Source organism: Bufo gargarizans, chromosome 1 (genome assembly GCF_014858855.1).
Source record: "Bufo gargarizans isolate SCDJY-AF-19 chromosome 1, ASM1485885v1, whole genome shotgun sequence".
In the NCBI taxonomy this organism is placed as follows: domain Eukaryota; kingdom Metazoa; phylum Chordata; class Amphibia; order Anura; family Bufonidae; genus Bufo; species Bufo gargarizans.
The window spans coordinates 428,735,069-428,807,157 of NC_058080.1; the positions used below are offsets into that span (position 1 = coordinate 428,735,069).

Below are 72,089 nucleotides of genomic sequence, written 5' to 3' on the forward strand. Positions count from 1 at the left end.
CATAGAACTTTTTTTTTTTTGTCACAAGTTAGCGGAAAATGATGATTTTTATTTTTTTTTTCCTTACAAAGTCTCATATTCCACTAACTTGCGACAAAAAATAAAAAATTCTAGGAACTTGCCATGCCCCTCACGGAATACCTTGGGGTGACTTCTTTCCAAAATGGGGTCACTTGTGGCGTAGTTATACTGCCCTGGCAATTTAGGGGCCCATATGTGTGAGAAGTAGTTTGCAATCAAAATCTGTAAAAAATGACCGGTGAAATCCGAAAGGTGCACTTTGGAATGTGGGTCCCTTTGCCCACCTAGGCTGCAAAAAAGTGTCACACATCTGGTATCGCCGTACTCAGGAGACGTTGGGGAATGTGTTTTGGGGTGTCATTTTACATATACCCATGCTGGGTGAGAGAAATATCTTGGCAAAAGACAACTTTTCCATTTTTTTTTATACAAAGTTGGCATTTGACCAAGATATTTATCTCACCCAGCATGGGTATATGTAAAATGACACCCCAAAACACATTGCCCAACTTCTCCTGAGTACGGCGATACCAGATGTGTAACACTTTTTTGCAGCCAAGGTGGGCAAAGGGGCACATATTCCAAAGTGCACCTTTCGGATTTCGCAGGCCATTTTTTACACATTTTGATTGCAAAGTACTTCTCACACATTTGGGCCCCTAAATTGCCAGGGCAGTATAACTACGCCACAAGTGACCCCATTTTGGACAGAAGACACCCCAAGGTATTCCGTGAGGGGCATGGGGAGTTCCTAGAATTTTTTATTTTTTGTCACAAGTTAGTGGAATATGAGACTTTGTAAGAAAAAAATAAAAATAAAAAATCATAATTTTCCGCTAACTTGTGACAGAAAATAAAAAATTTGAGGAACTCGCCATGCCCCTCACGGAATACCTTGGGGACGGTGTCTTCTTTCCAAAATGGGGTCACTTGTGGGGTAGTTATACTGCCCTGGCATTCTAGGGGCCCTAATGTGTGGCAAGTAGTTTGAAATCAAAATGTGTAAAAAATGCCCTGTGAAATCCGAAAGGTGCTCTTTGGAATGTGTGCCCCTTTGCCCACCTAGGCGGCAAAAAAGTGTCACACATCTGGTATCGCCGTACTCAGGAGAAGTTGGGGAATGTGTTTTGGGGTGTCATTTTACATATACCCATGCTGGGTGAGATAAATATCTTGGCAAAAGACAACTTTTCCCATTTTTTTATACAAAGTTGGCATTTGACCAAGATATTTATCTCACCCAGCATGGGTATATGTAAAATGACACCCCAAAACACATTGCCCAACTTCTCCTGAGTACGGCAATACCAGATGTGTGACACTTTTTTGCAGCCTAGATGCGCAAAGCGGCCCAAATTCCTTTTAGGAGGGCATTTTTAGACATTTGGATACCAGACTTCTCACGCTTTCGGGCCCCTAAAAAGCCAAGGCAGTATAAATACCCCACATGTGACCCCATTTTGGAAAGAAGACACCCCAAGGTATTCAATGAGGGGCATGGCGAGTTCATAGAATTTTTTTTTTTTGGCACAAGTTAGCGGAAATTTTTTTTTTTTGGTATTTTCTCACAAAGTCTCCCTTTCCGCTAACTTGGGACAAAAATTTCAATCTTTCATGGACTCAATATGCCCCTCACGGAATACCTTGGGGTGTCTTCTTTCCGAAATGGGGTCACATGTGGGGTATTTATACTGCCCTGGCATTTTAGGGGCCCTAAAGCGTGAGAAGAAGTCTGGAATATAAATGTCTAAAAAATTTTACGCATTTGGATTCCGTGAGGGGTATGGTGAGTTCATGTGAGATTTTATTTTTTGACACAAGTTAGTGGAATATGAGACTTAGTAAGAAAGAAAAAAAATAAAAAAATTTCCGCTAACTTGGGCCAAAAAAAAAATGGCTGAATGGAGCCTTACAGGGGGGTGTTCAATGACAGGGGGGTGATCACCAATATAGATTCCCTGATCACCCCCTGTCATTGATCACCCCCCTGTAAGGCTCCATTTAGACGTCTGTATGATTTTTACGGATCCACGGATACATGGATCGGACCCGCAAAACGCATACGGACGTCTGAATGGAGCCTTACAGGGGGGTGATCAATGACAGGGGGTGATCAGGGAATCTATATGGGTGATCACCCGCCTGTCATTGATCACCCCCCCTGTAAGGCTGCATTCAGACGTCCGTATGCGTTTTACGGATCCGATCCATGTATCCGTGGATCCGTAAAAATCATACGGACATCTGAATGGAGCCTTACAGGGGGGTGATCAATGACAGGGAAGTGATCAGGAAGTCTATATGCGTGATCACCCCCCCTGTAAGGCTGCATTCAGACGTCCGTATGCGTTTTACGGATCCGATCCATGTATCCGTAAAAATCATACGGACGTCTGAATGGAGCCTTACAGGGGGGTGATCAATGACAGGGGGGTGATCAATGACAGGGAAGTGATCAGGAAGTCTATATGCGTGATCACCCCCTTGTCATTGATCACCCCCCTGTAAGGCTCCATTCAGACGTCCGTATGTGTTTTGCGGATCCGATCCATGTATCCGTGGATCCGTAAAAATCATACGGACATCTGAATGGAGCCTTACAGGGGGGTGATCAATGACAGGGGGGTGATCAATGACAGGGGGTGATCAGGGAATCTATATGGGTGATCACCCGCCTGTCATTGATCACCCCCCTGTAAGGCTCCATTCAGACGTCCGTATGTGTTTTGCGGATCCGATCCATGTATCCGTAAAAATCATACGGACATCTGAATGGAGCCTTACAGGGGGGTGATCAATGACAGGGGGTGATCAGGGAATCTATATGGGTGATCACCCACCTGTCATTGATCACCCCCCTGTAAGGCTCCATTTAGACGTCCGTATGTGTTTTGCGGATCCGATCCATGTATCCGTAAAAATCATACGGACGTCTGAACGGAGCCTGACAGGGGGGTGATCAGGGAGTCTATATGGGGCGATCATGGGTTCATAAGGGGTTAATAAGTGACAAGGGGGGGGGGTGTAGTGTAGTGTTTTGTGGTACTTTACACAGCTACCTGTGTCTTCTGGTGGTCGATCCAAACAAAAGGGACCACCAGAGGACCAGGTAGCAGGTATATTAGACGCTGTTATCAAAACAGCGTCTAATATACCTGTTAGGGGTTAAAAAAAAAATCACATCTCTAGCCTGCCAGCGAGCGATCGCCGCTGGCAGGCTGGAGATCCACCCGCTTACCTTCCGTTCCTGTGTGCGCACGTTCACAGGAAATCTCGGCCCTCGCGAGATGACGCATATATGCGTGACTCTGCGCAGGGCTGCCGCCTCCGGACCGCACATCTGCGTTAGGCGGTCCGGAGGTGGTTAAGGTGTGCCTCCCTGCTGTTTAGTGTGGAAGGGGTTAATCTTCTAGATAGTGGGGATTAAGGCGTGTCCTGGGTGTGGCCGCAAGCTTGATATATACCTGTGGCTTGCAGGCTGGGGGCAGCTGTTCTACAGCCTTGCCTGGGTGATTCTGCCCAGTCCTTGAGGACCACCTTATTGGACATAAATGGTCTTTCCTTATGTATGCTCCCGATTCCCTACCTCACTTGTTATTTGTTAAGTGTGGGTTTATGTTCAGGGTGTGTTGTACGTCTTCATGGTTGTTACATGTCTGGGCTGTTGTTGGTGTTTGTCCCTACATGTATATTTGATGTTTGCCCTGTATATTGTAGCCTGTTTGCAGTGCTGCCATGCACTGTGTGAGCATGGGGGGCTCTGGCAGAGTTGGTATGCTGGATTCCTTGTTTGTACTGTGACCTGCTGTGTGTTCCGGCTCCTGTACTGATGCACGGGTTCCAGTTATGGAGGCTTCGGCAGGTAAGTGAGTTGTCATGATGTTCTTACCTGCCAATCCTCTTGCTGTGTACGGTCTCTACCTTTCCCTGCTTCTAGGCCTTTAGAGACTCCTGTTCCTCCTTGTTGTGGATGAACAGGTCGTCTCTCCCCTGCTCCTAAGTGAGGGATTTCCAGGGCGACTCAGGATATTAAGTATCCAGTGTATGAGCCATCCCACCATCAGGGTCCTCTCATACGGTTAGGAGTTAGGGAGAGGATTAGGGACGCAATAGGAGGTGACCTGCTTCCCTTTTCCTTGCTTCCTGGCCTAGTTGCTACCATTTTCCCTTTACATTGTACAGTGGGGGGTTTCCCCCACTCCCCACCGTGACAAACACCCTCCACGAACCCTCTGCATATTGACCGCGGCATACAAGGGGTTAATACGCCAGCATCAGTGTTTTCACCGATGTCGGCGTATGCAGCAGGGGCCCGATCAGCCTGCCGAACATGTACGGCGAGGGTCCTGTACGGGTTAAAGGGAGAGTCAGGTAACTAAACGTTATACTCTATGCACTAGATAAAGCCACTTATCTAGACAATGCATGAAAGTGCGCTGTATTGGTACCATTTAACAATGAGAACGATTAAAAAGGCATCTGTCATGAAATTACAATAAAATAATTATTTGAACAGTTTAAAAACCTTGGTAAATGTCCACGGAAAACCACTTACGCATTTTGAATGCCAAGGGGCTCTTAATCATAATATATATATATATGTATATATAAAAATAGCCAGCAGCACTCCAGATTAGCAAAGAAAAACGTGTGGTTTATTGACCCAAAAGTCAAGCGCCGTTTCAACAGCTTGTTGCTGTCTTCATCAAGTCTAGGCTTGATAAAGACAGCAACAAGCTGTTGAAACGTCGCTTGACTTTTGGGTCAATAAACCACACGTTTTTCTTTGCCAATCTGGAGTGCTGCTGGCTATTTTTCTACTTCTAGTTCATTGGACCTAGGTGCTGGTCCACATTGGCCGGACGTGCACCCCTCGTGTGCTGCATCCTCATTTTTCAAGGTGTGTGTGTGTGTGTGTGTGTATATATTTGAACCAGGATTCCTGTTCACTTTGTCGTGAACCATGAATAAATCCCTATTACCAAACATGGTGAATAAACATAAAATGCCCATAGTACGTATAAATATAATTGGAAAAAAAAAAAAAAGGAACACCATAAAAGCAATATAAAAGTGCAATGCGGGATCTAAAGACTTGCCAGCAGAATCAGAAATGGATTCCACAACAAAAGCCAGTCAGTGGCTGCTCAGAGTCTGTCTCTCAGTGCTTTCAACGGAAGACCATACTGCAGTTTCTGACGCCGCAGTTTATAGCCCCTACCGCATTAAGAGAGGACGTGTCCTTTATTGGCACAGTGTCCCATTGAAGTCAATGGAAGCAGTGCTGTGGTAACCAGCTCTGTCTGCTGGGGCCTCCACCGATCATGCTAATGGAGTGGCAGTCGATTCCATTCATCGATATGGAACTGCTGAGTATTAACCAAGTACACTGCTTGGTAATCTCTGGCAGTACCATCTAGATGAAGGATGTTGGCAGCCCCTTCTCTTCATTTTTTTATTTTCTTCCTATTTATAACAATAGATTGTACTTGTCGTCATGGTCAAATCCCTGGCGTCAGGGACTCCCATTTGAATCCCAGTTCCTGAGGACACACATACAGTTGAAGGAGGGACATATTGCCACCATAGGATGAAATTTGGGACGGTTCTGCTGGATCTGGGATTGTTGGGATGCATATTTACATCCAGATTTATTTTTTTCATAGCAAGTGCAATGAGATACAATAGGATCCACTTGGCTGGAACTGATCCACAGAGTTTTCGCCCCTGTAGAGATACCCTTAGGGTCCATTCACACATCCGCAATTCTGTTCTGCATTTTGCGGAATAGAATTGTGGACCCATTCATTTATATGGGGCCGCACGATGTGCTGCCCGGATCCGCAATTCCGTTCCCGAAAAAAAATATGGAATTGCGGACAAGATTAGGCATTTTCTATTATAGTGCTGGCCATGTGCGGTCCGCAGAATGCAGAACGCACACTGCCGGTGTCAGTGTTTTGCGGATCCGCAAAACATACACGGACGTGTGAATGGACCCTTAAAGTTCTTGAACAGATTTTTGGCAGTTATAGTCCAGTACAATCCTACATGTACTGGTTTCACTTCCAGCAAACTCTTACAGCGACCTAGTGTTAGCAGCAGTGAATGGTTTCTTTTACTTGGAGGCTCCAAGCATAGCAGGTTTTCTTTGGGAAGGGGGCGGCAGTTCTTATAACAGCCCAAGACAAATTCTGTGACAAGCATGATGGTAACTGTCTACTAGGCCCTGGTTACAATGCCAGTGACATTTCCTCCAGGTCAGTATCACGCTGTGGTGGCATATTGCTACCCAGCCAACTACTTCCAAGTCTCTGGCAGTATTCACTCCCTCAAGTTTTTCCCAGGAACACTCACTCAGTGGGTGGTCTCTCAGGACCTTTAGTGACAGCAGCTTGCAGCCTCCTAAGGCTACTTTCACACTAGCGTTCGGAGCGGGTCCGTCTGATGTTTCATCAGACGGATCCGCTCCTATAATGCAGACGTTTGCATCCGTTCAGAACGGATCCGTCTGCATTATAACTTAGAAAAATTTCTAAGTGTGAAAGTAGCCTGAGCGGATCCGTTCAGACTTTACATTGAAAGTCAATGGGGGACGGATCCGCTTGAAGATTGAGCCATATGGTGTCATCTTCAAGCGGATCCGTCCCCATTGACTTCCATTATAAGTCTGGACGGATCCGCTCGCCTCCGCACGGCCAGGCGGACACCCGAATGCTGCTTGCAGCGTTCAGGTGTCCGCTCACTGAGCGGAGCGGAGGCTGAGCGCTGGCAGACGGATGCATTCTCAGTGGATCCGCCTCCACTGAGAATGCATTAGGGCCAGACGGCTGCGTTCAGGGGCGCTTGTGAGCCCCTTCAAACGGAGCTCACGAGCGGACACCTGAACGCAGGTGAGAAAGTAGCCTTACTACGGCTCCACTTTCTCTCAGCTCCTTCTCTCCAAGAAGATTCTACCTGCAGCTCAATTTTTGAACTGCAAAGGCAGTTAAAATGTGCCACTCACCAACTTCCCTGCTGGCGCATAACAGCCCTTGGGTGCTCGTAGTGGGTAGGAAATTTGTTGTGTAAAAAGTTGATGCCAATGTAATGGAATTTAATGGTATATTTCAGAACTTTGGAGAGAAAACCTGGTGAACCAGAAATACTTATAAGAAGAAATAGTAAAATCCATTACAAAAGTTAAAAAGTTGGAAAAAAATAAATAAAAAAATAGAACATGTCCTATTCTTGTCCACAGCCACGGATAAGAAAAGGCATTTCTATTATAGTGCCGGCTGTGTGCGGTCCGCAAAATGCAGAACACACATGGCTGGTGTCCATGTTTTGCAGATCCGCAATTTGCGGAGTGTGAATGGACCCTTACACGCAGTGTTGGATTGGCCCACCAGAGGATCATCCGGTGGGCCCAGGCTCTGATACAAAAGGTGGGCCCCAAAAGGTCCAGAAGAGAAAAAAACAAAAACAAAAAAATAATGGAGTTGCCTTTGGAGACAGTAACTTGCCACTAGGGTGTATTTCTTTGATCAAAACCTATTAAAATTTATTGATAATATGGTGGTTGGGCTTCAAAATGAATTGCCTCTGGTAGGCCCAAGGGACCCTAGTCCGACCCCGGTTACATGGTTATAACTAAGCTGTCAGGTCACATGAATCTCTGCAGATAAACTGTATAAAGCTTCCAGAAATAAAACAGAACTATTTCATTTTCACTCTGGTTGTAAATTTGGAAGAAAATGTCAAAACCAGGGTAAGTTAACCCCTTAGAGACCAGCCTGTTTTGGGCCTTACTGACCAAGCGTTTTTCTTCCTTTTTTCATCATTACGTTCCAAGAGCTATACCTTTTTTTATTTTTCCCTCTATATAGCTTTATGAGGGCTTGTTTTTTGCGGGACAAGTTGTAGTTTTTAATGGTGCCATTTTGGGGTACACATAACTTGCTGATTAACTTTTATTAACTCTTTCTGGGAGGGACATGGGAAAAAACAGCAATACTGCCACTGCGTTTTTATGGTATAAATTTTACAGAGTTAATTTTTCGGTATAAATAACATAATATCTTTATTCTCTGGGTCAGTACAATTACAGCAATACCAAATACATATACGTAGTTTTTTTTTACGTTTTACAACTTTTTTGCAATAACCCCCCTTTTTTTTAAAGAAATAAATGTTTTTGCATTGCCGCTTCCCAAGACCCATAACTTTTTTATTTTTCTTTCTATGGAGTTGTGTGAGGACTTGATTTTTGCAGGATGATTTGTATTCATTAGTATCATTTTTGAGTAAATGACACTTTTTGATCGCTTGTTATTAAGTTTTTTCGGTGGCAACTAAGAATAAATTAGCAATTCTGTCTTTTTTTTTTTTTTTTTACGCCGTTCACCGTAGGGGATAATTTATATGATATTTATGTAGTCCGGGTCGTTACAGACGCAGCAATACCAAACATATGGGGGAGATTTTTGTTTGCAATTTTTTTTAATAAATAATAAAAAAAAATTTACTACTTAATAGTCCCACAAGGGAACTATAACAGACAGTATTCTGATTGCTTTTAAAAATGCAATGCATTATCCCTATAGTGCATTGCATTTTAACGGCAATGCTATTCTAACATTGACCAGCAGGCTGTGCCAGAGAGGCGCAGCCTGCTGGAAATTACTGTAATTACAGATTGAGACCAGGGGCTTTCTGTAACATTTTATTAAATAACATGATTACATACATGACGTTACGTTTAAAAAGAAGTAGCAGCAGGAAAAAATTTTTGTCTGAAATCAGCATTATTTTAGTGCTGTGACTATTTACATCATTTCACATATGAGGTCTTTCACATCACCATTTGAATCGTGTTATATCCCTCATAATGGTTTCATTCACATATCATGGAGAATGTCCTCTTCGTGTTTTATTTCTCATTTCCTTACCATGCACTTTTTTGTGCACTTCACATGCATTCTTAATTGCTTTTTATTTATTTATTTTCCATTTTTCACTGTCAATTTTTAAAAATTTATTTTATCACTTTTCCACATATATAGTCTCTCTATTTATTTATATTAGGTTTAATCATTATGAAGTCTTTTTATGATCATGTACTGTGTGATTTCATATTATATGCTGATTGTACATGTGTGAACATTAATTGTTGGACTGAATGTATATGTATTTAACTGTGTACCATATCACTTTATATGTTGCTGCTATGTATATTTTGTATCATTTTTTACACTGTTGCTTTCATGTATAGGAGGTATTATGTGATTGATGTGCATACAAAATTGATTCTGATATATTTTATGATATTGTTTACTGTGTTCTATGATCAATATACATAGTGGAATCATGTACAGCTGTGCAGTGATGGGAGACAGCGTATACGAGAGATATCCCTGCACAAGCATGAGGTAGCATCTGTCCGATTTGATTCTCCTCCCCTGTGATGTGTGCAGATGATGCACAAGACGGCGTATGACACCTCCCACCGGGCGTCTTGACGTCTGCCGGTCGCATGACATCACGTGTCATGGGTGGCACGAGGGGGGGATCGCATGCCGGACTATGTTCATCAGGTTCCTGCTGCTAAAACATCCAGGTGATTAGAATCATCAGTGATTTTAATGCAAGTCGATCGGAGGAGAGGCCTTTATAATCTTTGATCCACGGTGATGGCACTACCCCCTGACGAAGGCAGGCCGAAACGCGCGTTGGGGTAACGCCATCCCGGTCTGGATACACTACTTTGTTTGTTAAGTCTCCCTTATATAAGTTCACTATTAGTTTTTGGTCAGCACTCCGCTAGGTACACAGTTTCCATATGGTCCGGCTATTTTTTAAGTTCCGACTGTGGTTACTTCCCTGGCAGTGACTTTCTTGTCCTACACAGGGATATTGAATGTATATAGGAGACTTCACCACATACTATATAGATTTGTGATTGCCATGTAATCATCATTATTCCTTATGTAGTGTACCACCGGGATGGTGTTTTTTTTTTCCTGCTGCTACTTCTTTTTAAATGTAACGTCATGTATGTAATCATGTTATGTTATTTAATAAAATTTACAAATTTCTTTGCATTTGTACCTTTGGCTTCGATTCTTGTAGGTCGTTGTTTTCTGTACTTTACAATAGTTGACCCCCTTTATATTGCCGCAACATGTGTTGCATTGACTCATTGCAGTTTTGGTATGGGTATCAACGTTGGGCTTATATCGGTATTAATTTGCCTTCTGTAACATGCCTGGGGTAGGTTATGATGTGATATTCAGATGTATGTCACATCAAAAACAGTTTAGGGGCTAATCCTTAATATTTCAACAAACTGGCCAACACTAAACATTTTACTCAACTCTGATGTGGTTAAACTGTGAAATGAAGTTTTTCTTTTAAACCATTTTTTCCTCAGAGTGTCTTAACACGGAAAATGTCTCAAACTGTCCTCCTGACTGAAGCGTAGGTATCATTTTTCATTGGAATATAACATTTCCCAGCATGGACACTTTTAAACAGGAGTCTCGTTACATTCATTTATAGATAGAATATACAGACTCCTGGGCTTTTTATATATTGATGCATGAAGTGTCTCATTAAACATGAACTTCTAGAAGTTCAAAAGACGCAATGAAAACTAACCCCCTGCCAAGTACACAGGATTATGGGATACCAGTGTAACGCATTATGTACTGCCGTAAGACACAATGCACACATCCAGCAGATGATGATATCAAAACCATGTACACAAAGCAATGTGCTTGTAAAGGCAGGCACGAGGTATACTTCAAAGTGCAACTTAAAAATAGACATCAGAACTTGTGATATTGACCCAGATTTCCAAGCAATCCATATGATGGTGAGCGAGTGCATCCACATGAAAGCTTCTGACAGTTCCAGGTGCTCAGTGATCTGCAACTAAAAAGTCATTAGCACATCCCGCTCTTGTACACTGGTGTGAAAAGGCTTCCCAAAAATAAACGAGTGAAGTCCTGGTTTGATCTTTTCAGCTAAAGACATAACAATGTTGAGATCGCCCTCTGCTGTCAGATCCAGATCGGTTTTCAGGTTACGCAGGGATTTGAAAACTTTCTTACCCTTCTGTCTAAAAAAGAAAAAAAAGAAACCATAAACTGTATGGCTTTACATCATTCCGTTAGGACACTAACACTACCTATTTATAAACAGGTCACATCATCATGGGCATCAAATTTTCAGTCCAGGTGCCTACTAACCTGTGAGGTGAATGGAAATAGATTGTAACAGGTTTGGAAGGCACCTTTAGAAGTGTCAGTAGTGTTTCCAGAATGGTATCTACAAGTCACTGCAGATTTGCAGGGTTGGCTGCATTGACTATTAGGAGAAACAACTGGGCTGTGAACCAAGCAGAAGGTTCAGGCAGTATGAAAACCCAACAGACATAGTCATTACAGGCAGCCATGTTTTACTCAGAAACCCTGCAGAAAACCATGGGAAGATTGATCTTCTGGATGGCAACTTGCCTGCTTGTCCCTACCTGTAACTGCTTATTTACAGTCAGGTCCATAAATATTGGGACATCGACACAATTCTAACATTTTTGGCTCTATACACCACCACAATGGATTTGAAATGAAATGAACAATATGTGCTTTAACTGCAGACTGTCAGCTTTAATTTGAGGGCATTTACTTCCAAATCAGGTGAACGGTGTAGGAATTACAACAGTTTGCATATGTGCCTCCCACTTGTTAAGGGACCAAAAGTAATGGGACAGAATAATCATAAATCAAACTTTCACTTTTTAATACTTGGTTGCAAATCCTTTGCAGTCAATTACAGCCTGAAGTCTGGAATTCCTAGACATCACCAGACACTGGTTTTCATCCCTGGTGATGCTCTGCCAGGCCTCTACTGCAACTGTCTTCAGTTCCTGCTTGTTCTTGGGGCATTTTCCCTTCAGTTTTGTCTTCAGCAAGTGAAATGCATGCTCAAAATCGGATTCAGGTCAGGTGATTGACTTGGCCAATGCATAACATTCCACTTCTTTCCCTTAAAAACTCTTTGGTTGCTTTTGCAGTATGCTTTGGGTCATTGTCCATCTGCACTGTGAAGCGCTGTCCAATGAGTTCTGAAGCATTTGGCTGAATATGAGCAGATATTGCCCAAAACACTTCAGAATTCATCCTGTCAGTAGTCACATCATCAATAAATACAAGAGAACCAGTTCCATTGGCAGCCATACATGCCCACGCCATGACACTACCACCATCATGCTTCATTGATGAGGTGGTATGCTTAGGATCATGAGCAGCTCCTTTACTTCTCCATACTCTTCTCTTCCCATCACTCTGGTAGAAGTTGATCTTGGTCCAATCTGTCCATAGGATGTTATTTCAGAACTGTTAAGGCTTTTTTAGATGTCGTTTGGCAAACTAATCTGGCCTTCCTGTTTTTGAGGCTCACCAATGGTTTACATCTTGTGGTGAACCCTCTGTATTCACTCTGGTGAAGTCTTCTCTTGATTGTTGACTTTGACACACATACACCTACCTCCTGGAGAGTGTTCTTGATCTGGCCAACTGTTGTGAAGGGCGTTTTCTTCACCAGGGAAAGAATTCTTCGGTCATCCACCACAGTTGTTTTCATTGGTCTTCTGGTGTTGCTGAGCTCACCGATGCGTTCCTTCTTTTTAAGAATGTTCCAAACAGTTGTTTTGGCCATGCCTAATGTTTTTGCTATTTCTCTGATGGGTTTGTTTTGTTTTTTCAGCCTAATGATGGCTTGCTTCACTGATAGTGACAGCTCTTTGGATCTCATCTTGAGAATTGACAGCAACAGATTCCAAATGCAAATAGCACACTTCAAATTAACTCTGGACCTTTTGTCTGCTCATTGTAATTGGTATAATGAGGGAATAACACACACCTGGCCATGGAACAGCTGAGAAACCAATTGTCCCATTACTTTTGGTCCCTTAACAAGTGGGAGGCACATATGCAAACTGTTGTAATTCCTACACCATTTACCTGATTTGGATGTAAATACCCTCAAATTAAAGCTGACAGTCTGCAGTTAAAGCACATCTTGTTCGTTTCATTTCAAATCCATTGTGGTGGTGTATAGAGCCAAAAATGTTAGAATTGTGTCCATCTCCCAATATTTATGGACCTGACTGTATGTACAGGGAGCAAGCTGTCAATCTAGCCAAGCCAGGAGAGAAACTGGCAAAAAGCCACCCAGATGACTTCTAACTGTTCCTGGCTCATGGTTGAATGATGTTCTTTGAAACGCTGCAGCAGTTCAGAGTAAATCCGGGGTATCCAGAGAGCCTGTCACAATTGGTTGTTGAACCCCCACCTATCTGATAGCGATGACCTATCTGAAGGATACCTCATCAATAAAGAGGTTTTCCAAATATTTTGTAAGAGCAAAAGACTCTTCTAAGCCTAGTCATGACAGATATAGAATAAGTATAATCACTGTAAATGGCATAGTTTGACGGTAAGCAAAAATGTTCACGGTTAAGGAGCATAATTTCAGTATGATACGAGCAGTTGTCCTGTCAGTGTATTACTAGACTCCATGCAACCATTGTTATAAGCAATCCTCATTACTGGCAGCAATTTGAGTTGTCTGAAGTCTTGTACACTAAATTATACAAAGCTTTAGACTTAGGCCAACTGGAGTGAATGGACACACCAATGATAAAGGCAGAGGAGATGGATACGAGATACAGATCTAGGTTTCACATCTGCTCAAGTAAACCTCTGCAGTGTGCCAAAGCCTTTTTTCTTGCTGTGCGGGGCAGAGAATCTCAATGGCATGTCAGAAGTTTTCATTGTGCTAACAAGACTTTGTAAGATCTTGTTAACTACAGTAGTACAGTAAAGGGGACATTTAGTAAGGGCATTACGCTATTGTGGCGTTAAAAAAGCCGCAAATTATGGTGCATGCCATACGTGCACGATAAGTTGCAACTTTTTCAGCTTTGAGACACTTTTCCAAAGTGCCAAGAAAGTGTTGGGGCTTAGCAGGAGGGGGCGCGTTTTGCACTGGCAGCCTGCGCACAGGAGTTTCTATAATTTTCGAAAAGAACGTTTCGTTACGTTATAGCTGAAGTCTACGCCTACCAGTGCCTGTCCTAGACTTCTTTAGCTGGTGCACAGAAGGGCGGAGGTGCGCCTTTAGTATGAAACATCTGCCTCTTAATACATTAGGTGCATTTCATGCCGGCGCAGGTAGATTAAGACTGGTGTAGGAGAGTGGCAGTTTTGCTAAATCTCTAGATGTTGTAAGTAGAGATGAGCGAATCGAAGTTGACGAGGTGGAATTCGATCCGAATTTTAGGAAAAATTTGATTTGCACCGAATCTGAATTTCCTCACGCTTCGTGGTGACGAATCACATTTTTTCCTAAAATGGCTGCTGCACGTGTTAGGACATGGAGCAAGGAACTCTGGTAATGAGGGATCACCCACAATGCCATGCATGCAGCCAATCAGCAGACAGCCCTGTGATGTCACAGCCCTATAAATAGCCTCAGCCATCTTGGATTCAGCCATTTTCCAGTGTACTTAGTGCAGGGAGAGACGTCAGCAGGCACTAGGGACAGTGCTAGAAAATTCTTTAAAACTTTTATTTTGCTGTACAGAAGTTCAGGGAAAGGATAGGGAGGAATCATTCCACAGTATTGAGGTACAACAGTGTTCAGTAGGGAAGGTTACAGCCTGGGTAATAGGAACAATCCTATTACACCTTGCAGCACTGACTGGGGATCCAAATTGCCATTATACAGCTCTGTAATTCTAGCAAAGCATTCTTATTAGGGTGCAAGTGCTGATTGATACAGCCATTAACAGGGTTTATTACAAGGAAATATTTCTAAGTCTTATTTGCCCTTGTGCGGTGCAGTTATATGTTCTAAAGCATTTTTTGGCTTGTATTAGTAGGAAAAAAGGGGCTTATTAGCCGCTCAGCGGTGCAGTTATATGTTCTAAAGCCCTTTTTGACAGGTATTAGTGGCAAAAAAAAGATATATTATTTGCAGTCCTGCGGTGCAGTTATAATGTTCTAAAGCACTTTTTTGCGTGCATTAGTGGCACAGAAAAAAGTATTTGCTATTGTGTGGTGAAGTGACAAAAAATATACCGTATTTTTCGCCCCATAAGATGCATTTTCCCCCCAAAAGTGGGGGGGGGGGGGGAATGGGAGTGCGTCTTATCGAACGAATGCTGCAATTTTTACATTGCTAACGCTGATACATCGCCGGCTGCGATGCTGCACAGTGCAACGATGTATCAGTGGGGAGGGAGGAGGGGCTGGAGGCTGGCAACTTGTGGCGGGGCCCGATGCAGTCACTGTACTCTTACACTGAGCCCCGCCGCTCACAGCAGTATACATATCTAAACAGTAATCCTTAACCTCGAGTAACTTTAAAGCAGCGCTATCCTGTTTACTACCTTTACTACCTTACTCACTCATGTCACGTGCCTGCTCCTCCCACTTTATGAATGAAGCAGGCGCATGACGTGAGTGAGTGACGGTACGCCGCCACCCGCTCTGCCTGTTACCGGAGCTTGATTGTAAGGTAGTAAACAGGATAGCGCTGCTTTAAAGTTACTCGAGGTTAAAGATTACTGTTTAGATATGTATACTGCTGTGAGCGGCGGGGCCCAGTGTATTGGGGAACACTTATTTGAAAAGGGGGGGGGGGGGGGGCGCAGATCAGTGGAGGACACATATAGCGTCATCCACAGATGCCCCCCATAACAGTGTCATCCCCATACCACTATTAGTTCAAAACCCACCAAAAGCACACGTTTTGGTTCAAAATATTTATCTTATTCTCCTCCTCAAAAACCTAGGTGCGTCTCATGGTCAGGTGTGTCTTATAGGGCGAAAAATACAGTATATTTGCCGTTCAGCTGTGCAGTTATGTTCTTAAGCTCTTTTTGGCATGTATCAGTGGGAAGAAAAGGGCTTATTAGCCATTGTGTAGTGAAGTGAAAAATTTACAGACTTTTTTGGGGAGTTTTAATTTTTTTTACATTTATTTATTTGATCTAACAGCATGTCAGACAGAGAAGTGCCAGTCCTTGCACAGGGGAGTGGCAGAGGCCTAAATGTTTCTGGTGCAGGCACAGGTCGCAGCAGAGTAAGGGGGCATGACAGCAGGAGTCGCAGAGAGAGGCCTGAGCTCCTGGTATCATCTAGCAGTCGTGTCTTGAGCAGCAACCCATCGGTTCTTGAATGGTTGACTCGGTCATCCACTTTGTCCCACGTAACATCAGACACCCCCAGCCAAGAGTCGGTGGGTTTGTCAGACACAACCCTTAGTTAGCCTGGGAGAAGGCCCTGTGCCCTCACCTGTCCACAACCTCCATCTGTACTTTTCTGTTCCCTCAGCAAGAGAAGTATTATATGCTGTGGGCTCAGCTCCACTATACAGCAAGGACGAGCTACTAGAGGACAGTCAGCAGCTACTGGCCAGCCATGGTGTGGAGGAGACATCCACCGCTTCTTTCAGTAGGCGGGCAAGTAGTGATGAGGAGAGTGGCGTGGGAGCTTGTGTTGCAAGTGGTCAGGCTCCTGACCCAGAGACCTTTGAGGAGGGATTAAAGTGACGTGCAGACAGTACTCAAGGATGGATGATGTAGCTGTTCGTACTTGGGAGCCGGGTGAATTAGGGGCTTCATCATCATAGGGAGAAGAGGGTGGCAGCTTGTCCGTGAAGCAGCGGCGGAGCCAGCAAGTCGCTAGCATGGCCGGGAGTCAGCAGGGTGGCAGTAGTGGGAGGTCAGGAGCCAAACATGCCCAGGGTAGACCACCCGCTTCACAGGAGCTTACCTGCCCAGAAAGTAGTGGGGCAGGGGTTCATGGGAATTGAAAGAAGAAAACAGATTTCCATGTTTATAGGATCAATATACAACGGTATGGCAATCCTCATGTTGAACGCCAAGTTCAGTTGAAAGTCAGTAACAGTCAGTTAGTGCGTAGTGTTGGGGTAAAAATCACCTACTTGGCGGTGTGGCAGTTTTTTGTCAAGCCGTTGGAGGAGGTGAACATGGCCATTAGTAGAATCTGTGGGCAGAAGTTGAAGCGTGGCCAGGGTGCCAATGTTGGCACCATGGCCCTGTGTCAACATATGCAGCGTCACTATAAAGTGGCCTGGGAGAACTGTGGCTCCGATGTGGTGGTCCAGCCTGCCGCAACAACCGCTGCATCACCCAGTGGCACGCACCCGATTTCAGGCAGTCAAGGCTGCGGGGGCGGGACCAAATGACTCAGGGGCCCAGCCCTTAATGGAAGCGCCGGCCCTGCCTGAAGGCTTCCACCCATCTGCAAGGCATCCTAAAAATGGTCAGGAAACTTTGCATGCACTTCACCCACTCGTACACTGCAAAGCACACACTCCTTGAGCTTTAGCGACATTACAGCATCCACCAACATAGGCTGATATGCAAAGTTTCCACCCTCCATATGTTGGCCATTAACGTTTTCCTGATGATCCAAGCTGACAGGAGTACCTAAATATCAGTCAGTGGCAGCTCATGCGCGACACCTGCTGTTTGCTCAGGCCCTTTGAGGAGGCCTTGTTATTTGTCATTTGCCAGGACTACGGGATGAACAACGTCATTCCACCGCTTCATGTCCTGGAACAGATGCTGGTAAATCTGGCTGGTCAGAGTACTGGAGACGTGGCGCCTAGATCTCATGGCCACATGAGCCCTGTGGGGGCTGAACTGGAGGAGGAGAACTTTGGAGCACAAGCAATGTGTAGCGAAATGGGTGGTTTTTCTACACAGGTGACAGGAGAGGAGGAGCAGGAGCAGCCAGAGGAGCTACAGGGCAATGAGGAAGACGAGGCAGAGGACCCAGACACACAGTGGCAGTATGCAGTGGAGATGGAGGCATGGAGTCCCTCCGAGTCACTTGCACAAATGGCCCGATGCATGCTCACTTGCTTGCATAGTGACATCCGAATTGTCACCATTCGGCAGAGCGATGACTTCTGGCTCTCCACCTCGTTGGACCCTCGCTAAAAATGGGGGCCTTTTTTACACCCAGAGAGGGAGGACAAACTGAACTACTATAGCAGGGATGGCCAACCTGAGGCTCTCCAGCTGTTGCAAAACTACAACTCCCAGCATGCCCAGACTGCCTACAGGTATCAGCCTACAGCAAAGCATGGTGGGAGTTGTAGTTTTACAACAGCTGGAGAGCCACAGGTTGGCCAGCCCTGTACTATAGAAACATTTCTATGTAGTCAGTTAGCCGCTGCCTATCTGCGCCATTGTCCATCCTCTCGCAGGTCTGACTGGCGGGCTCTCTGTGCTTACGTTCTTCTGCCATGGCTGCTGTGGCAGGGTGGGGGGGTAGGAGCTGTTCCAGCTCCATCAGCAGCAACTTGAGTCTACAGTCGTTGATGAGCAGCTTTCTTCACCTGCCTAGTGAAGAAACTACTCACCAGCTGCAGCAGCTAGACCTAGAGCAGGACCTGAACCAGCAGGTGGTGGCATACTTGGACAACACCCTGCCAGCCCACATTGAAGATCTGCTCGACTACTGGGCAGCCAGACTGGATTTGCCCTGGAAAAGCTGTCCTGCCCGGCCAGTAGTGTGGCATCAGAGGAGGTTTTTAGTGTGGTGGGGGCCATAGTTACCTCAAGAAGAACTCGCCTGTCCACCCAAAATGTGGAGAGACTGACCTTTGTCAAGATGAATCAGCCAGGATTTCCACCCACCAATGCCTGATGCATCAGACTAGATCCATGGTGCCACACCAACACTGACCAAAGAGACTAGTTTCTTCTGGCTACTTGCCTCAGCTACTATTCTGATGCTGCCACCCGCCTGATGCCACACATCTGATGTCAAGTGCTCCTTCTTTCACCCACCATCTTCAGCTGGTAATAGTATTGCCACCCACCTCCCCACTCTGTCACCGGGTCACTGTGTGGTATCCTGATGCTGCCACCTCCACACTATGTCACCTTGCCACTCTGTGGCCTCCTGATGCTGCTGCCACTTCCACACTGTCATTGTGCCACTCTGTGGACTTCTCATGCTGTTCCCACCCTCCCCACTTCATGAATAGGCCACTATTTTGCCTTTCCGCCTGGCTGACATTTTATTTGACCCTTCTTCTGATCAGAAGGAAGGAAAAATGGAGACGCACAACGGATCCCGTCTATGTAACAGCTGCAAGGCCTGCATGACATTGTCCCTATTTTGCATCAGAATTTGCTTATGATTTGATATAAAAATAATAATCAGTGACGTCAACGCAAACTTACTGCTGACACCTTCTCCACTCTGTTGGGGGGTGGGCTCTACTTGTATAAGCGTTTAATAGAACAGGTTCTGTAGACATCTATGTGAAATCAGCTGCCGACGGTGTAAAATGAGTGCACTTGTCGTGACGCTAACATTAAGTTCACACTTGAGTTATTTGGTCAGTTTTTAATAAGTGAAGTGTGCAGTGATTCTATGTGCGATGCCCATCATCTACAGGCCATACTGACTCACAGTATTGTTTCACTACCAGAGCAGACTCCCTATGCGCGTTACTGCAAGGCACAGTGTTCTACACCACTATAAAGGCTCTCTGCAGCCAGGAAATGTTTTAACGTGATTTGCCACAAATAAAAAATAAATAAAAATTCTGGCGAACCGGCCGAATCAAATTTTTTAGAAATTCGCTCATCTCTAGTTGTAAGCAGTAAAAACAAAAATCAGCATACTTTGAGGAATGGCAGTTAGTAATATTTGTGGAACTATATATCATCAGGACATTAATATATGCAATGAATATTTAAATTTATTGAGATAACTGTATTCAAAACCTATTAACAATGTGTCATGTCTGTAGCAAAACATACTGGTGAAAAAAAACTTGTTTACCAAATGCTGAACTTACGTGTCATCCTCAATGTATTTTATCAGCGTCAGTGCCTTCCGATGAAGTATCAGCATAAACTGTGCCAAAAATGTGCTTCTTAGGGAAAGGTTAGGTTTCAGTTGGAATATCTAAAGAAAATGTGAGGCACTGAGTGAGAATTAAGGCAGAAAAACGCTTACATTTATAATATCACAGAGTCATAGTATAGAGTCAAAGTAGTCACTTCTAATATTAACTATTCTATAAGAAACCATTGGAGATATGGAAGCAGCTAAAACCCCACACTCAGGATTTACATGCTAGTTCACATAGAAACATAGAATGTGTCGGCAGATGAGAACCATTTGGCCCATCTAGTCTGCCCAATATACTAAATCCTATGGATAGCCCCTGGCCCGATCTTATATGAAGGATGGCCTTATGCCTATCCCATGCATGCTTAAACGCCTTCACTGTATGGGCAGCTACCACTTCTGCAGGAAGGCTATTCCATGCATCCACTACTCTCTCAGTAAAGTAAGGCTGGGTTCACACGGGCGTGTCCGGATTAGGTCCGGATGCGTCCCGGTGTATTGCGGCAAACCCGCGCGATTGGGTACGCAATTGCAGTCAGTTTTGACTGCGATTGCGTTCCGATGTTCAGTGTTTATCACGCGGGTGCAATGTGTTTTGCACTCGCGTGATAAAAAACCGACTGTGGTACCCAGACCCGAACTTCTTCACAGAAGTTCAGGTTTGGGTTAGTTGTAGTGTAGATTGTATTATTTTCCCTTATAACATGGTTATAAGGGAAAATAATAGCATTCTGAATACAGAATGCTTAGTACAAGGGCAATTGAGGGTTAAAAAAATAAAAAATAAATTAACTCACCTTGTCCTCTTCATCGCGCAGTTCCCGGTCTCTTCTGATGAGCTGTCGGCTAAAGGACCTTTGGTGACGTCAGATCACATGCTCCAATCACATGGTACATCACCGTGGTGATGTACCATGTGATTGGAGCATGTGATCTGACGTCACCAAAGGTCCTTTAGCCGACAGCTCATCAGAAGAGACCGGGAACTGCGCGATGAAGAGGACAAGGTGAGTTAATTTATTTTTTATTTTTTTAACCCTCAATTGCCCTTGTACTAAGCATTCTGTATTCAGAATGCTATTATTTTCCCTTATAACCATGTTATAAGAGAAAATAATACAGTGAATAGACTGTCACCTAGCAACCATGAGTGAAAATCGCACCGCATCCGCACTTGCTTGCGGATGCTTGCGATTTTCACTCAGCCCCATTCATTTCTATGGGGCCTGTCCTGCGTTACAAACGCAGAATATAGAGCATGCTGCGATTTTAAAGCATTGCAGAAGTGATGCGTGAAAAAAAATCGCTCATGTGCACAGCCCCATAGAAATGAATGGTGCCGGATTCAGTGCGGGTGCAATACGTTCACCTACCGCATTGCACCCGCGCGGAAATCTCGCCCGTGTGAACTCAGCCTAATACTTCCTGATATTACTTTTAAACCTTTGCCCCTTTAATTTAAAACTATGTCCTCTTGTAGCAGTTTTTCTTCTTTTAAATATTCTCTCCTCTTTTACCTTGTTGATTGCCTTTATGTATTTAAAAGTTTCTATCATATCCCCTCTGTCTCGTCTTTCTTCCAAGCTATACATGTTAAGGTCCTTTAATCTTTCCTGGTAAGTTTTATCCTGCAATCCATGTACCAGTTTAGTAGCTCTTCTCTGAACTCTCTCCAAAGTATCAATATCCTTCTGGAGATATGGTCTCCAGTACTGAGCACAATACTCCAAATGAGGTCTCACTAGTGCTTTGTAGAGCTGCATGAGCACCTCCCTCTTTCTACTGGTAATGCCTCTCCCTATACAACCAAGCATGTAGCAAACAGTAGTGCAAAATCAAGACTGCAAGCATGGTTTACATAACTGATCAGCACTATAATAGTCTACTGTGAGCGCTGCCGCCTTCTCAAACAGCTGATCGGCGGGGGTCCGAGGTGGCGGACCCCTACTGATCAGATACTAATGACCTATACAGAGGATAGTAGACAAAAGTGTTTGTAGAGCAGCACCCACGGACATAAATGGCCACATCGGTAATGCAACAGCCGAGCCACGACCACAGATCCTCAGCAGTCGACCGTATAGAAAATGGAGAGGTAGCGGCAGCATCTCCAGTGAATCCTTTATTGGACAGACTTTACAGATAGTGTGCTATAAAAGCAAGCAGCAACGTTTTGGCTGTCAAGCTTGACAAAGGCTGGTATACAGCTGAAACGTTGCTGCTTGCTTTTATAGCACACTATCTGTAAAGTCTGTCCAATAAAGGATTCACTGGAGATGCTGCCGCTACCTCTCTTCATTTTCTATACAGAGGATAAGTCATCAGCATTAAAATCTGGGAAAACACCTTTAACCCTAGGGTGTCATCTTTTGACCACTGAAACAAACAGCAATTCCTCTCCATGAGCTGAATGATCGTTCAGCCTCCTCTCCTGCCTGCACTGATTACACAGATCGGTATCTGGCAGGGATTGTAGATGCACGGCTCTCTGACTGATCGAGAAAAGTGCTCTCTAGATCATTAAGGAAGCAGTCAGGGAGGTCTGGCACTGCTGGACCACCCTGACTGAGGACTATAACATACAGGCACTTATAAGTAAGACTTTTTCCTGCTAAAAAGCGAGTCTTATAGTTTAAAAAAAAAATACTGGATTTTAAAATCCAGAACAACAGCTTCAAATGCAGAAGGTATTGTTTGCCCTTTTAGATGTCACAGGGATCTTTGAAATGGCAGTGAAATGTACACTAAGATCTGGCACAGCTCTTAGAGTATAAATGTATACCCTCACTACACAGCATTATGTAAGGGGTTAAAAAAAGTTTTTAAGGGAAAACACCCATCAAGCTATGCTGAGTAATCCAAAGAACCACCACCACTGTCAATGCTTCTCAAAGTGCATACACTACCTGTTCTAAGAAGTTGCTGACGAATGTGTCTCTGTGTAGAATATCTTGGAAAATATTCCTAGAAGAAAACAATGCACACAAGGACATGAAGCATGGACTAAAGTAGGAGAATTTCATTTTACCACTAGGTTTAGTTTTGAGAATAGTTTTTGTCTGTTTAAGTACATTAGGACTGAATAGACGTGTGCTAAAATCATCCAACCCTTTCGTTGGAGAGTGAGGGAGGTGGAAAAGGGACTGCTTTAGTACAAAGGAGCAGGGTGCTCTGCGGAAGTAATGAAATTACCATTTCACTAGACACTTGCTTACTGCCGGCCACCCCGCTGGACCCATCCATTCATCTGCTCAACTAAGCAGCTAACGGCAGTCTTCATCTCTCTATTAATACTATTTTCCATCAATATTTGCAGAGACTTTCAAATTAGCTTTCATACACTTAAGATGTCACTCATCGAATGCATTTTAGACATCAGGAAAATCGTTGGCTCTTGACGAGACTAGTTTGCACAGCAGGAATTCTATCACAGGAAATGCTGAAAGCAGGGCAGTGTTAATAGGAAAATGGACTTTAACACAGGCTCCACTCACAAGTTAGGGGTGAAGCTTTCATCCGTGTGTATGACGGAATCCCCGGCCATTTCTTCATCTGAAGTGGCCTTCCACAAGGCAGCTAGTTCTGCCCTCATGTACCGGCGCTGGTTGTATGTGTGCTCATGGCAAGGGGGCATCTGCTTCACAGTGTTGACGTCAACATCAATATGGGTAGCAGGGTACGGAGCATACATCACCTGGCGGAACGGCAGCACAAAGCTTCCAGTGGCATCCTGAAATAAATAAAGTGCCGGTTATAATTTGTCTTCGGAAGCATTTGTGTACACCTATAAACTAATGTACTTCTACTACAATACACAAAGATGGAGCACGCTCCCCAGTTGTCGAATGTCACCAATTGCCTGTCGTGTGAACGGTTCAATTTTGCAGATTCTGCAACAACACAATCTTAACTTGACTGCTGCACTGAATCTGACACTTAAACGTTAGGGCAACTCAAAGCAAAGGTATACGAGATATATATCTCTCTCTCTCTAACAAAACATGCAATGCAACAGCTCACTGCAAAACAAATAAAGTACAAAAATGCATAATAATTGCTAATGCTATACTTATAAATTAGAGATGTTTGGCAAATACATTTTGTACAAAATTATTTGAGCCAGTCTGCCGCACGTCAAGGAGATTCACTAGTGTGGACTCTCATTGCATTCTTTGTTGGCCGTTTGGCACCAGGAGAGGTGTGGAGTGGGCCGGCATGCATGTTGGTACCTGCATTCCTTGGATACAATGGAGGCCATTTTGGCACCCTAGATGACAGAAATTAAAGCAGGCCCAGCATGCATGTGGAACCTGAACTGAACTGTATGGTAGCCGTCATGGCACATAACAGGTAGTATTTAGTGTTAGGACCCCCGTCTTACAGAGATCGCCTTGACGTGCGGCAGATGGGCTCAAATAATTTTGTACAAAATGATTTGCCAAGCATCTCTAATTTATAAGTATATGTAGCACTAGAAATCATTATGCATTTTTGTACTTTATTTGGTTTGCAGAGAGCTGTTGCATTGCATGTTTTGTCTTACAGTGTTGTTCTCAGCCGTAGCAACGTGCCCCTGCGCATTGGGATGTGCTGACTGACCCCCTTTTTCTTTGCAGTTAGATGTATATCTATATCTATCTCTCTCTCCACACACGCACACAATACAAGCGCATCACTCATGGGGATCATCAAATCATGCCAATCCAACATATGTGGAGACATTTATAGGAGATTAGAAAAGCATGGCTACCTTCTGCCAGATCTGTTTGTGGTATTGCAGCATTGCAAATTGGCCCTGACTGAACTGTGCTGCACTAATACACACAGGCTGCAGAAAAGAGCAGCAGTATTTCTGGAAGAAAAGAGTCATATTTTTCTAGTCTCACGACCTCTTGCAGACATTTGGCATGCACTTATGTCAAAATGTCAGAAGGGGAGTATGGAGCTGAGCCTGCTCCATATGTGGCGGGTGCTGGCTGTGTAATACAGCTGTTATCCGCCCACAGTGACCATTAACGGTGACAGCTCCAACCTCGGTCATTTAACGTGTAGGATACTGTGGTCAATAGCAACCACGGCATCTGTGCGGTTAGACAGAGGGTAGGGACTCTGTGGGGCACTGATCGATGGTCGTGGCAGCCTGGGTCCTTATGAAAGCTTCCAGGCCTGTCACTATAAAAACTGCCTTTGGCAGGTCTTCTTGTGAGGAATCTATATCTCCATACACTGCAATAATAAAGTATTGCAGTGTATGGTATAAGCGATTCAATGATTGCATGTTCAAATTTCCTAGAAGAACAAAAAATTAAAAGTAAAAAAATGTTTTTAGAATATATATATATATATATATATATATATATATATATATATATATATATATATATATATATATACACACACACACACACACACATACACACATACATATACACACACATACATACACACACACATACATACAGGTCCTTCTAAAAAAAATTAGCATATTGTGATAAAGTTCAGTATTTTCTGTAATGTACTGATAAACATTAGACTTTCATATATTTTAGATTCATTACACACAACTGAAGTAGTTCAAGCCTTTTATTGTTTTAATATTGATGATTTTGGCATACAGCTCATGAAAACCCAAATTTCCTATCTCAAAAAATTTGCATATTTCATCCGACCAATAAAAGAAAAGTGTTTTTAATACAAAAAAAGTCAACCTTCAAATAATTATGTTCAGTTATGCACTCAATACTTGGTCGGGAATCCTTTTGCAGAAATGACTGCTTCAATGTGGCGTGGCATGGAGGCAATCAGCCTGTGGCACTGCTGAGGTGTTATGGAGGCCCAGAATGCTTCGATAGCGGCCTTAAGCTCATCCAGAGTGTTGGGTCTTGCGTCTCAACTTTCTCTTCCCAATATCCCACAGATTCTCTATGGGGTTCAGGTCAGGAGAGTTGGCAGGCCAATTGAGCACAGTAATACCATGGTCAGTAAACCATTTACCAGTGGTTTTGGCACTGTGAGCAGGTGCCAGGTCGTGCTGAAAAATGAAATCTTCATCTCCATAAAGCTTTTCAGCAGATGGAAGCATGAAGTGCTCCAAAATCTCCTGATAGCTAGCTGCATTGACCCTGCCCTTGATGAAACAGTGGACCAACACCAGCAGCTGACATGGCACCCCAGACCATCACTGACTGTGGGTACTTGACACTGGACTTCAGGCATTTTGGCATTTCCCTCTCCCCAGTCTTCCTCCAGACTCTGGCACCTTGATTTCCGAATGACACGCAAAATTTGCTTTCATCCGAAAAAAGTACTTTGGACCACTGAGCAACAGTCCAGTGCTGCTTCTCTGTAGCCCAGGTCAGGCGCTTCTGCCGCTGTTTCTGGTTCAAAAGTGGCTTGACCTGGGGAATGCGGCACCTGTAGCCCATTTCCTGCACACGCCTGTACACGGTGGCTCTGGATGTTTCTACTCCAGACTCAGTCCACTGTTTCCGCAGGTCCCCCAAGGTCTGGAATCGGTCCTTCTCCACAATCTTCCTCAGGGTCCGGTCACCTCTTCTCGTTGTGCAGCGTTTTCTGCCACACTTTTTCCTTCCCACAGACTTCCCACTGAGGTGCCTTGATACAGCACTCTGGGAACAGCCTATTCGTTCAGAAATTTCTTTCTGTGTCTTACCCTCTTGCTTGAGGGTGTCAATGATGGCCTTCTGGACAGCAGTCAGGTCGGCAGTCTTACCCATGATTGCGGTTTTGAGTAATGAACCAGGCTGGGAGTTTTTAAAAGCCTCAGGAATCTTTTGCAGGTGTTTAGATTTAATTAGTTGATTCAGATGATTAGGTCAATAGCTCGTTTAGAGAACCTTTTCATGATATGCTAATTTTTTGAGATAGGAATTTGGGGTTTTCATGAGCTGTATGCCCAAATCATCAATATTAAAACAATAAAAGGCTTGAACTACTTCAGTTGTGTGTAATGAATCTAAAATATATGAAAGTCTAATGTTTATCAGTACATTACAGAAAATAATGAACATTATCACAATACGCAAATTTTTTTAAAAGGACCTGTATATATGTACAGACCGAAAGTTTGGACACACCTCATTCAAAGAGTCAGTAGGACTATCAGCTGTGTATCCACCTGACTTCTCCACAACGCAACTCATGGTCCTAACCCCATTTATAAGGCAAGACATCCCACTTATTAAACCTGACAGGGCACACCTGTGAAGTGAAAACCATTTCAGGTGACTACCTCTTGAAGCTCATCAAGAGAATGCCAAGAGTGTGCAAAGCAGTAATCAAAGCAAAAGGTGGCTACTTTGGAGAACCTAGAAAATGACATATTTTCAGTTGTTTCACACTTTTTAGTTATGTATATAATTCCACATGTGTTAATTCATAGTTTTGATGCCTTCAGTGTGAAGCTACAATTTTCATAGTCATGAAAATAAAGAAAACTCTTTGAATGAGAAGGTGTGTCCAAACTTTGTCTGTAATGTATATCCGCACTAGCATTTACATTTACAGTATTCCGTTTCTGCAAAGGACAGAATACTGGAATTGCATTTACTGTAATGGGATTTACTGGGTTTCCGGCATGAATGCTGGGATTCTGGGGGACAAAATACTGACACATGCAGGATACGGAAATTCCATTATTCTATCTTTCGCTAGAACAGAATATGATAATTGCAAGTGCTAGTGTGAACATAGCCTAAGGCCTCTTTCACACGAGTGTGACGGATTGGCTTAGGATGCGTTTAGTGAAACTTGCACAATTTTGCAAGCAAGTTCAGTCAGTTTTGTCTGCGATTGCGTTCAGTTTCTTCCGCGTGGGTGCAATGTGTTTTGATGAGTTTTTCACGCGCTTGATAAAAAAACCTGAAGGTTTACAAACAACATCTCTTAGCAACCATCAGTGAAAAACACATCGCATCTGCACTTGCTTGCGGATGCAATCCATTTTTCACTGAAGCCCCATTTACTTCTATGGGGCCAGGGCTGCATGAAAAATGCAGAATATAGAACATGCTGCGTTTTTCACACAACGCAGAACTGATGCGTCAAAAAAAACGCTCATGTACACAGAGCCATTGAAATGAATGGGTCAGGATTCAGTGCGGGTGCAAGGCGTTCACGTCACGCATTGCACCCGCGTGAAAAACTTGCTCGTGTGAAAGAGGCCTAAGTTAGATTCAGGTTCAAGTCCACATATCAGATAATTTGCTATTGCCACACAACACACACCTGTTTAGCAATGGTCTGGAACATTCTGTGCCCATCCTAGTATAAGCACTAAGTGCGGATGCAATGTGTCTTTCACTGATGGTTGTTAAAAGATGTTGTATGTAAACCTTCAGTTTTTTTATCACGCGCGTGAAAAACACATGAAAATGCATTGCACCCGTGCTGAAAAAACTGAACGCAAATCGCAGACAAAACTTGCTTGCAAAATAGTGCCAGTTTCACTGAACGCATTCGGAGCCAATCCGTATCATTTGTGTGAAAGAGGCATAAAGATTATGGTACTTGGAAGGTGAGGAGGTAAATTTTTTTTAAAATAGTTCATAGTTGGAAAGCATTAAAATAAACATTACCTAAATAAGGCCTTATTCACATAGTCAGTGTTCAGTTAGGGTACTTTCCAACTTGCGGTTTTTCTTTTCCGGCATAGAGTTCCGTCCTAGAGGCTCAGTACCAGAAAATAACTGATCAGGCATATCCCCATGCATTCTGAATGGAGAGCAATCTGTTCAGGGTGCATCAGGATGTCTTCAGTTCAGTCTTTTTGACTGATCAGGATGGAGATAATACTGCAGCATGCTACGGTTTTATCTCCAGCCAAAAAAAACTGAACACTTGTCGGAATGCCGGATCCGTGTGCGCAGACCGAAAAATAAAAAAAAGGTGAAAGAAATAAATGCCGGATCCGTTTTTCCAGATGACACCGGAAAGACAGATCCGGCATTTCAATGCATTTGTAAGACGGATCAGGATCCTGATCAGTCTTAAAATGCAATCAGTTGGCATACATTTTGCCAATCCGGCAGGCAGTTCCGGCAACGGAACTGCCTGCCGGATTCCTCTGCCAAAAGTGTGAAAGTACCCTAAGTGATTCCCATCAGTGATTGTGAGCCAAAACCAGCTGCTGCTCTAAAGAACACTAAGCTCTCCATTCCCCCAGGCCTGAAATATTCTAGGTTCTAGGTGTGTTGAACTGAAAAAGTCTAAAGCCTCATTCACACGTCAGTGATTTCCATCAGTGATTTTGAGCCAAAACCAGGTGCGGCTCTAAACATAGAACAGGAGCAGATCTTTCCCTTATACCTTATGTATGTGGAGGCTCCACTCCTGGTTTTGGCTCCCAATCACTGACCAAAACACTGACTGTGTGAATAAGGCTTAAGTTGTCTGCTCTAACCTACTGCAGAAGGTGCATCAAGCAACAATACAAGTGTGACCTAAGGCCTGATTCACACACACGCGTACCGTATTTTCCGCTTTACAAGACACACTTTTTTGGGGGGAAAATGGCAGCAAGTCTTATAAAGCAAACACTAATGAGTGCTTCCATTATAGAAGTGCTGACTAGGATGCAGGAGGAGTGAGGAGCGGTGAGCATAGCGCTGCCTGAACTTACTGTATTTCCTCCAGGCGCCACACTGCATTGTGTCCGACTGTGTATAGCGTCAGGATGTAGTGTGTGCACTATGACCTGATGTTGTACACAGTCTGGTCACAGCGCAGAGCGGGCCCAGAGAAGAACAGGGAGCGGCGAGTGCAGGACAAGTGGCTGGATGTGCAGAGTGGCGGTGGAGCAGGAGAGGGGAGATCATTTTATTTTAACTCTGATGGTGTCTGATGAAGATTCGGTGTCTGTTTTAAAGTCTAATGAAATTTTTTTTTCCTCCTCTAAAACCTAGGTGTGTCATATCAGGGTCGTCTTATAATGCAAAAAACACAGTAATTTACATTTGTAAAGGGTGGCACATGTACATCGCACAGACCCATAGAGGTAAACTGTTATTCACACTTCTGTGTTTCCACAGACCAATCCCCAGGCATGCACTTCGGTCTCTGACTCATGGACCTATGTGGACATACAGGCCAACAACTGCATTCAAAATAGTCTGTGTGTTAAAGGGGTTGTACCAGCTCAGACAATGGGGCAAACCAATAGGATATGCCCCCAATGTCTGATAAGTGCTCGGCTATTTTCGGTGCTCCCGTAGACATGAATGGAGGGTGTCCACGCATGCAGAGGTGGGACCCGCACCTATCAGCCATTAGGGGCATATCCTGGCAATGTCTGAGATGTATAACCCCTTTATGGAACATATCAAGGATGCCTTTTCATATGGATCTGTGAATCAGGACAAGTCAACTCATCAGCCAGTGAAAAGCAACAAACTACAACCTTTTAATTTCTGCAGTGATACATGCAAGTCTATATCGACTAACCTTTAGCAGCCCTTGTACGGACAGCCCAGATTCATACTTGAACGAAGACTCAGCTTTACAAAGTCGGGAGCATTTACGCTCGGTCGGAGATAGAAATAAGCACAACGTCCTTACCATCTTAACCAAAGGAGAAAAGAAAAAATTATGATGGTTAATGCATCAACGTATCCAAACTTAATTACCTTAACCCCTTAAAGGGGTTTTCTCATCTATGACATGGGGGCATATCGCTAGGATATGCTACCATTGTCTTATAGGTGCGGGTCCCACCACTGGGATCCGCACCTATATCGAGAACGGAGCCCTGAAAGTGAAGGAGAGCGCACTGCGCATGCGCAGCCGCCATCCATTCATTTCTATGGGGCCGCCGAAAATATCCGAGCGCTGGCTCGGCTATTGCCATCTGCCCCATAGAAGTGAATGGGAGCATGGGCCACGCATAGGCGGCACGCTCCCATTCACTTCTATAGGAGAGGCGGGGATTAGCGCTTGGTGGTGGACGGACTCTGGGAAATCTGGGGTCCTCCAGCCACAGCGCTCCCCGCTCCGTTCTCTATATAGGTGTGTGTTCCAGCGGTGGGACCCGCACCCATCAGACAATGGGGGCATATCCTAGCGATATGGCCCCATTGTCTAAGATGGGAATACACCTTTAAAGACACAGCCAATTTTCACCTTAAAGGGAACCTGTCACCGGGATTTTATGTATAGAGCTGAGGACATGGGTTGCTAGATGGCTGCTAGCACATCCGCAATACCCAGCCCCCATAGCTCTGTGTGCTTTTCTTGTGTAAAAATCCCGATTTGATACATATGCAAATTAACCTGAGATGTGTCCTGTCCCTGACTCATCTCACGTCCAGGACTCATCTCAGGTTAATTTGCATATGTATCAAATCGTATTTATTTATTTTTTTATTTATTTTTTACACAATAGAAGCACACAGAGCTATGGGGACTGGGTAATGCGGATGTGCTAGCGGCCATCTAGCAACCCATGTCCTCAGCTCTATACCCAAAATCCCGGTGACAGGTTCCCTTTAAGGACCAAGCCAAATTTTGCATATATGACGTATCACTTTATGTAGTAAGAACTTTAGAATGCTTTTACTTATGCAAACGATTCTGACATCGTTTTCTCATAACACATCGTACTTCAGGTTAGTGGTAATTTTAAGTCAATAGGTTTCACCTTTATTTAGAAAAACAACACATTCTATTTATTTATGCAAAATTTGGAAAAATCTGCTTAGGGTACTTTCACACTTGCAGCAGGACGGATCCGGCAGGCTGGTCTCCCTGTCGGATCAGTCCTTCCGCTGTTTCGCCGTATCGTCCCCATTGACTATAATGGGGACGGGGGCGGAGCTCCGGCTCAGCACGGCGAAAGCCACCGGACTAAAAAGTCGGACATGCAGGACTTTAGTCCGTCGGCTTTCGCTGTTCACCGCCGTGCTGCGCCGGAGCTCCGCCCTCGTCCCCATTATAGTCAATGGGGACGGAGCGGTGGTCCGGCGATACAGCGGAAGGACGGATCAGACAGGGAGACCAGCCTGCCGGATCTGTCCTGCCGCAAGTGTGAAACTAGCCTTAGTGATACCTCAAACTAGTTATTATTTAACATTCCCCATATGTCTTCTTTATGTTGGAATCATTTTGTAAAGGTAAATTTTATTTATTTAGGATGTTAGAAGGCTAAGAATTTTTGAAGCGCTCAAACATAAGAAAATTTCCAAAACCAACTTTCTTAAGGACCCCATTTTAGAAACGATACCCCTCAAATTATTCAAAACTGATTTTACAAATGATTTATTAACACTTTACATGTTTCACAAGAATTAAATGAAAATTAAGTGAATTTTTAACATTTCACATTTTTTGTAGACTTTCCATTTTAGTCCATTTTCCCTGTAGGCAGCAAAGGGTAACAGCAAAACAAACCTCAATATTTATGACCCTGATTCTGCGGTTTACAGAAATACCCCACATGTGGTAAAACTGATTTATCGGCACACTGCACGGCTCCGAAGGAAAGAAGCACCATATGGTTTTTCGAGGGCAGATTTTGCTGGAATGGTTTTTGGGCATCATGTCACATTTGAGGAGACCCCAAGTTACCCATAGAGTGGAAACCCTGAAAAAGTTAACCCATTTTAGAAATAACACCCCTAAAAGGAATTTATTAAAAGGGTGTACCGACTGATTTGACCCGTCAAAAAACAAAAAAAAAAAACACCACACGGCAGGGATCAGAAGGGAAGAAGCGCCATATAATTTTTGGAGGTCGGATTTTGCTGGAGTGGTTTTCGGGCGCCATGTCACATTCAAATATATTCTGAGGTACCCAAAGAGTTGAAACCCCCCCCACCAAAAGGGACCCTATTTTGGAAACTACACCGCTCAAGGAATTTTTTGAAGGGTGTACTGACTACTTTGACCACACAGGCGTTTCATAGAGTTTGGAAACACTTGGCTATTAAAATGGAAAATTTCATTTTTTCCAATAAACTGTTGCTTTAGGTCCAGATTTTTCATTTCACAAGGGGTAACATAAGAAAAAAGACCACACCATTTGTTATGCAATTCCTACTGAATACAGCAGCAAACTATATGTGGTCATAAACTGCTGTATGGGCAGACCTCAGGACTCAGAAGGGAAAGAGCGCAATATGCTTTTGGACGGTAGATTTTGCAGGAATGGTTTCTGGTAAACATGTCGCATTTGTAGAGTTATCCCTACAGTGGAAACCCCCCAAAAGTGACCCCATTTTGGAAACTACACCGCCCAATACATTTTTCAAGGGGTGTAGTGAGCACTTTGACCCAATAGGCGTTTTATAGACTTTAAAAACACTTTACAAGAAAATGTTGCTTTAGGCTCAGATTTTTTATTTGGTAAGGGGCTACCAGAAAAAAAAAAAAAAAAAAAAAAAAAAAAAAAAAAAAAAAAAAAAAAAAAAAAAAAAAAAAAGGACCCCACAATTTGTTACCAATTTCATCCTGAATACATCAACACCCCATATGTGGATATATATATATAAAAATTTTTTTAATTTTTTCTGTCAACTTTTGTTGTGCAAAACGTACATTTAAATAAATTATTTTATATTTTTTTTTTTCCTACTTATTAAACCTATCATGGTGGTTTAATGGAGTGGAGGGATCAAGGTCACTAACTTTGGGGTCTAGCGTAGATTGGATTAAATGTTTATAGGAGCTCCTGTTAACCTTAGTGTGTGTGTGATCAGCTGACCACTAACAAAACCAAAGTAAATGTGTCTCCTGTCATTGCTCCACGGGTGTCCCGCCATGCTTCTTATTCTACTAGATTATTTTTTTGGGGGCATTTTTTTCTTCATGAGTATGACATTATGCACACAGCTCTGCAGCATACACATAATACATTAAATGACACACTGTATCTTGGCCACCTATTACAGACTGTTGCAGAACCTCATAATACACTCCTCGGCGCCTGCAGATCATCATAATCCGCTACAGAACACATAAGGCTTTGAACACATCCGTGCTAAGAGCCTTTTTTCGCAGATCAGGTCATTAATACTGGACAAAATTTTGCTGCCTGCCAGGATCAATGATGGAAACCTATCAGATCTCAGTCAGTGGTAACCGTTGGGGGTTGTCCATGATGTGCCAGATCCAGTACTACCATGATTTTCGTTGTTGTGCTCCTATGACCGGGCAGAACATAAAGTTACTAGCGCAGATGTGAACAAAGCCAAATACAAACCTCAGATGCTGCAGATCATCATAATAGCGACAAGAGAACTACAAGTCTAAGTACATGGAGGGGGTTAAAAGGAGAGAACTAAAACTCCTAGCACGTCCAGACTGTTATTATGAGGCATCAGTAGACATTATAGGGAGAGGGGTATAAGAAGAGAGAACTACCACTCCCAATATGTCTAGACTTATTATAGGGCAGAATGGGACTGAGAGAGGCACATAGGGAGAGAGAACTAAAAGCTACCAGCATGTCCCAACTGTTATTATATGGCATTAGTGGACATTTCATGGGGAGGGATATAATAGGAAAGAACTACAACTCCCAGCATTGATATGATATTATTACATCATAAGACATTAGAAGTTAGGCCTCATTCACACTTCAGTGAATCACAGACGTGTACTGTCCATGTTCTCCATGGGCAGCAGGTGTACCCATTCATTTTAATGTGTTTGTTCACACATCAGCGGTTTTCCACAGACTGTGGGTCAGTAGGAAAATCATGGAAGCATGCACTACTTTGGTCTGTGATGCGGACCAGACACGGCCATTGAAGAAGTCCGAGACACAACATGGATGGCATCTGTGTTCTGTTTGTGGTTCTTCAAGGAGCATTGGTAGGAAGTGCTCTGGAAATTCATTTAAAGCTGAGCTGTGTCCATGGAATGTGGATGGCACACAGAGACCAAATATGGATTCATCACAAACATCTTCACGGATAAAGCCTCATGCAGATGTCCGTGGAACGCGGTCCGTGAGATACCGGACTGGCATTGCAAGAGCGCACAGCGTCATTGGTTGCTATGACGCCATGCGCTCCTGCAATGCAGGTCTGGTATCTCACGGACAGTGTTCCACGGATGTCTGCATGAGGCTTAAAACAGACAGATTTTCCACGGACTTTAGATGGACACTGAAATATGAACGAGGCCTCAGAGGAAGAGAAACCACCAACCTCTCAATCACCCACAACACAGAAGCTCTGCCGCCTCACATCGTGCCATCACCTAGGTCCTTCACCACTTCGGTGCACTGGTCACATGACAGACAGGTCTTTCTCCACCTGATATCTTCTACTCTGCACAGCTAGGTTGCAGCGCCCGGGGCCCCTGTCCCCACAGACCCCATAGCAGCAGCGTGGTCTGCCTCCACCAAAGGTCTGCCACTGTCAATGATCCAGCAAAGCACTGTATGAGTAACGAGTCACATCACACAAGCAGAGCAGGCCTCGGCTACAGATTGTGACTGGCTGCAGCGGCCACGCTCCCCCGTCGACAGATGTTGAGCTCAGCATGGCAGGGAGAAGGGACGGATGGGGAGCATTAGACACCAAACCCAGTGGCGGGCACCACATAAGTATGATCTCCACTGTGGAGGTCTGTCTTCCTCTTGGATAACCCCTTTAAGAGAGCAGTCAGGGTAGACTGGCACTGCTGGACTACCCCCACTGCAGACTATAAGTGTGTGTCTTCTAGTCCAAAAGAACAGTGTGAGAATGTGTGTCTGCTGCTGAGACATTTACGGTTACTGATATTGTATAGTATTTAAACTTCTTCTGACCTCGATACATTCCTCAAGTCAGGTCTGCCCCATGCTGTAACACTATTCTGGCGCTATACTGCACTGCAAGAAGATTATCACACATGAAAAGGACTGACATGCTTTAGAGGAAGGAAGGGGATTATGGGAGATCAGTTGCTTTTCATTTTACTATAGCCTGAAAGACTTCAAGTAGTTTTGACAGTGTGAGTGCACTACTCGTAGTCATTACAGGAGATGGCTGTGGATACATAGAAACAAACATCTGGAGCCGCTTACATCATATGCCACACATACTGTATACTAAGGATACCTGCTCACTGATGCAGGTTTACTGAGGGAAAACCCACAGATCTCGTGTTTCACTTGCAGCTTTTGGTGTGGATTTGATTTGGTTTTCACGCAGGTCTCACCCTTCCACTGAAAAGGGTGAAATCCGCTGTGGATTTCAAAATCTGCATGGCGAGTCAATTTCCGCACAGAAGAAAAAAAGCAAAGCCTACATAAGATTTCATGTTGCTGGTACTGTATTACACTGCCGTTTTTGTGCACGAGAATCCATGTGGAAAAGCAGTGCGTAACCCGCATAGTGTCTAGGTAGTCTTAAAGGGAACCTGTCATCACCTTTTATGCTGCCCATACTAACGACAGTATAATAAAGTACAGACAGGTGAGGTGATTTCAGCGGTCTGTCATTTATAAGTTAACAGTAAGTGGTTGCCGAGAACCAACATCACAATCATTGCTGGGCCTGGAAAAGAGTCCCGGCCACCTGAGAGTCCTGGTTACTCATGAATTCCTGCTCTCCTGCCCACCTGCTGATGACTGACAGTCTTCTACCTAGTTTTCTCCCTTTCTCTCTAGGAGAGAACTGCCAACCATCAGCAGGTGGGTGAGAGCGCAGGAGGTTATGTATAACCAGGACTCTTCTCAGGTAGATTTGACTCTTTTCAAGGCCTGGGCTGCAATGAGTATGATGCTGGTTCTCAGCAACCACTGACTTTTAGTTCATGAATGACACACCGCTGAAATCAGCATTTCTGTCACTGTTTTATGCTGCCCTCAGTGAGTTCAGCAAGTTGATGACAGGTTCCCTTTAAAGTGCATTTGTCACCATAATCAACCAAGCTTACTGCCTGGTATGACCAAATTAGTATTACCGATTCTGAGACATTCTTAGTTTTAGTTACATCTAAAAGAGGTGCTCGGAGTACTGAGGGCTGGCCTAGCCCATCAGAGCACCGCTGCACTGGCCTAACCCCTCAGAGCACCACTGCACTTCCGACTCTCGTTGCATTGTTTGTTTTGACTATTATTTATGGAATTATCTTAAAACAAAGGAGAACACTCGAAACGAGCGGCACTCACCGATTGTAGAAAGGTACACTTTATTCCATGGCAGGAGGGGGTGCATACAGTGCAAACACAGCAATGAGCAACAGCAGTTTTGCGCGTGTGTGTGCGCTTCTTCTGAAAGCCAGAAGAATAAAGTGTGCCTTTCTACAAATCGGTGAGTGCCGCTTGTTTCGAGTGTTCTCCTTTGTTTGAAGATATTTGCATATTTACTGCTGCTATAGGCTGAGCACCACCGGAAGGCATCACTCCTCGGTATTGGTATCCAAAATAACTATAGGTGCGGTGTAGTGCCACTGGTTACCTCTTCTACATTTTGATATGTATTATTTAAATAGGTTCTCTGGGCCGTCCTATATTGATGACCTATCCTCAGGATAGGTCATCAATATCAGATTGGTGGGGGTCCGACCCCCCGCCAGTCAGCTGTATGAGGACATGGCGCACGCAGCAGCGAGCAGGAAGAGAGAAGGGAGACAGCATGTGCGCACTGTGCACGCAGTCTCCTCATACAGTTGATTGGCGGGGATGCCAGGTGTCAGACCCTTGCCGATCTGATATTGATGACCTATCCTGAGGATAGGTCATCAATATAGAATAGTCTGGAGAATCCCTTCAAATCTTTGTGTTTACATAGGACAAATTGATGTCACAGATAGCTTTACATGAAGCGAGGAGAAGCTGACTGTTGGGAAGGACTGTCAGCTGCTCGTTAAGTGGAGGTGAAGCACTGTATTTACATGCAGCGATCACCTCCACAGTAGGAGGACGAGGGATCGTTGCTGCCCCATATAAAATCATTGCTCCTGGGCAGTGCTATTTAGACAGCACGATCTGCTGCCTGGAAATAATAATTGAGGTGTCCGCATCTCCAATCACTTCACCCGATAAACATGCGTTTCGCTCATTCATCGGGTGATCTGCGGCATACTTAGACAGGCAGATTATCGGGAATGAGCGTTCATTCCATATAATCAGCCTGACGTTTGGGATGTGTAAATCCTTCTTTAAAGTTAGGTTAAATAATTGTATTATGTGCAATTCCCTGCTATAAAATAATTAGAATCGCTCCCTTTATAAGCTGGTGCATGGTCCAATAATAATTCTGTAAAGAAATTAAATTACTCGACATTTTTAACAAAACATTTTGTAGTCAGAAAATTCAGTTTTTTTTTTCATCTTCAATAGTAGCTAGCAATATGTCCAATCACCACATCATCCCGAGTGGTCTGTTCTCATGCAGATAGATCCTGCAGATTTGAAGTACATTCTAAAAATGACTTTAGAAATAGCAGATAGGCCTGAAAATAAGGCAATTGGAATACAGTGAACACTCTGAGATGAACCACCCAAAATTGCGGTGGAAAATGGACTTCTAAGTGGGTGGTTTTCACAAAGAAAAGGCCAATATACAAACACACACACACACGGGGAAACAAACTGTCCCAGCAAGATCAGCTCTAGAAGGGGCGGTCTTCTCAAAGGGATAACGTTTTCGGGACATTTCTACACAGCCAGACTGCTGTCCAGTATGCAAGAGGTTCATCACCTAGTCAAACAAACAAACTCCAAAGCTAATGAAAGTACATGAAACATTTGTCATTTATGAAAGGATAGGTTTAACTCCCGACGCTACATAAAAATTTCCAGGAAGAGAAATCTCTCAATTTGTTACATAGGTAATGATCATATAATTTCCAGATGTAGAAGGTAATGTGCCACTAAACTGAATGGTTACTTAAAATGTACCTGGACTGAATACTAACCCATTAAAGTCAATGGGCCAGATTTAGCCAAGTCAGATTTATGATCGGCCCTTTAAGACTGTAATAAATGTGCTTTGACGGTAGCAGTTTATCCGTCAGTAAGCAGCTTTACGAAAAAGTCGCACATCTTTACGAAAAAGTCGCACGTTCTATTAAAAAGTCTCATAAGATAAGCATGGTCCTCACTGGAGTGAAATTGCGACTTTTTAAATAGTCCCAATAGTAAATCTGTCTAGAGATTCATTTACATAAGAAAACACGCCCACTTTAAACCTAGCTGCTTGTATAGGATCAACTGTAACAGTAAGAACATGGACATGAGAGTTTTTTAAATTTATAATTTTTTACAAAATATAAAATTTAAAATATACATTTTAAACTAAAATACTACATATCTTAGTCTGTCAACACTAAGCTCTCCATTCCCCCGGGCCTGAAATATTCTAGGTGTGTTGAACTGAAAGTCTAATTCACACGTCAGTGATTTCCATCAGTGATTTTGAGCCAAAACCAGGTGCGGCTCTAAACATAGAACAGGAGCAGATCTTTCCCTTATACCTTATGTCTGTGGAGGCTCCAATCCTGGTTTTGGCCACAATCACTGATGGAAATCACTGACCAAAACACTGACGTGTAAATAAGGCATAAGTCTGGTTCTTGCAGAAAAAAATTGCTCAACCAACCCTGTCCATCCCCTATAAAACTTTTTTTCTAAGGGTCAGTCCACACCACTGCTATTTTGATTTCCGATAGAGGAGCAGAACAATGCAAATAACTGAAGTGCTGGATTTGGCATGTTACTTAGGCTACTTTCACACTGGCGTTTCTGGGTCCGCTTGTGAGATCCGTTTTAGGGCTCTCACAAGCGCCCAAAATGGATCAGTTCAGCCCCAATGCATTCTGAATGGATAAGGATCCGTTCAGAATGCATCAATTTGGCTGCGTTTGGTCTCCGTTGCGTTTTTTAGACGGTAACTAAAACGCAGCTTGCAGCGTTTTAGTGACCGTCTGATGATGCGGAGCCAAACGGATCTGTCCTGACTAAGGCCTCATGCACACGACCGTTGTTGTGTTCCGTTCCGCAAAATGGGGTTCCGTTGTTCCGTGATCTGTTTGTGTTCCTGTGTTCCGTGATCTGTTTTCACCAGAAATGAAGGAAAGTAAGAAGTCAAGTTTGCCATGCAAAAAAAAAAAAAAAAAAAACGGACGTGGATGACAATCTTGTGTGCCTCCGCGTTTTTTCATGGTCCTATTGACTTGAATGGGTCTGCAAACAATTTTCCGTGAAAAAAAATAGGACAGGTTATATTTTTTTGACGGACTGGAATCATGGATCACGGACGCGGATGACAAATGGTGCATTAGCCGAGTTTTTAACGGACCGATTGAAAGTCAATGGGTCCGCAGAAAATCACAAAAAACTGAACAACGGACACGGAATGAAACAACGGTCGTGTGTATGAGGCCTTACAATGTAAGTCAATAGGGACGGATCCATTTTTCACTGACAATATGGTGCAAATGAAAACAGATCCGTTCCTCACTGACTTTCAATATAAGTCAAGACGGATCCGTTTTGACAGACTCTTTTTTTTAAATTAATAATGCAAACTGATCTGTTAGGAACGGATACAAGCGTTTACATTATCGGTGCGGATCCGTCGGTGCAGATACAAGACGCGAGTGTGAAAGTAGCCTAACCCGAGTAGGGATAAACAGATCCCATTGACTGTAATAGGGTCCATTCAGCCTTCGCCTTCTTAGTGCATGCAGGACTTTTCTCTCGCCGTTTTTGATGGAATCTGGACTGGGCCCCCAGATAGCGCTTCAGAGGTACGTGGGAACAAGCCCTTAGTCTGTTTGGAATCACTCATTATTAGCCAAATGGACATGTGTGGGGGATATTTGAGTTAATTACCTTATTTACTTTCTCTGTACTGCTACCCACCACCACAGAGCAGCCGCACGTCTGCAGATGTGAGCTGATGGCACTGTCAATGAAAGAACAGAACAGATGTTCAATTGGTATTTAAATGTACAGCGACATTTGCTCGACTTCACAGTGCGCCCTATCTAATTAAAGCTATTCCTAAGCTACTCATGATACACGATTTATGAATAATGCCATGCTTCTAAGCAATGCCTTCATTTACACTACTATTTTCAGTACTAATAGCAAAAACACCTTGTAAATGAAGTCTGAAATGCTCCCTGTGGCAAAAGAAAAAAAAAGAAAAATGAAAAAAAGACCATAATACAACCATATAAGACTTAAAAAGTCCCATAATACGACTAATCTGTTTTGTCTATTTTGTCTTAGTTAGGCTACTTTCGCACTAGCGTTTTTCATTTCCAGTATTGAGTTCCGTCCTAGGGGCTCTATACCGGAAAGTAACTGATCAGTTTTATCCCCATGCATTCTGAATGGAGAGAAATCAGTTCAGGATGCATCAGGATGTCTTTTTGAGACATTTCAGGATGGAGAAAATACTGCAGCATGCTGCAGTTTTCTCTCCGGCCAAAAAGACTGAACGCTTGCCGGAATGCCGGATCCGGCATTAAATTTACATTGAAGTGTATTAGTGCCGGATCTTGGCAAAATGGATCCGGCATTTCGGTCTGCGCTGACCGAAAAAATAAATTAAAAAAAATGCAAAAATAAATAAAATTAGACCGGATCCGTTTTTACGGATGACACCGGAGAGACGGATCCGCATCCGGATCAGTCTGACAAATGCCATCAGTTTGCATACCTGCTGGAATCCTCTGCCACAAGTGTGAAAGTAGCCTAAATGAGCCCCCATGTCTTTATGCAGCTGAGGTCTAGATTCCCCTCTCACACCAGTCTGGTTCAGAATGGAGTAGTAAAATAATTAATCTAGTACCGGAGATGAGCCCAAGAGTACGTGGCTTTGGCATGCACAATGTGCAGAAGATGCTGAGGAGAGTACACCTCTCTTCATGATGCCAACAGGTTGTGACAGGGGCATATTTGGAAAGCTACACCCCAGCTATACACAGATCTGCTGGCGGTAAGTGGCCCCAAATTTAGTGTTAGGGTCCCTTTGACAGACTGCTCCCACTGGTAACAATATTGAGGCCCGCTAGAACTGATGCAGCACTGTCCCCAGATTAGTACATAATGCTCCTGCAGTCACTACAGAACAATTAGTGGGAAGCATCTGGAGGGAGCGTAGACGCAGCAGCCGGGAGCGCTCCACTTACACTACAGTACAGTTAAATGCTGGGAAAATAGACCCACTTTTCCTGGAGCTTTCTTCATTTATAAAGCTTTATCTACATGGCTTCTCATAGCGGTTACACCTACTGTGTTCATTCACTCATCCTACACTAGAACCTGACACCTCCTGTTCTACAGAACCATGAAAATCGATGAACTATTGATAAAAAAGCAAAAGAAAGGCACAGGATATTACAATGCACACTCTGAACAGACATTTTGCATAAAATAAAGTAATTGCTTCCTTCTCCAAGGGAGATTTAAAGGAAGCAGCTAAAGTGAGCAAGACGTGAACGGTGGTTAAGAAAATAACTTCACAGAGAGGTCTTCTGTACGCACACGTTGCCTCCAGCAAAACAATGCCTGCGTTCATGGAACGCTAAGAAAATCATCGGTAATACATACTTGCTTAGAAAGCCTTCATGGCAGCTGTCACCAATATCGTCATCGTTGAGAACTGTTGTGGCAATCTAGAAAATGAAATCAAAAGGATGAATAGGATAAGGCACCATAGTCTAGAATGGCAAAGAGATGGCGGACACTGGAGTTCATGCCAACATATACCAGGATGAAGATGGAAAACAGTTTAGAACATCAACCAGCCTTTGGTGCTCAGTGACCTCACCTGACTTTTGGTTATCGTCAACCCCTTCACTTAAATCATGAATGATTTTTCATGAAAAAGAGTCCTATAACTTTCCAAAATTCTAACCCCATGATATTAAAAAAAAAAAAAAAAAAAAAAAAAAAAAAAAAAAAAAAGGGACATCCAGCAACATATCCCACAGGAGCCTCTGAAGAACACATTGGTAGAGTCTGTCAGTATTGAATGAAGGTGCAGTAGCACTCACCTCTTGAACATTGCTCGCCAGAATTGGGCTCCATTTACACGTCCGTAATAATGGATCCGCAATGCACTACGGATGTGCGAATTGACCCTTAAGCGGAGGTCTGATCTCACACATATGTAGAATAAAAAACTACAGTGAAGCCTGCATGTCTAAGTGCAGCATTCATTGCTGACTGCATTGTGGGCTGAGCCACGGATTGTAACAAATCAGATCTGCAGCATTTCCAGGACAGGACACGTTGGGGATTTGAAAATCTGCGGCATGCCTCGAATCTGTGGTGGATTTTTACACTGTGGTTTCTTGAAACCCCGTTCATAGAACCACGATTAATACATCTGTGATTTTCTGCTAAGCTCTTATGTCAGGAGATCACTTTTGGAGGACTTCCCCTGGAACCAGCATGACCCATTTATGTCATTCTAAAATGATTTGTGGAAAACACACAGAGCGTAGCACATTACACCAGCAAGTGTATGTCAGTATAAATGAGGGCACTGAGAACAGCAGTGTATGTGGATCTCACCACGACTGGCGTTATTTTTTTGCCTCTACGGATCCTGATTGATCCTACAATATCGAAGACTCTTTCTAGAGAATGCTGCGCTCACCTGCATCAGGTCACTGATCTGACCCTCATTCTGTTTGGTATTATTGTAGATAAGGTATTGTATGTAAGAGATAACTGATCTATGTGACTACCCAAATAATGGCACATTTCCATGTGCTGACTGAACAGGCAATGATCAGGAAGGAACTCTTTCTTCCTGATCATTGCCTGCTTATCAGAGGTGGTTGGCGAGAGCTGCATTTACAAGCGGCAATCTCCTCCACTGTAATCTGATAACAGACAGTAAAGATGCCTCTGTCGACATGACTATGCCATAAAAAACAAGCAGTGTTCTCCAAGGAGGTGTTTGAAGTCTACCTTATGGTCCCTCTACACAGGACTGTTATTGGGCACAAATGTCCATATGAATGCTCGTTCCCCATCACTGCTGCCCAGAAACTAAGGGAGTCATTTAGGAAACAGAAATACGCCTATATGAGACGTATTTCTGGTGTAATCTGCGACTTTTCCCTGCTCATGCCCAGTCTAAAAGAAAAGTGGGTGTGACGCGGGTGTGGATGGGTCGGCAGGCCCGTCTCCTTTACCATTTTCTACGCCTGTTTTAGGTGTAGAAAACGGTCTAAAATGTAAGACAGAAAGGGAGCAGTCTTACATTTAGAAGCGGCCGTGGAACCGCTGAAGTTATGGAGAGGTCGGCCCCTCAAACGCCAGTCTTAATAAATGTGCTCCTATGAATCTATATGGGGACAAGTGACTGCAGCAGCCATCGCTCGTCCCCATAGAGTGGAGGAGATTGCTGCATGTAAAGGCAGCTCTCACCTCCTCAGACAAGCATGCAATGCACAATTCCTTCCCGACCACTGCCTGCTCTGTCGGGTCGTGTAAATGCATCACTAGGCTCCTGAACCTTTCGCATGTGTCTCCCTTGCTGTCGGCAGGTAAAATACCATTACGAATATTAGGCATGCAATAGTATTATCAGTTAATATCAAGTTATATGTCAGAAGTTTTGACCTGTGCAGGTTTGCAAGACCCCATGGTCACTAAAACTAAAAAGGCAGAAGTGCCCCTTAGGGTCCTTTAACTCAAGCTGATGATTGCACCAGTTATCAGGAACAAACCCTCATTCTCAGTAATTGGCCCATTTAAAGGGAACCTGTCACCGGGATTTTGTGTATAGAGCTGAGGACATATGTTGCTATATCGCTGCTAGCACATCAGCAATATCCAGTCCCCATAGCTCTGTGTGCTTTTATAGATATGTAAATGAACCTTAGATGAGTCCCGTCTCCTCCATGCTTGAGAGATGAGTCCAGCGTTCTCTGACTCTGAGCCCAGCCACACCCACTGTGAAGGAGCCCAGCACCGCCCCGCATCCTCCAAATCTTGCTCCCCGACGTCACAAAACTAGAGTGCGGTAATCTTGCAATGCACGAGCTAGCGCATGCGCAGTTTGTTCCCTGAGGCTGATGCCACCAATCCCCTGACAAACAAACAAACGTCTGTCAGATGAAGGGGTTATTAGCAGCAGATCGCAGTGCCCAGTCAGAGGCTGGGTGTCGGGTATGGGATATGCCCGGCACCCGCAGCGCAGCCTGCGTTTGTATTAAGCATAAACTATATTCATTGGTGGCACAGTGAACCGACCCGCAACCCCAGTATTATAAAGTAGAATCATTGGTGGCGCAGTGCGCCCCCAACCATTATAATCATTGGTGGCAGTTCTGATCAGAGCCCCAGCAGTGTAATGCTGGGGCTCCGATCGGTTACCATGGTAGCCAGGACGCTACTGAAGCCCTGGCTGTGTGCACAAAGCAGCAAGGACAGTGTGAGGTCCTATTCACCCTGATAGAGCTCTGCTAGGGTGAATAGGACAAGGGATGAAAGATCCCAGGTTCTAGCCCCTAAGGGGAGAAATTGCCCAATTTTACATATAAAACATCTAAAAAATAATAATGACATATCGCCACGCCCAGAAAAGTGCGAACTATTATAATATCTCCTATGCGGTGAACGCCATAACAGAAAGAAAAAAAAAAAAAAAAAAAAAAAAAAAGTGCAATTTGCCATTTTTTTGTCACCTTGTCCCAACAAAAAATAGGTTAGGACTGTTCTATTATGGTCCAGACGTTCCATAAAATCTGGAATGCACGCAGCTTTTTTGGCGTTTCATTTTTTTCAAGTGGTATCGAGCATCGTAATACTTTTTTATGGTATCGAAATTGAGTCCATTTTGGTATCGCGACAACCCTAGGTAAAACAATTGTGTGTTTTTTATTATACCGTAATTATATGTATTTTAATGACTACATTTTTCAGGTTAGGAGCCAATGGCTCCTCGATTTATTTTTTTGTCTGGAGCCCTGGGGGGTGGATGATTTCGTTTTATAATAATACCACTCACAGCCGACTGTGGGAATACATTTCAGTCTGACTTGTTACAAAGGTGACATCCTACCACAGGACCATGCTGGAAATCATAGAGCTCTTTGGTATAACCCATTCTTTCACAAATGTTTGTAAAGGCAGACTGCATGGCTAGTGGCTGGATTTTATACACCTGTGGCAATGGTGCAGAATTAAATACCTGAATTTATTGATTAAGAAGTGTGTCCTAATACTTTTGTCCATATATAACGTATACACACACACACAATTTCCCAGAGCAAGAAGCTCATTTTTTGCAGGTTTCCCACATCACAGCAGACAAAGCAGAGGGCGGCAAAGAGCTATATTCCCCAGAGCTTCCTAAGGAATGACAAATGTACGCAGTGACACCAGAATACATTAATCACCGAGCTGACAGATGGATTTGGAGACTTTTTCCTCAAACAGCCGGGTTTAAAGACTTACATCTATTTCTTCAGAAACGCCATGCGACTTCATAGATGACAGCAGCTCCATAATAGGGATGACTTCTCCAGTCAACATGGAAATGATGCTCTGGCCCTGCACAAAGAGAGGGAAGGAGTGGGAAGTGACACCACGTTACAACCACAGACTAGAATATGAAAGCAGAAATCCGCTGAATTATTTTTCCTTATGTGAAAGATAAGATTCCTGTGAGCTATGTACATTATATTTGCATAAGTCGCAGGCCTCTTAATAAATTTACCGCATCTTTCGGGGAGTCCGCCCAACAGAAAATCAATCTACACAATCTATGAGATGGCGTAGCTTTGAGCTATAATTTATTGCACGGTCTGATGACCATTATAGTACGTTTTTGGCCTCCGAAGAGCCACCCAGTTTCCTCAAGAGTGGGAAAAAAAAGCTCTACGAGTTTTGAGGGCATGCTCTGTCCTAGGCAGAGGTAAAAGCGGGAAGTAGGCAAGATGCGACAATCACCTATTGTGAATGACAGATCTCTGCAAAGGCTTTCCATTGTAATCCTGCTTGTGATGATAATAAGATGACTGATGTGATCTGAGGCTCCGTGGCCAGAGGGAAAGAATTCTGAATTATTTTAACTATATAGTGATATGTAAAATTAAATCTATTCAGCAAAAATTTGCTAATATATTCAAGAAAAACTCCATTAAGCAATAGGTCATATGAACCCGCTAACGAGATCTGGACGCGTGTGTTCATCACATCACCAGGACAGATTTTCATCCTAGAAAGTTCCCCATTCAGTGACTGTAGAGAGAATGAACGTGCAGCAAAAAACAGGTTAAAGGGGTTGTTTCATCATGGACAATGGGGGCATATCGCAAGGATATGCCCCCATTGTCTTATAGGTGCGGGTCCCACCAGCACTCAGCTATTTTCACAGGCCCCATAGAAAATGAATGGAGGGCGGCTGCGCATGCACAGTGCGCCCTCCTTCACTTGCGGGGCTCTGTTCTCGATATAGGTGCATATCCTAGCGATATGCCCCCATTGTCCATGATGAGACAACCCCTTTAAGAGTTCCAGCGTCTTCAATATAAAAAATAATAGCTCGTTGAAGGTCGAAACGTACAAGCACTTGTGCACCTAACTGTATAAAGATTTCATGTGGAAATAAAACCTTGATTTTTTTTTTTATTGAAGACTCTGGAACTCTTTACCTGTTTTTGCTGCACGTTCATTCTCCGTACAGTCCCTGAATGGGGAACCGTCTTGGATGAACATCTGTCCTGGTGATGATGATCACACAGGTCCTCATCTTGTTAATAGTGAAGAGCTGTGAGAACTGCACTGTAACAGGGTCCATGACAAGATCAGGACAGACCCTCACCCTTTCTAGGTATAGACACATAACAGCCACAGGTAATGCACATATGCAGGCAAAGCCACGTTGACATGAGGTCTTACTGCAAAATGGAGCAGTCTTGCAATTGTTACCGTCCGCTTAGTTTGCAGGTAGGCAGCCACTATGTTTGCCTGTAACCTTAAAGGGGTTTTCCGAGATTTTATAACTGACAACCTATTCTCTGGATAGGTTATCAGTATCTGATCGGTGGGGGTCCAACACCCGAGACCCCCACCGATCAGCTGTATGAGAAGGCACCGGCGCTCGCAGTAGCACTGCAGTCTTCGTGATGTCACGTTCATTGGTCACATGACCTAGGCGCAACTCATAGAAGTGAGTGGGGCTGAGCTGCAATACCGTGCACAGCTTCTGTACAACGTGCGGAGCCGAGCTTGGTGAAGGCCGTGGTGTTACTGCGAATGCCGCTGCCTTCTCAAACAGCTGATCAGCGGGGGACCTGGGTGTCAGCTACCACCGATCAGAAACTGATGACCTATCCTGAAGATAGGTCATCAGAATAAAATCTTGGAAAACCCCTTTAAAGGCCATTTCCTGGATTACTATGGTTTTTAAGAGATATGCTCATGTATTTGCTTACCTCACGTACATCTTTCCCATGCTCTTCGTCTTTGAATTCTACCACCTGACCCATTTTCAGCATTTAAAGAAATCACTCTGGTTTCTTTACTTCCTGTATCCAACCAAACCCATAATGCACTTCTCCTTTCTCTACCATAGCTCAAGCACCACCCCTAACAACGCCCAGCTAGTTTCTAGCTCCTCCCACCAGCTAGATACATAGACACTACCCCATTACTGCCCTTGTATGGACATAACAAGGGGGAAAAAGAAAGCTGCATGGACATGGTCACATGACCACAGCCAAGAACGGAAGAAACACGTTAGATGGCCACTCTAACTGAAATCGGCAGTTTTGGCGGATATTCATCTAATGAGTGATGTTTCAAGTTCGGGTTATCTAAAAATTCAGTTATGGATTCCGCTACCACGGTCCATAAGTTATATGGTCCGTGACAGCGGAGTCCATAATAGACTTGTTATATGGGCGTACAAGGTTCGGGTTATCTAAGAATTCTATTATGGACTCCGCTATCACAGAACATATAAGTTATGGTCTGTGGTAGCGGAATCCATAACGGAATGCCTAGATAACCCGAACCTTGTATGTCAAACTTGAAACACAACATTCGCTCATCCCAAGAGTGATGCCAACTGTTCCAACACATGCCAACATGGCCAACGTAGACTTACTTTGTGCATCCATATGCGTCCCTTCCGAATGATGTGTGTAAGGCGAGCCACGCACACCCTGTGTAGAGGTAGGTAGAAGCAGAGCTCGGTTTGTGGCAGGATGATTGAGAGGCCATATGTGCTCCGGTCACCGTTCCAGTGTCCATCAAATATAAGGGACACAATGATCACTCCCTTTTCTGCCAATACAAAAAATTTCACGTCAATGGCCCCACTTTCTGCATTCCTCAGGATCTCGCCATTCAGGGTGTGATTTGCCAGGAATGTAATCTCTCCATCACTCAGCACAACTTCATCAGTCTTTGGGGCCCAGATATGCCTCACACGAGGTCCCAGAATGTTGTCCCAGTAGGCAAAGGTAGCGGCTAAAAGCGGCGAGTAACCATCAATAGCGATCAGAGTCTTGGCTACAGCTGGGGAAGGTGGAGGACAGAGAGCGGCCATTTTGCATTTCAGAGGTAGACTTCTAACCTGAGGAAATGAAGCACAAAACAAATCAGGATTTATTCCATAGTGTCCGGGACAGATTAAAACCGCCAATAAATCCATTGTACTGTAAATAATACACCATACGGGGGAGCTCCCAACACAGGACCCTCATGTAGAAGCCAGAATGTACAGCTAATGGCGGCTTCCAATAAGGACATGGCTACTTCTATGAGAACAGCAGATGTCGGGGTGTCCTAAGAGCCAGACCCATGTCACTTAGCTGATCATCGCAGCGCTCACTCCCTACATGAGACAACCCCTTTAAAATGTGGTCTTCTTTCTTCTGGTGTCCACAGCCCCCTGCTGGCGGTATTATGTATGAGGCGCCTGGGACAGTCGTGAAGTGCACTTTCCATCTTGGATGACTGCAACAAGGGGCGTGCCACCATTCAAGCACACAAACCTTCCATGCCTACCAGTATGAGCCCCAAGAGTTAGGCCAGAGCGTCACGAAGACTGGAGCGCACTGCTCTGCACCCAATCCAGAGTGTTCCCCAGGCCTCACTTATGTGCTGGAATAGACCAGGATAAGCATGTCAGGACGGACTGTTATCAGGGAGCACTGGACGCCATGTGCTAGTACTAGGGCCTCTAAGACACTATTCTTGGCTGCTGTATGGAAGTATTACTCTCTCAGAATTTAAAGGTTCAAGTTTGGCACTGTATGGGTCACTACAGGGTAGGAGAGTTCCACATGGCTTTATTATCTACATAGGGTATTGCGCTACTTTGGCACAGTACAGTGGTATTATTTACAAAGTATTTGGAAGTATTATTTTAGTATAGAGGGAGTACTATGGCACAGTATGACAGTATTTATATGGTGTATGAAGAATGTACTATGGCACAGTATGACAGTATTTCTATGGTATATGAAGAATGTACTATGGTGGTATTTATATGGAGTATAGAAGGACTACTATGGCACAGCATGGTGGTATTTATATAGTGTATAGAGGCAGTACTATGGCACAGTATGACAGTATTTATATGGTGTATGAAGAATGTACTATGGCATAGTGACAGTATTTATATGGTGTATAGAGGGAGTAATATGGCACAGTATGGTGGTATTTATATGGTGTATGAAAAATGTACTATGGCACAGTATGACAGTATTTATATGGTGTATAGAGGGAGTAATATAGCACAGTATGACAGTATTTATATGGTGTATGAAGAATGTACTATGGCACAGTATGACAGTATTTATATGGAGTAAATAGGGAGTACTATGGCACAGTATGGTGGTATTTATATGGAGTACTATGGCACAGTATGGTGGTATTTATATGGTGTATAGAGGGAGTACTATGGCACAGTATGGTGGTATTTATATTAGGGATCGACCGATTATCGGATTTACCGATATTATCGGCCGATATTCAGGATTTTGAACGCTATCGGTATCGGCATTTATTTTGCTGATATTCCGATAGCGTATGGGGAACACAGATCGCGCTGCTGACAGCAGTGTCTCCTCCCCCTGTGCTGCTGCTGCCGCCAATGTAAGGACAGGGGACAGGAGGAGGGGAGGAGCTATGGCCACTGCGCAACCAATGAAGCTTAATCTCTCATTTATTCATATACAGGAGGCGGGAGCTGCAGGATCACATAGCCGGCTCCCGACCTCTATGAGCGGTAGCTGTGATCTGCGGTAGTTAACCCCTCAGGTGCCGCGGATCGCAGCTACTGCTCATAGAGGTCGGGAGCCGGCTATGTGATTCTGCAGCCAGCTCCCGCCTCCTGTATATGAATAAATGAGAGAGGGGTTGTCCAAGTTATATTTATTGATGACCTATCCCCCCCCACCCCAGTATTAGACATTGGTGGCGCAGTGCCCCCCCCCCCCCCAGTATTAGACATTGGTGGCGCAGTGCGCCCCTCCACAGGATCCCCTCTCCCCTGCTCCTCCGATCGGAGCCCCAGCAGTGTAATGCTGGGGCTCCGATCGGTTACCATGGCAGCCAGGACGCTATTGAAGCCCTGGCTGCCATGGTAAGCTCCATGCTGCTGTGTGCACAAAGCACAGAGCAGCAGGGACAGTGTGAGCTCCTATTCACCCTGATAGATCTCTATCAGGGTGAATAGGACAAGGGTTCTAGTCCCTAAGGGGGCTAAAAGTTAGTAAAAATAAAAAAACACCAAAATATTAAGATTAAATGAAAAAGAAAGATTTAAAAACAAAAAAAAAACATTAACAATAAACATTAATTTTCAGCAGATTTGTGGGAATTATTTTTTTTTCTCAAAAATAAAAATTCCCAGAATATCGGTATAAATTATCGGCTATCGGCCTGAAAGTTCACAAATTATCGGTATCGGCCCTAAAAAGTCTATATCGGTCGATCCCTAATTTATATGGTGTATGAAGAATGTACTATGGTACAGTATTTATATGGAGTATAGACGCAGTACTATGGCACAGTATGACAGTATTTATATAGTGTATAGAAGCAGTACTATGGCACAGTATGGCAGTATTTATATAGTGTATAGAGGCAGTGCTATGGCACAGTATGGCAGTATTTATATAGTGTATAGAAGCAGTACTATGGCACAGTATGGCAGTATTTATATGGAGTATAGAGGGAGTACTATGGCACAGTATGACAGTATTTATATAGTGTATAGAAGCAGTGCTATGGCACAGTATGACAGTATTTATATAGTGTATAGAAGCAGTGCTATGGCACAGCATGGCAGTATTTATATAGTGTATAGAAGCAGTGCTATGGCACAGTATGGCAGTATTTATATAGTGTATAGAAGCAGTGCTATGGCACAGTATGGCAGTATTTATATAGTGTATAGAAGCAGTGCTATGGCACAGTATGGCAGTATTTATATAGTGTATAGAAGCAGTGCTATGGCACAGTATGGCAGTATTTATATAGTGTATAGAAGCAGTGCTATGGCACAGTATGGCAGTATTTATATAGTGTATAGAGGCAGTGCTATGGCACAGTATGGCAGTATTTATATAGTGTATAGAAGCAGTACTATGGCACAGTATGGCAGTATTTATATAGTGTATAGATGCAGTGCTATGGCAGTATTTATTTAGTGTATAGAAGCAGTACTATGGCACAGTATGGCAGTATTTATATAGTGTATAGAGGCAGTGCTATGGCACAGTATGGCAGTATTTATATAGTGTATAGAGGCAGTGCTATGGCACAGCATAAAGCACGGTGGTATAGTCTGTAGTAGGTGCCATCCTCTGCGGTATCTGCCGGATAACCATCTGCAGCACACTGATCTGATTACACTGACCACAGAAAGAATCCCAGCCACAACATGATAAGGCTCGCCGGCCATGACACACGCCTGCCCCCCCGTACCTCTTACCCAGGAGCTGACAGCCACCGACCCCCGCACATACACCTTCTCTACCGGAAGCCGCTTCACGTTTTATTTACATTACCCTTCTCCGCTCATAACCAATAGCAGCGATCTGCGCATTCCACCAATCACCGTGCCGCTCTCATCTTGATCATGGGCCAAACGAGCCTGCGCGAAGAGCTCCCATTGGCTTCCCATACAGCGCTATCTGAATGACGCCTGTTGTTACCGGCGAGAGATGCAGAATGGGGGCACAGCGCAGAGGTGCCCTGTGCAGTAGATACAGGGCCGGCCTTTGGGGTGTGCGGGCTGTGCGGCCGCACAGGGCGCCATAGCAACAGGGGCGCCGGGCGGCCGACAGCCCGCAATGTAATATGGGCAGGCGAGGCGGCACTTATGTTTTCCCACGGGGCGGGCCCCCCGCCCCCTCCACCCCCCCCCCCTTGTATTCAGCAGGGGGCGCCCGGCGCCCGTTGCGGTTTAAAAAAAAAAAGTTGCTTATATAAGTTCGGGGCGGCTGGCGGCGCCCCTCATTCTGCGCCGCCTGAGTGGCTGAGGCTGAGCGCTTGCCGCTCTAAAGAATCCTGCCTGCGCCTGTTAATGTAGCGTGGCCGAGCTCTGTTAGGTCCGCGGTACAGGAGCTTTTGTTTCCTGTACCCGGCCGGACTGACAGGAAGTGCTCACTTAGTGTGCACTTCCTGTCAGTCCGGCCGGGTACAGGAAACAAATGCTCCTATACCGCGGATCGAACAGAGCTTGGCCACGCTACACTAGAGGTGGAGGTGGGAGTAGAAAGAGAGTGACAAGGGGGGAGGGGGGAGGAAATAATGAGAGTGATGGGGGGGGGGAATAATGAGAGTGATGGGGGGGGAATAATGAGAGTGATGGGGGGGGAATAATGAGAGTGATGGGGGGGAATAATGAGAGTGATGGGGGGGGAATAATGAGAGTGATGGGGGGGGAATAATGAGAGTGATGGGGGGGGAATAATGAGAGTGATGGGGGGGAATAATGAGAGTGATGGGGGGGGAATAATGAGAGTGATGGGGGGGAATAATGAGCGTGACAAGGGAGGGCGGGTGGAATAATGAGAGTGACAAGGGAGAGGGGGGGGAATAATGAGAGTGACAAGGGAGAGGGGGGATAATGAGAGTGACAAGGGAAGGGGGGGGGGGGGGGGGAGAGTGACAATGGAGTCCCCAGAGCCAGACTGCAGCCAGAGTCCAGATCATCTTATTGTCCTGGTGGTAAGTAGACAATGCAATATGTTTATTATTTAATTGTTTAGTTATTAATACTACATTGGAAACGAATTTTCTCAGCTGGACACCGGCTGACACTGCGCATGCGCTGGGAGCCTCACCAGCGGTTAGGGTAGGGAAAAAGCACTGGCCCGTACGTAATTTTTCCCTTCCCTAACCGCTGGTGAGGCTCCCGGTGCATGCGCAGTGTCGGCCGGTGTTCAGCTGAGAACATCCATCCGATCACTGCGCCTGCGCATTGGCCCATAGTTTTTCCCTACCCTAACCGCCGGCGAGGCTCCTGGCGCATGCGCACTCTGCTGTGAAATATCCCTAACCTGTCGTTGTGCGCCTGCGCGGCGCTGCACACCTCCTCACGTCATGTCCGGTGCGACCGGAAGTGACGAGGGTAGGGAAATCTCACGAAATAGGGAAGTATAACATTACACCGGCCTTTGGGGTGTGAGGGCTGGTAACTACTTGGTTGGATAGTCAGCCAGCCTATGCCATGATGCCAGCAACAAGCAGTGTTTTTTTTCTTTTTTTTGGGGGGAGGGGGCGCCACAAGGTTAGCTCGCACAGGGCGCCTGAACACCTAAGGCCGGCCCTGAGTAGATATCATACCTCTGCATATGGCGCTGGGAATGAGATATAATGGGATACATTTACTAATGCTAGTTAGCCTTACCAGGTAGTCACAAGATCATATTTCCCACTTGGGTGCCACATGAGCAATGTTGACGCCCTCATTGCACCAAATGCCGAACTGGCGAAGGGAGCTTGATTACCTGTACATCAATGTAAATGCGGTAAAACACAGCAGTTTTTAAGCAGCTTTTGAGACCGATTTATAAAACGCAGCACAGAAGCAATGTGTGAACCCAGCCAGAGATCCAGCATTTGTTTCATTCTTGACTCTTGCTCTCCGAATATGCAGTACAATGTGGGGGCAGCACGTTACAAAGCAGATGGATTTATAGGAAAACATTAAAGGGGTGCTCCGGGCTTTTAGTATTGATGACCTATCCTCAGGAAAGGTATCGAAGAGGATGGGTCAGGATGGTCAGGAGGATGGGTCATTTTATTGAGACCCCTATAATTGATGCATGGCCAGAGAGAACCATTTTTTTTCTTCAAAAAGAAGCCAACGCTATACAAATGCCTCCAAGTTTGGGACTTTGGTTCTAGTGATTGGGAGGATCCCATTGTTCTTACCACCAGAGATTATTTATCACTTATATTGTTTGTATTGAGATAACTTGAATGAATATTGAATAGTCAAGTGGGAGTGGATAGAGACATTCAATATCTGCTTTTCATTATCAGTGCTCGTCACTAAGGCTACATTCACACTTACGGCAGTGTGATCCGGCGGGCAGTTCCGTAGTCGGAACTGCCCGCTGGATCCGCCAATTTGGATGTGACTGAAAGCATTTGTGAGACGGATCCGTCTCACAAATGCATTGCAAGGACGGATACGTCTCTCCGCTTGTCATGCGGACAGACGGATCCGTCTTGTATCTTTTTTTCACATTTTTACCGCCTATAGAAAAAAATGCCGGATCCGGTATTCAGGCATGTCTTCAGTTTTTTTGGCCGGAGATAAAACCGTAGCATGTTACGGTTTTATCTTTTGCCTGATCAGTCAAAATGACTGAACTGAAGACATCCTGATGCATCCTAAACGGATTACTCTCCATTCAGAATGCATGGGGATATGCCTGATCAGTTATTTTCCGGTATAAAGCCCCTGTGACTGAACTCTATGCCGGAAAAGAAAAACGCTAGTGTGAAAGTACCCTAAGGAATTAGTGAGTGCAGCCAGTGAGAATCGAGTGCTGTGGAACTAGAAGGTGCCGACCAGTTGAATTATCTTACTGTGCAGGCACGGACTTCCTCTCAGAGATGGATCTCTCTCAGGACGCCGAGAACGCCGGTATGACACTCCAAGAAGTTGTGATGCAGTGCACATAATTTTATTGTATTATATGCTTTATATTTTAACTTTTATTTTATTATTAAAGATCTGTCCCAATATATGTCTTAAGAGCCTACCTACGTATTATTTTCCATTAAGTTGTGTTTTGTGAGGGTACCCGTATTGGTTAGTGCACTCGATATATGTATTCCATATTTTTTGACAGGGTGAGACAACTAGTTGAAAACAACACAACTAGATACATCATCTGCAATGAGCTCAGCAAGCACATCTTAGTGGGAAAGGGGTATATCGTAAGACACAATATTGTGCACCAAAATTACTCCAGAATTCTGGTGTAAGATTATGTCGCAAACTGTCACAAACCAGCAGGCGTGAACCCACCATGCCACGCGTCCTACCTCCTCTAAGGGTTTTGTATAAGTGAACCTCTCGTTCTTCACAGTACCCCTGATGGTGGGGATAGGCTTTCCCGAGAGGAACACCAGGTCGCTACCTCTTGAGGAGGATTGGCACACAAGGCATCTGGTCCAGGCAGACCAGGAGGTACCTGAGCAAGGTACCAGAGGTACAGACCTAGTCAGCAGGCTGAGTCATAACCAGGAGCAACAGTGTAAGCAATAGGTCAGGGCAGGCAGCACAGGTACAGGGCAGGCAGTCCGGGTTTAGCAACAGGAAAGTCAAGGCAAGCAGACAGGGATCAAACAGGTAGTGGAGTCCAGGAACACAAGCACGGGTCAGGTATACAGAAACACATGCAGAGAAATCAGCAACCTTAGCAGGACACAAGGACCTTGACACACAGGCATCTGGGAAGGGGGCTGAGCCACTTATATACATGCAGGAGGGCTAGGATTGGTCAGCAAGGTTACATGATCCAACCCATAAAGCACAGGAAGTGATACGCGTCGGCTCTCAAAGGGGTTGTCTCATCATAGACAATGGGGGTATATCAATATGATCAATCAATAGGATATGCCCCCATTGTCTTATCGGGAACGGAGCCCCCCAAGGTGGTGGCTGGAGGACTCTGGTCCGGCCACCACCAAGCCGGCTCCCCATAGAAGTGAATGGGAGCACACCGCGCATGATCGGCCACCCTTCCCATTCACTTCTATGGGCTCAGCGGAAATAGCCGAGCCACCGCTTGGCTATTTTCGCCAGCCCAATAGAAAATAAATAAAGGGTGGCTGCGCATACGCAGTGTGCCCTCCTTCACTTTCGGGGCTCCGCTCTCTATATAGGTGCGGGTCCTAGCAGTTGGACCCACACCTATAAGACAATGGGGGCATATCCTAGCGATATGCCCCCATTGTCTATGATGAGACAACCCCTTTAAGGAAGTGCTGCAGGGAAGAAGCAGCAAGCATGCTTTGGCCAGGGCTGAAAGGAAACTGTGGAGCGGATCCCAGAACAAACAGTACCTGCAAGTACAGAGCCCAGGACTGCAGTGGTGAATGGGGAAGCACAGAAAGCAGATCACCACTGAACACTGCGCCCAGGACCGCGGCGGTAAGCAGGAGAACAGCAGCGCACAGCAGCCACTGTTACAGTACCCCCCCATACGCTACCTCTTCTTGAGGCCACGACGAGACAGAAACCTCTTTACCAAGTTCGGAGCATGAATGTTTTCCCCTGCTTCCCAAGACCTCTCCTCAGGATCAAAGCCTTTCCAGTCCACAAGATAGAAGGTCTTTTTACCAGGCTTCTTGATGTCCAGGATGTCTTTGACCTCAAATACCTCATCAGAATCTCCAGATACCAGAGTCGGAGTAGAGGGAGCCGTAGAGAAGTGATTAAGAACTACTGATTTCAATAAGGACACGTGGAAGGCGTTAGGAATCCGCAAGGGGGAGAGAGGCAGGCGTAACTTATATGTCACTTTGTTAATCCTCCTCAATACTTCAAAGGGTCTAAGGAACCTAGGAGCAAACTTGAAATTGGGAAACCTTGAGCGGATATTTTTAGAGGAGAGCCATACCTTATCTCCAGATGAGAACTAAGGTGGTCTTTTTCTTCTCTTGTCTGCATTTGTTTTCATGCGAATCACCGCTTTGTTGATGCAGTCCTTGGTGTCATGCCAAATCTTAAAAAAATCCCTAAAAGAGGAATCCACAGCTGGTACCTGTCACGGATGGTGTACAGGAAACAAGGCAAAGCAACATGCATAAATGACTCGCTGGATCCAAAAACTAAGGAACCAAGGGGAGACCCCTGCAGAAGACCTGGCACTTTCCCTGGCTGCTCAGCCTATGCAAAGATCCGAATGGTGGAAGTTTGCATATCCACGTACCTTGACTATATAACCCCTGAGCACCCTACAATAGTGAGGGGACACGACCACCGGCTCCCTACACAAGATACGGAGGGAGTCAGGGTCACCTGGGATCCAGCAAACAGAAAATAACAGATAAATGTTCAACACTTAGCTTTTGTAGCAGACAGGAGAACAAGATCAGCATGCACACACACTCCAGGAAGAAGTATAAGCCGCCCAGAAAAGCATTCTGGGGAGGAACCCACCTTCTCAGGATGGGACCTATGGAAAGCCCTGATGAGACGAGAGGCCTTAATGTCCGTCACTGGGACCCACATCCTCTCCTCAGGACCATACCCCTCCCAATGAACAAGGTACTGAAGAGAACCGCGGACAAGACGAGAATCCACAATCCTAGAGACCTGAAATTCAAGATTCCCATCAACCATAATCGGAGGAGGAGGCAAAGGCGAGGGTACAATGGGTTGAACATAAGGTTTCAATAAGGACTTATGAAAAACATTATGGATCTTCCAAGTCTGAGGAAGATCAAGACGGTATGCAACAGGATTGATGACAGACAGGATTTTGTAAGGCCCAATAAACCTAGGACCCAACTTCCAGGAGGGAACCTTCAATTTGATATTCTTGGTAGACAACCACACCAGATCACCAACATTCAGGTCCGGACCAAGCACACGTCTCTTATCTGCCACACGCTTATATCTCTCACTCATGCTCTTTAGATTATCCTGAATCTTTTGCCAAATAGATGACAAAGGCGAGGAGAATCTGTCCTCATCAGGTAAACCAGAAGACCCCTCTCCCGAGAAAGTCCCAAACTGCGGATGAAACTCATATGCACCAAAAAATGGTGACTTATCAGAGGACTCCTGACGACGGTTATTTAAAGCAAACTCAGCAAGGGACAAAAAAGAACACCAATCCTCTTGATTCTCCGCCACAAAACAGCGCAGATATGTCTCCAGATTCTGATTGACGCGCTCTGTCTGGCCATTCGACTGCGGGTGGAAAGCAGAAGAGAATGACAACCGAACCCCCAAGCGAGAACAGAAAGCCTTCCAGAATCTGGAAACAAACTGCGTGCCCCTATCAGAGACTATGTCTGAAGGAATACCGTGCAATTTGACAATGTGCTCAATAAATGCCTGCGCCAGCGTCTTAGCATTGGGCAAACCAGGAAAAGGGATGAAATGCACCATTTTGCTAAAACGGTCCACCACCACCAGAATCACAGTCTTCCCCGAGGAACGAGGCAGGTCCGTTATGAAGTCCATGGACAGATGTGTCCAAGGACGGGAAGGAATGGGTAAGGGAAGGAGAGGACCTGATGGCCATGAATGAGGGACTTTGGCACGAGCGCAAGTCTCGCAGGCTGCCACAAAACCCTCAACCGACTTACGAAGCGCAGGCCACCAGAATCTCCGAGCGATGAGATCCAGTGTGGCTCTTACCCCCGGGTGCCCAGCAAGGACCGTATCGTGGTGTTCTTTAAAAATCTTGTGTCTTAAAGCGAGAGGCACAAACAACCTCCCAGGAGGACAAAGATCAGGAGCCTCTGACTGGGCTGCCTGCACCTCTGCCTCCAATTCAGAAAAAGAGCAGAGACCACCACACCTTCAGCCAAAATGGGACCCGGGTCTTCAAAATTCCCGCCTCCCGGAAAACAACGTGACAGGGCATCTGCCTTCACATTCTTAACTCCAGGGCGGAACGTGACAACAAAATTAAACCTAGAAAAGAACAAAGACCATCTGGCCTGTCTCGGGTTCAGACGCTTGGCTGACTCCAAGTAGGCCAGATTTTTATGGTCAGTAAATACGGTAATAGGGTGTCTGGCTCCCTCTAGCCAATGGCGCCATTCCTCAAAAGCCAACTTGATGGCCAACAATTCCCTATCTCCCACATCGTAATTTCTCTCTGCGGAGGAGAGTTTTCTTGAGAAAAAGGCACACGGTCGCCAATTGGCAGGAGAGGAACCCTGAGACAAGACCGCCCCCACACCCACCTCAGAAGCATCAACCTCAACTATGAAGGGTAAAGAAACATCAGGTTGCACCAAGATGGGAGCGGAGGCAAAACTCTCCTTGATATCAGAAAAAGCCTTACGCGCCTCTACTGACCAAGAAGAAAAATCTACCCCCTTTCTGGTCATATCAGTGAGTGGTTTAACAATTGAAGAATAATTCAAAATGAACTTCCTGTAATAATTGGCAAAGCCCAAAAAACGCATCAGCGCCTTCTGATTCTCAGGAAGCTCCCACTCAAGCACAGCGCGGACCTTCTCGGGGTCCATGCGAAAACCAGAAGCGGAGAGAAGAAACCCCAGAAATTGAATTTCTGGAACCGCAAACACACATTTTTCCAGTTTCGCATATAATTTATTCTCCCGCAGGATGAGCAAGACCTGACGTAAATGTTCCTTATGAGTTTTGAAATCGGGAGAAAAAATCAAAATGTCATCCAAATACACCAATACAAATTTTCCCATCAAATGATAAAAAATGCTGTTCACGAAATGCTGAAAAACGGCTAGAGCATTCATCAAACCAAAAGGCATAACCAAATTTTCAAAATGGCCCTCAGGGGTATTGAAGGCCGTCTTCCATTCGTCCCCTTCTCTGACCCTGACCAGGTTGTATGCCCCTCTTAGATCTAATTTGAAAAATACTTTAGCCCCAACAACCTGGTTAAACAGGTCCAGGATCAGAGGAAGCGGATAAGGGTCACGAATTGTGATACTGTTCAGCTCCCTGAAATCCAGACAAGGTCTTAAAGAACCATCTTTTTTCTTAACAAAGAAAAAAACAGCGGCAACAGGTGACTTCGAGGGTCGTATGTGTCCTTTTCTCAGACTCTCAGAGATATAGCACGCATAGCGATCCTCTCAGGTTGGGAAAGATTGTATAAACGAGATTTAGGCAGCTTGGCGTCTGGGATGAGATTAATAGGGCAATCGTACTCCCTGTGCGGGGGCAAATCCTGAACTCCACTCTCAGAGAAGACATCCGAAAATTCAGAGAGAAAAGATGGTACAGTCTTAGTAGCAACCTCAGAAACAGATGTCATGAGGCAATTCTCTCTGCAAAAGTCACTCCAACCATTTATTTGCCTCGCTTGCCAATCAATGGTGGGGTTATGCTTAGTGAGCCAGGGCAGCCCCAACACCAGAGGGGTAGGCAAACCGCTAAGGACGAAACATGACACATCCTCAACATGAGCATCACTCACAATTAAACGGATATCGTGAACTATGCCCTTTAATGATTTCTGAGAAAGTGGAGCGGAATCGATAGCAAAAACAGGAATATCCTTTCCCAAAGTGCGCACCTGGAAACCATGAGTTATCGCAAATTGATTATCAATGAGATTGACCGCTGCTCCACTATCCACAAAAATCTCACAAAAAATGTTCTTGCTCTCTAGCGCCACCCTAGCCGGCAGGACAAAACGGGAACTACAAGCAAATGGAAAACCTTCAATTTCCGCCTCAACCCTGCCAATAGTAACAGACGGAACATTTTTAAAAGATTTTTTCCTGTTTGTTTCTTTATTACTCCCAGAAAACTGCCTGAATCTCCTAGAGGGACAAATATTTGCCAAATGATTTATACCTCCACAACAAAAACAAACCCTCCCATGTGAGCTGAATCTTCTATTGTCAGAAGCAATCAACCCCAGCTGCATGGGCTCCTGCTCAGAAGGGGCTGACGGCGACTGAGACCCCTGCGCACAGAATGGGACCGCTGCACTGTCCTGGGACTGCGTATGACAGGAAGGGGACATCTCTCCTCTCTCTCTAAGACGCCTGTCAATACGAACGGCCTGAGACATAGCAGAGTCCAAAGAAATAGGCCTCTCATGAAAGGCAAATGCATCTTTCAATCCCTCTGAAAGACCATGGCAAAATTGACTTCGGAGTGCAGCATCATTCCAACCAGTATCAACTGCCCATCTCCGAAAATCTGAGCAGTATATTTCTGCGGATTGTTTACCCTGGCATAATAGACGTAGTCTAGACTCAGCCAGAGCAATATGATCCGGATCATCATATATCTGACCCAGGGCTAAAAAGAATTCATCCACTGAACGGAGAGGCCGTGCCCCCTCCGGCAGCGAAAAGGCCCAGGACTGAGCCTTACCTCTGAGCAGCGATATAATGATCCCCACCCTCCGTTCCTCATTACCAGAGGAATGGGGAAGAAGGCGAAAATGGAGTTTGCAAGCCTCTCTAAAACGCACAAAATTCTCACTACCCCCGGAGAACGTATCCGGGAGCGAGATCTTAGGCTCAGAACAAACTCCATGAACGCAAGCTGAACCGGTCACTTGAAGCTGAGAAAAAGTCTTACGGAGATCAGCTACCTCCAATGAAAGACCCTGGAAGCGTTCAGCCAAAAGTGAAACCGGATCCATGCTTGAGACGGTTTTGGCGGCTTATAATGTCCCGGACGGTGTACAGGAAACAAGGCAAAGCAACATGCATAAATGACTCGCTGGATCCAAAAACTAAGGAACCAAGGGGAGACCCCTGCAGAAGACCTGGCACTTTCCCTGGCTGCTCAGCCTATGCAAAGATCCAAATGGTGGAAGTTTGCATATCCACGTACCTTGACTATATAACCCCTGAGCACCCTACAATAGTGAGGGGACACGACCACCGGCTCCCTACACAAGATACGGAGGGAGTCAGGGTCACCTGGGATCCAGCAAACAGAAAATAACAGATAAATGTTCAACACTTAGCTTTTGTAGCTGACAGGAGAACAAGATCAGCATGCACACACACTCCAGGAAGAAGTATAAGCCGCCCAGAAAAGCATTCTGGGGAGGAATTTAAAGGGAAGCAATTAGTCCAACACATGACAGCTGAGAGAGGCTAACGAGATGAGGAACTGAATACCACAACAAAGAAAGTCAAGGAGGAGGTTCTGAAAGGCCTCTGTCAGAGCTTCTCAGCTGTCTGGTTGTGACAGTACCCCAGATGATGTAGGAACAGGGAGAGGAGTACGAGGGTGTTGTCCATAAACAACAAAGAATGGAGAGGATCCAGTAGACTCACTAGAGTGGTTGTTATAGGAGAACTCAGCCCAAGGTAGCAATTGTACCCAGTTGTCGTGTTGGGCCGCTCTAATTGGTCTGGGGATAATGACTGAAGTCTAGCTCAATTTCAAGCAGCGGGCCAAGAGTTCTCCAGAGCTTAGAGGTAAACTGGATTCCGCGATCGGAAACAATATGCCAAGGTAGTCCATGCAAGTGGAATATGTGTTTCACGAACAGTTTAGCAAGTTCAGCAGCCAAGGGCAGTCCAGCCAAAGGAACCAAGTGCGCCATCTTGGGGAACCAGTCCACAACCACCCAGATAGCTGTACATCCGGCGGAAGAGGGCAGTAAAAAAGTCCATGGCAATGTTTTGCCATTGGGCATCAGGAAGAGGTAACAACTTCCTGGGTGATTTGTTCCTGGATACTTTAGCCTGAGCATAGACAGTGCAGACAGACACATAATCACACACATCCTTAGGCAGTGTGGGCCACCAGTAGTGTGCGAGACAAAAGTTCTAAGGTCTTGCGATCCCTGAGTGACCAGCCCGTTTGGATTTGTGCCCCCAAGCTAGAATAAATTTTCTCTTGGCAGACAGCACGAATGTCTTCCCTGGAGGGATGTCTTTGACCAGGACAGGAGCCACTGTGATCAAGCGAGAAGTCAAACGACTGAGACAGAGCATCTGCATTGATGTTCTTCTCGGCGGGGCGAAAGTGAAGCTCAAAATCAAAACGGGAGAAGAAGAGTGCCCATGCGGCTTAGTGAGGGTTCAGACGGTGGGCTGTCTGCAGATATGTAAGGTTCTTGTGGTCGGTGATGATTATTACCAGATACTGGGCTCCTCCAAGGCTAGTTTTATGTCAAGAAGCTCTCTATCTCCCATACAGTAATTCATCTCTGCAGGGGAGAAGAGCTTGGAGAAAAATCCACATGTAAACATCTTGGCCTTGGAACCTTTCTGTAGTAAAACAGCGCGACCCCTATGGAGGAGGCTTCCACTTCTAAAAATAATTGGAAGGAGACATCGGGATGACGCACAACAGGTGCAGAAGCAAAGGACCTCTTTAATTGGACGAAAGCCGCTTCAGCCTCAGGAGTCCAGACTCTGGCATTTACCCCTTTCTTAGGCCTCATGCACATGACCGTTGTTTTATTCCGTGTCCGTTGTTCCGACTTTCAATGGGTCCGTTGAAAACTCGGCTAATGCACCGTTTGTCATCCGCGTCCGTGATCCGTGGTTCCAGTCCATCAAAAAAATATAACCTGTCCTATTATTTTTGCGGAAAACGGTTCGCGGACCAATTTAAGTCAATGGGACTGCTAAAAAACATGGAGGCACACAAGATTGTCATCCGCGTCCATTTTTTTCCTATCATTTGCATGGCAAACCTGTCTTAGATTTTTTTTAACTTTCCTTTATGTTTGGTGATCCACACGGAAACGGATCACAGAACAACGGAACCCCATTTTGCGGAACGGAACACAACAACGGTCGTGTGCATGAGGCCTTAGTAAGAGCAGAGATTGGAGATGTAAGAGATTACAAATTTGGGATAAACTGACGATAGAAATGAGCAAATCCAAGGAAGCGCTGTATGAAGTGAAGACCCTGTGGGCGAAGCCAGTCCATTACCACATTCAGTTTTTCAGGATTAATCTTAAACCTGGTATCCGAGATGATGTATCCGAGGAACGGTATGGCCGATTTTTCAAAGATGCATTTCTATAGAACGTAGAAATGAAAAATGTCTTCGGGTATGGGAGCCTTGGAAGGCTTTCTGTAAAATTTGATGTCTCCTATGTGGCTATAGCTTTATAACTCATTCACACTTTCCTGTTAGTACAAACCGGATTCCAAAAAAGTTGGGACACTATACAAATCGTGAATAAAAACTGAATGCAATGATGTGGAGGTGCCAACTTCTAATATTTTATTCAGAATAGAACATAAATCACGGAACAAATGTTTAAACAGAGAAAATGTACCATTTTAAGGGAAAAATATGTTGAATCAGTTTTCATGGTGTCAACAAATCCCCAAAAAGTTGGGACAAGGCCATTTTCACCACTGTGTGGCATCTCCCCTTCTTCTTACAACACTCAACAGACGTCTGGGGACCGAGGAGACCAGTTTCTCAAGTTTAGAAATAGGAATGCTCTCCCATTCTTGTCTAATACAGGCCTCTAACTGTTCAATCGTCTTGGGCCTTCTTTGTTGCACCTTCCTCTTTATGATGCGCCAAATGTTATCTATAGGTGAAAGATCTGGACTGCAGACTGGCCATTTCAGTACCCGGATCCTTCTCCTACGCAGCCATGATGTTGTGATTGATGCAGAATGTGGTCTGGCATTATCTTGTTGAAAAATGCAGGGTCTTACCTGAAAGAGATGACGTCTGGATGGGAGCATATGTTGTTCTAGAACCTGAATATATTTTTCTGCATTGATGGTGCCTTTCCAGACATGTAAGCTGCCCATGCCACACGCACTCATGCAACCCCATACCATCAGAGATGCAGGCTTCTGAACTGAGTGTTGATAACAACTTGGGTTGTCCTTGTCCTCTTTGGTCCGGATGACATGGCGTCCCAGATTTCCAAAAAGAACTTCGAATCGTGACTCGTCTGACCACAGAACAGTCTTCCATTTTGCCACACTCCATTTTAAATGATCCCTGGCCCAGTGAAAACGCCTGCGCATCCAGTATGGTTTTACGGCCTTGACCCTTACGCACAGAGATTGTTCCAGATTCTCTGAATCTTCGGATGATGTTATGCACAGTTGATGATGATAGATGCAAAGTCTTTGCAATTTTTCGCTGGGTAACACCTTTCTGATATTGCTCCACTATCTTTCTGCGCAACATTGTGGGAATTGGTGATCCTCTACCCATCTTGGCTTCTGAGAGACACTGCCACTCTGAGAAGCTCTTTTTATACCCAATCATGTTGCCAATTGACCTAATTAGTGTTAATTGGTCTTCCAGCTCTTCGTTATGCTCAAATTTACTTTTTCCAGCCTCTTATTGCTACTTGTCCCAACTTTTTGTTATTTTCTAGTTATGTAATTTTACATTGTACTTATACAAGTCTAGCAATAGGGCAACAGTTCCTTTCTATTTGCATCTATACTCCGGATTAGATTCAGATGCCTTATTACTGCCCGGATCAGCTACCTTATCAGGACATCTAACTGGGCATGGAAATGCGCACTTCGGCTCCTTCTGTGTTATACGGAAATATATGCTTTGATATCTTATGATTCTCAGACCGCCTGCATGCGGATTTCTGGCAATCTGATGTTTATGTCCTACGTTATTGTTTATTTGTATAATAAAAAGAGATTTATGAAAAAAGATGCATTTCTCAAGTTTGCCATACAGTCGATTCTCTCTCAACCTCTGTAAAATTAAATGTACATGCCTCCGGTGAGTGGTCAGATCTGGAGAATAGATCAGTATATCATCCAGGTACACTATCACGCAGACAGAGAGCAGGTCCCGGAAGATATTGTTTACCAACTCCTGGAATACTATGGGAGCATAACACAGACCGAAGGGCATAATGAGATACTCGTAGTGACTCGTAGTAGTCTTCTACTCATCGCCCTTTCGAATGCGGATAAGGTTGTATGCACTGCGCAGGTCTAATTTAGTGAAGACCTTAGCTCCTGAATCCTGTCAAAGAGTTTGGGGCTTAGTGAAAGAGGATATCGATTCTTGACCGTGACCTTATTCAGACCTCAATAGTCGATACAGGGCCATAAGGATCCATCTTTCTTCTTTACAAAGAAGAACCCAGCACCGGCTGGCGAAGTAGATTTCCGGATAAACTTCCTCTTGAGATTCTCTTTGATGTAATCAGACATCGCTTGGGTCTCAGGAAGCGAGAGTGGGTAGATTCGACCACGAGGAGGAGTGGCACCAGGCAGAAGGTCAATCGGACAATCATATGGACGGTGAAGAGGCAGGGTCTCGGCCTCTTTCTTACTTAAGACATCTGCAAAACTGGCATACTGCTGCAGAAGTCCAGGCAGGTGAGGAAGCAGGTCAGACCTCCGATAAACAAGTGTACTGACAGGATGATTCCCAACACAGAATCTGACCAGAGTGCCAGTCCAAAACTGGAGTGTGCTGATGCAGCCAGTGAAGACCAAGGATAACCGAATTTACAGACGCTGGCAGCACATAGAAGGAGATTATCTCCTAATGCAGAACCCCTATATGCAACTTAAGACGCATAGTAACAGAAATCACAGGTTCGGGAAGTGGCAGTCCATTTACGAAAGCCACTGACAGAGGCCTTTCCATATGGATGGTAGGGAGCCGGTACTGATGAACCAATTTCCTAGAGTCCAAGAATGCAGGCACAGACAGTGTTACTCCCTTGTGAGACAGAGTCACTGGAACTGAAAGTTTCGGAGAGGACTTCTCCTTGTTTAGGACCACCTCTCCAACTGATCCTAGACATTGACATTTCCCGGCTTCTGTGGACAATTACGCACAAAGTGGGCCTTGCCTCCACAATACAGACACAGGTTCTCTGCTTTGCAGCGTAAACGTTCCTGGTCAGACAATCGAAGGTGCTCTATTTGCATAGGGTCTAAAAGTGCGGTAGATACTGGAGGAAGAACCGGCCTCTAGAAGAAGCCAAGCGAGGTGGTCTTTTGGTGCATGTGACCTCCTTAGAACGTTCCCTAAAACACTTATCTATCCTTATGTCCAAGGTCATCAGGTCATTCAAAGTAGACCGACGGTCGCAACCAGCTAATTCATCCTTAATCCTGTCAGAAAGGCCCCCCAGAACACCGCCAGTTAAGCCTCATTGTTCCATGCAAGTTTTGCAGCCAGGGTACGAAACTGGATGGCGTACTGACCCATAGAAAAGGAACCCTTGGAGGTGGAGTAAGTCATAATACTAGGTCCTTGCAGGCTCAGCGGCTTAAACCCCCACTGATGTACCCTCTGGGCCCGTACCAACACATTCACCCCCAGTCTTGCCAATGTCTCACCCTTTACTTTTTGTCCGCTTGATCGTCCGGCAAGTCGAAATACACCCGCTGGGAATCAGATGCCAGGAATGGAGCGATGACCTAAGCCTACTGGTCACGGGGTAGCTTTTGCCTGATGGACACTTTCTCGCACATCGCCAGGTAGGTTTTGATGTTGTCTGCGGGGGTCATCTTATGAATCGCGGCACCGACTGCTTTCCGGGCATCGTGGACACTCAGGGTTGCTCCTGCTCTCTGCAAAGCCATCATGTGTTGAAGCAGCAACTGGTTAGTCTCCTGCTGCTGCTTATTAGCCTCATGTTGCTGCAGGTTTGTCTTCAGCTGCTGCAGATTAGCCTCCATGAGGGCCTTCACAACAGCCTCCATTTTGTTGTGGGGCACTGGTTGTACAGTTGGTTTAACCGCCTCCCGACCATGTAACGCACGGATGCGTCCGGGATTTATTCCTCCTGGACGCATCCGTGCGTCATCTCGCGAGAGGCGAGATTTCCTGTGAACGCGCGCACACAGGCGCGCAGGTTCACAGGAACTGAAGGTAAGCGAGTGGATCTCCAGCCTGCCAGCGGCGATCGTTCGCTGGCAGGCTGGAGATGCAATTTTTTTAACCCCTAACAGGTATATTAGACGCTGTTTTGATAACAGCGTCTAATATACCTGCTACCTGGTCCTCTGGTGGTCCCTTTTGTTTGGATCGACCACCAGAGGACACAGGTAGCTGTGTAAAGTACCACCAAACACCACTACACTACACTACACCCCACCCTGTCACTTATTAACCCCTTATTAACCCCTGATCACCCCATATAGACTCCCTGATCACCCCCCTGTCATTGATCACCCCCCTGTCAGGCTCCATTCAGACGTCCGTATGATTTTTACGGATCCACGGATACATGGATCGGATCCGCAAAACACATACGGACGTCTGAATGGAGCCTTACGGGGGTGATCAATGACAGGGGGGTGATCACCCATATAGACTCCCTGATCACCCCCCTGTCAGGCTCCATTCAGAGGTCCGTATGATTTTTTTACGGATACATGGATCGGATCCGCAAAACACATACGGACGTCTGATCGGAGCCTTACAGGAGGGTGATCAATGACAGGGGGGTGATCACCCCATATAGACTCCCTGATCACCCCCCTGTCATTGATCACCCCCCTGTCATTGATCACCCCCGGTCATTGATCACCCCCGGTCATTGATCACCCCCCTGTAAGGCTCCATTTAGACATTTTTTTGGGCCCAAGTTAGCGGAAATTTTTTATTTATTTTTTCTTACAAAGTCTCATATTTCACTAACTTGTGTCAAAAAATAAAATCTTACATGAACTCACCATACGTCTCACGGAATCCAAATGCGTAAATTTCTTTAGACATTTATATTCCAGACTTCTTCTCACGCTTTAGGGCCCCTAAAATGCCAGGGCAGTATAAATACTCCACATGTGACCCCATTCCGGGAAGAAGATACCCCAAGGTATTCCGTGAGGGGCATATTGAGTCCATGAAAGATTTAAATTTTTGTCCCAAGTTTGTGCCAAAAAAATAAAATTCTATGAACTCGCCATGCCCCTCATTGAATACCTTGGGGTGTCTTCTTTCCAAAATGGGGTCACATGTGGGGTATTTATACTGCCCTGGCTTTTAAGGGGCCCTAAAGCGTGAGAAGAAGTCTGGGATCCAAATGTCTAAAAATGCCCTCCTAAAAGGAATTTGGGCCGCTTTGCGCATCTATGCTGCAAAAAAGTGTCACACATGTGGTATCGCCGTACTCAGAAGAAGTTGGGGAATGTGTTTTGGGGTGTCATTTTACATATACCCATGCTGTATAACAAAACAACAACAAATACAGGTGCACTCTGCGGTCTCACTAATCCCTCAAACTGATTTTAAAATTGAGAGATTAGTCAACATGTCCTACGGTGTAGAACATGTCTAAGCCCGGGCACCACGTCAAGGTTTCTCAAGTAGCCCGGGACCTAACGCTCTCCTACCTGCGTCGTATGGGCGATACCAGGAGCCAGTGGGCAAATTACAGGAGCATGAGGCCGACTCACAAACAGCTCACCAGTTACCTCCAGCATGTAACCATGCTTGCAATGGGAGGAGGGAGGAGTCTGTGAGTCCCACTCAAGACTGACTGATATGGCCCAGGCCTCACAGGTGCACCTAAATGTGGCCTGTAGGTGGAAAACAGGCACAGTTAAATTGGAGTTTATACACCTCCAGGAATCTATATATACAAACCAAAAAAGACAAGGTGGCATTAGCAGGAGGTGCTCAAACCCACATGCAGTCGTGCATATATATATAGGGGAGCAAATCCTGCACTTGTGGCCCGTTGCTAATGGCGATCCCCAGCAAAATGCATACGGTGGAGGATGCCCGCGGCGAACCACAAGTACCACAATAGACATCTCACACAAGGTAACAAGTGCGGATGTAATAATCAATATCTATATATAGGGGAGCAAATCCTGCACTTGTGGCCCGTTGCTAATGGCGATCCCCAGCAAAATGCATACGGTGGAGGATGCATACGGTTTGAGCACCTCCTGCTAATGCCACCTTGTCTTTTTTGGTTTGTATATATAGATTCCTGGAGGTGTATAAACTCCAATTTAAATGTGCCTGTTTTCCACCTACAGGCCACATTTAGGTGCACCTGTGAGGCCTGGGCCATATCAGTCAGTCTTGAGTGGGACTCACAGACTCCTCCCTCCTCCCATTGCAAGCATGGTTACATGCTGGAGGTAACTGGTGAGCTGTTTGTGAGTCGGCCTCATGCTCCTGTAATTTGCCCACTGGCTCCTGGTATCGCCCATACGGCGCAGGTAGGAGAGCGTTAGGTCCCGGGCTACTTGAGAAACCTTGACGTGGTGCCCGGGCTTAGACATGTTCTACACCGTAGGACATGTTGACTAATCTCTCAATTTTAAAATCAGTTTGAGGGTTTAGTGAGACTGCAGAGTGCACCTGTATTTGTTGTTGTTTTGTTATATTGTTATATTGATTATTACATCCGCACTTGTTACCTTGTGTGAGATGTCTATTGTGGTACTTGTGGTTCGCCGCGGGCATCCTCCACCGTATGCATTTTGCTGGGGATCGCCATTAGCAACGGGCCACAAGTGCAGGATTTGCTCCCCTATATATATATGCACGACTGCATGTGGGTTTGAGCACCTCCTGCTAATGCCACCTTGTCTTTTTTGGTTTGTATATATAGATTTCTGGAGGTGTATAAACTCCAATTTAAATGTGCCTGTTTTCCACCTACAGGCCACATTTAGGTGCACCTGTGAGGCCTGGGCCATATCAGTCAGTCTTGAGTGGGACTCACAGACTCCTCCCTCCTCCCATTGCAAGCATGGTTACATGCTGGAGGTAACTGGTGAGCTGTTTGTGAGTCGGCCTTATGCTCCTGTAATTTGCCCACTGGCTCCTGGTATCGCCCATACGGCACAGGTAGGAGAGCGTTAGGTCCCGGGCTACTTGAGAAACCTTGACGTGGTGCCCGGGCTTAGACATGTTCTACACCGTAGGACATGTTGACTAATCTCTCAATTTTGAAATCAGTTTGAGGGATTAGTGAGACCGCAGAGTGCACCTGTATTTGTTGTTGTTTTGTTATATTGTTATATTGATTATTACATCCGCACTTGTTACCTTGTGTGAGATGTCTATTATGGTACTTGTGGTTCGCCGCGGGCATCCTCCACCG

At 44.9% G+C, this 72,089-nt stretch overlaps 1 protein-coding gene across 4 annotated transcripts; it reads right to left on the reverse strand.

The window, feature by feature from the left end:
- Nucleotides 1-8,992: 8,992 nt before the first annotated feature.
- C9orf72 (C9orf72-SMCR8 complex subunit) lies at nucleotides 8,993-53,181 on the reverse strand. 4 transcript variants are annotated; one of them, XM_044286655.1, is made up of 10 exons: nucleotides 52,926-53,179; nucleotides 49,010-49,480; nucleotides 46,354-46,449; nucleotides 42,487-42,551; nucleotides 40,759-40,831; nucleotides 30,435-30,551; nucleotides 23,468-23,703; nucleotides 22,880-22,937; nucleotides 19,918-20,027; nucleotides 8,993-11,122 (listed from the first exon to the last, which is right to left on the reverse strand). In XM_044286655.1, the coding sequence occupies exons 2-10, from the start codon at nucleotides 49,451-49,453 to the stop codon at nucleotides 10,936-10,938; spliced, it is 1,386 nt and encodes a 461-aa protein (XP_044142590.1). In that variant the 5' UTR covers nucleotides 49,454-49,480; nucleotides 52,926-53,179; the 3' UTR covers nucleotides 8,993-10,935. The 4 variants fall into 4 exon arrangements, with proteins under 4 accessions (XP_044142590.1, XP_044142583.1, XP_044142576.1 ...); XM_044286648.1 differs by having other exon boundaries at nucleotides 52,843-53,178; XM_044286641.1 differs by having other exon boundaries at nucleotides 52,850-53,177.
- Nucleotides 53,182-72,089: the final 18,908 nt, after the last annotated feature.

Bases quoted from the DNA above. Each gene is read 5' to 3' on its own strand.
- C9orf72 (XM_044286655.1), bottom strand. From the start codon at position 49,453: ATGGCCGCTCTCTGTCCTCCACCTTCCCCAGCTGTAGCCAAGACTCTG. The intron at 42,552-46,353 runs GTAAGTCTTTAA...TTCATTTTCTAG, and splicing joins GCGTTTCTGAAGAAATAGAT to ATTGCCACAACAGTTCTCAA. The intron at 23,704-30,434 runs GTTAGTCGATAT...TATTTATTTCAG, and splicing joins CCGTACAAGGGCTGCTAAAG to GATGCCACTGGAAGCTTTGT.